Source organism: Nicotiana tomentosiformis, chromosome 10 (genome assembly GCF_000390325.3).
Source record: "Nicotiana tomentosiformis chromosome 10, ASM39032v3, whole genome shotgun sequence".
NCBI lineage: Eukaryota > Viridiplantae > Streptophyta > Magnoliopsida > Solanales > Solanaceae > Nicotiana > Nicotiana tomentosiformis.
The window spans coordinates 70543077-70615165 of record NC_090821.1 but is presented as its reverse complement, the minus strand read 5'-3'; the positions used below and the strand labels follow the sequence as shown (position 1 = coordinate 70615165).

At 36.5% G+C, this 72089-nt stretch overlaps 2 protein-coding genes, 1 long non-coding RNA gene and 1 pseudogene across 3 annotated transcripts; 2 read left to right on the top strand and 2 right to left on the bottom strand.

The window, feature by feature from the left end:
- Positions 1 to 12720: 12720 nt before the first annotated feature.
- LOC104091654 (protein MIZU-KUSSEI 1) lies at positions 12721 to 14285 on the bottom strand. Its single transcript, XM_009597038.4, has one exon. The coding sequence runs from the start codon at positions 13955 to 13957 to the stop codon at positions 13187 to 13189; it is 771 nt and encodes a 256-aa protein (XP_009595333.1). The 5' UTR covers positions 13958 to 14285; the 3' UTR covers positions 12721 to 13186.
- Positions 14286 to 19106: 4821 nt separating this feature from the next.
- Positions 19107 to 23205, bottom strand: LOC104091653 (nudix hydrolase 1). The gene is made up of 2 exons (XM_009597037.4): positions 22950 to 23205; positions 19107 to 19567 (listed from the first exon to the last, which is right to left on the bottom strand). Exons 1-2 carry the CDS (start codon positions 23119 to 23121, stop codon positions 19272 to 19274), a joined length of 468 nt encoding a protein of 155 aa, XP_009595332.1. The 5' UTR covers positions 23122 to 23205; the 3' UTR covers positions 19107 to 19271.
- A 33692-nt stretch (positions 23206 to 56897) lies between these two features.
- LOC104114231 (putative late blight resistance protein homolog R1B-16) lies at positions 56898 to 60346 on the top strand (annotated as a pseudogene).
- Positions 60347 to 63318: 2972 nt separating this feature from the next.
- Positions 63319 to 66831, top strand: LOC138900606 (uncharacterized). The gene is made up of 3 exons (XR_011411726.1): positions 63319 to 65752; positions 65875 to 66378; positions 66745 to 66831. It is a non-coding gene; the product is annotated as an uncharacterized lncRNA (long non-coding RNA).
- Positions 66832 to 72089: the final 5258 nt, after the last annotated feature.

Genomic DNA, 72089 nt, shown 5'->3' with positions numbered 1-72089 from the left:
ATAATATGGATATCCATATTATCCGCCGGTTAACACTTATCCGTATCAAATATGGGTCGGATCGGATAACTTATTAGTTTTTACATTACCCGTTTCGACCAGCTCATATCCACTCGACCCGCCCGTTTACCACCCTTACTCTCATACATTAAAAAAAAAAAAAAACTTAAGGACATACACTAGACAATTTGATATTGGGCCTTGTAAGTGGTCGGGCTGCAACCCAAGCACCCATACATACAAGCCCTTTCATCACTTCTTTCCTTTTGTTAACCTTAGGGAAAATAGAAAATGAAAGTATTCTTATCTTTTTTGGGTGATTTGCACAAATAGGACATTTCGCGTGCCGCTCTTGATTTTCTGACATTGCTTGTTTTATGGGTAGAACTTCAAGTTTAACTAGTGTTACCCCTTACTTGTCCCATGAATAGTATTTTTAACTTTTGACCTTAAAGGTTTGCTCATAGAACAAACGGGAGTTAAATAATCAAGATCATCAATTTTTAAGGTTATTGAGTATAATTTCATAATCTTTTTTACCCATAGAGTTTTCGTTTTGTTAACCTTATATAAAGCACACATTTCAATTTTTCAGAAACATTTTCCTTAAGAGAGGAAAAAAAGAAAGAAGCCATATTCTTCGGAGACTTGAGAAACGTGTTGGTACTTGTACTTAGAAACGCGAATTAAGCATTTAAATATGAATTTAGAAGCGAATTCAAGATTTAAACATGAATTTTAAAATATTTAGTAGTACTGAATTTCATTCTTTCTTTTCAATATATAGAAATTTTATGGTCTCTTGTATACATATTAATATTCCATGCCAAAAAAATTATTTTCAATTAACCAGTGAATTATACACTCCATCCGCCTATACTTGTACTAATTGTATTACCATAAACTATGATAACAAAAAAGAGGTTGTGAGTTCGAGTCACCCAAGAGTAAGGTGGGGAGTTCTTGGAGGGAAGAATGCCGAGAGTCTATTGGAAACAGTCTCTCTATCTCATGGTAGGGGTAAGGTCTGCGTACACACTACCCTCCCCAGACCCCACTAGTGGGATTATACTGGGTTGTTGTTGTTGTTGTTGTTGTTGTTGTATGATAACAAAAAACATTATTCCGTACCAAAAATATTGAGTTTAGTAGATAGTAGATTATACTGCACAGGGGCGGAGCCTGAGTATGAAATGAGGGTTCGGCCGAACCCAGTAACTTTTGTTCAGACTCTATATTTGTCTTAAAAAATTCATTGAATATGTACAAATTACTAATTTAGAACCCAGTAACTTAAAATGATTACAATACCGAACCCACAAATTTCAAATTCTGGCTCCGCTTCTGAATTTATACACTCCATCCGCCTCCACTAGTACTCATAGGTGGAGCCACAGTATCGGCTACGGATTCGGCCAAACCCAGTAGTTTTGGTTCAAATCATGTATTTATCTTAAATGTTTTATTAAATATGCACAAATTATTAATTTAGAACTCAATAACTTAAAAGGATTAGGATCCCGAACTATAAACTTGAAATCATGGCTTCGCCTTTACAATAATTAATTGTATTAACATAAACTATGATAACAACACCAGTTTTATTGTGAATCTCGTGATGATAATAGTTCATTGTTTTCTCCAACTTGTACTCAGTACTTATCTTATCATTATGTCTAATCTTGTTTCCAGATAATTTTCCCTTAATTTATGAGATTATGGAGCTCAAGGGTCATTATATTAATTTCAGAGATAGTGTCAAGAAAAAAAAAAAACTAAGAAGAAAAAAAAACCCTGAAAATTGTAAACAAATTAAAAGCTCTGGAATTATAAAGGACCTACTGGTGAAAAAACATTGCAATTCCAAATTTTTAATACGTCGCATATTATGCGAGGTACTGTTAAACCTAACCACTAACCTCTGGTTAGGGTGTACAAATAAAACCGACAAATCACACAAACCTGATAATCCAAGTCAAATCGAAAAAAAAAATTCGACCATGGTTTGGTTTTAACTAAAAAAAGTCAAACTGAAACCAAACCAACCCGACATTATATGTATAAAAGTTTTAAATATATTTAATACATAAAAATATTTATTGTAGTGTAGTTTATAAACTTTTTCATAATTTTGTCTTTTAACGTATTATTTCAAGCTTGGACTTATAATTTTTGGAAGCCCCAATAAGTTTTATAGTCCATAAATGTTAGTAATTCAAATAAATTCTAAACCAATATCAAATCAATACTAATGCTAATAAAACATTCAATTCAATTGTACTATGAATGAAAATAGTGTTGGGTATCTATTTTTTAGTTTTTTCATGGTTTAGATAAAATATATAACTTATTTTTCTTTTAGTGGTTAGTCATGTAAATAATAGTACTTATTAGTCGTAAAATTAAATTATGTTTGTTTTCATTATGACTTATTGCTAATATTTATTTTATGCTATTTTTTAATTTTTATTGTTGAATATTTTAGTACAATGTCATGACTCATCTCATATTTATGTTATTTTATTGAAAAACACCTTATATAGTTCTGTCTTACTAGGATTAAAGAAATATTTGGAGCACAAATTTTACGTTTTGTGCTATGAAGACTTTATGAAAAAAAAATAAAAAAACCCAAAAACTCAAAAATTCGAGAAAAATCGAGATTAAAAAACCCGACTTTTATTGGTTTGGTTTGGTATTTAGACTTAATAACCCGATATAATTAGTTTGATTCGCTAATTAAAAAATTCGAACCAACCCGACTTATATACACCCCTACCTCTGGATTTACCTCTGGATTTAACAATTTCTGTTGACAATTTCTTTACAGTGTGAAAAAGTAAAAATGTATATTGTCAATAAACATATAGAGAAAAAAGAAACAATATAATTTTACTTTTGAGTTTTCTTTCCCTTTAATACAAATTATTTCCTCATTTCTTACGCTGATCATTTGGATCTAGTTCACAGTTTGGTTTTATTTCCTAGTATTTCTCATTTTCTCCACTCGAAAATGTTGCTAGTTGTGACAGTTTCCAATACAAGAATTTTGGTCTGTTTTTGAAAATTTGAAACTTATATTTCACATTAAAACTACATTATAAATGCAATTGAAGAATGTGCATCTCTATCCCAAGATTACATGTCTGGGAATGAGACACCAAAAACAAATCCCAAGTCCCAACAGCAGTCACTTAAACAACTTGTATTCAAATAGCCAGGACCCAAACCACAAAAATACACATACCAAAACTTCAAAAACTCTCACTCACCCCCTCAATAAAAAAGATAAACTCCAATAATTTTTTTTTTTCTTTTAAAAAATTCTATCATAGTCGGGATTATGAAAATGAGGAGTCATATAGTCGGACCTAATTTATTTAGGAATGAGATGTAATTGTTGTTATCATAACCAGAAAAAAGGAGAAAGGAGATAATGAAAATTGAATATACAATTGTTTTGCGTGATATTTTTTCTAATATACAACTAAACTGTATGTATTTATGGTAAAAGATATCCAATTACTCAATTTGGACATTAAAGGAGTAGTTAGATAAGATTCATTTTTGACAAATCAGCCATTGAAAATGTTGAGGTTTTATTTTAAGATGAATATTCTTAATTATTTTAAGATGAATATTCTTAAAATGAGGGTGAATGGGAAATGGAGGAAAAATGAAATTTTGAGTAAAATTTTAAGTTTTCCCCTCTTGACAATGAGACATTGTCCCATATTGGAAGAGGAAGACATTTTTGGTGGGTATATATATAATTGCTCTTCTTGTAGCTCTTAAAGAGTTAAGAAGAAAGCAAGTCTCGCGCCGTCGTCGTCGTCGCTCGCTCGGCTACGGCTACGGCTTCGGCTACGGCTTCGGCTTCGGCTTCGGCTTCGGATCCGTGTATTGATCATTTGGCAGCCGGATAATGGTCTTCCCACCATGAATGTGCTTGCTCCACAAACATGAAGTGCTTGCTCCACCATGGAGGGTGGACGTTTGGTCTTCTTCAATATTTTGCTGCTATATATATGTGCAGCAGATGTTGAAGAAAAACACTCAACACACAACACACAATTCGTTCTATCCTGGGAGAAAATAATCCATTACCTTGGGTACTAGGAGGGGATTAAATTCCTTAAGAAAATACTGTGAATTCAGTGGGCTCGAATTTATTATTGTTTCATTACATTAACTTATATTTTGCAGAATTATTATTTACAAATACAGCAATATTGGCGGGAATAACAATCTTAAGGAATTTAATATTTATTTCTGTATTTGTGTTATTCTTATTATTCTGCAAACTAAAACCTTTGTGGTTTGTGTACTCCCGTTTTGGAGAGTTAAGCCTTCGTGGCGTTTTGTTGGATATTAAAATCTACGTGATTTTTACTCCAGTTTGAAAACGTGTATTAAACGTTTGTTTGTGTCATTCTTTTACAGAAAAGATGATGACTGAAAACGAAAACCAAGCTGTTCCGATGGCGACTGCCAACGCAACGACAAGCCGAACACCGGCGTTGGCACCGGCAGAAAAACCCGGAAAATTTTCCGGGATTGATTTCAAACGCTGGCAGCAGAAGATGTTCTTCTACTTAACTACGTTATGTCTACAGAAGTTCATCAAGGAAGATGTTCCTGATCTGCCGGATAAAACTCCAGATAATGAACGCTTTCTCGTGATTGAAGCGTGGAAGCATTCTGATTTTTTATGCAAGAATTATATTCTTAGCGGACTGGATGATAATCTGTATAATGTATACAGTAGCATGGAGACATCCAAAGAATTGTGGAATGCGCTTGAAAAGAAATATAAGACTGAAGATGCCGGGATGAAGAAATTCGTTGCCGCAAAATTTCTGGACTACAAAATGATAGATAGCAAGTCTGTTATTACTCAAGTCCAGGAATTGCAAGTGATTATTCATGATCTACTTGCTGAAGGTCTTGTAATCAACGAAGCATTCCAAGTAGCAGCAATGATTGAGAAGTTGCCTCCATTGTGGAAGGACTTCAAAAATTATTTGAAACACAAACGAAAGGAAATGTCCCTTGAAGATCTCATTGTTCGGTTGAGAATCGAAGAGGACAATAAAGCTGCTGAAAGGAGAGGCCGTGGAAATTCAACAATAATGGGAGCAAATATTGTTGAAGCTAACAAAAAGAGGAAGAAGGCTTCTGGTCCGAAATACAACCCAACCAAGAAGCGGTTCAGTGAAAACTGCTACAACTGTGGGAAAACCGTACACAAGTCTACGGAGTGTCGTGCTCCGAAGAAAGACAAGAAAAGAGGTCAAGCAAATATGGTAGTAAACCATGATGATGTTGATAACTTGTGTGCCATGCTTTCTGAATGTAACTTGGTGGGAAATCCTAAACTGTGGTGGTTTGATTCAGGAGCCACTCGGCATGTTTGTGCAGTTAGAGAGGCTTTTGCTACCTATGCTCTTGCTGAACCCGGAGAGACAGTTTATATGGGAAATGCTTCAACAGCAAAAGTTGAAGGATATGGGAAGATATTTCTGAAAATGACTTCTGGCAAGGTCATGACTTTAAACAATGTCCTTCATGTTCCCGAAATGAGAAAGAATTTAGTCTCTATTGGACTTCTTGTTAAGCACGGTTTTATGTGCATTTTTGTGTCCAACAAGGTTGTAATTAGTAAGAATGAAATATTTGTAGGAAAAGGTTACCTCACCGAGGGCCTTTTTAACCTAAATGTAATGGTTGTGGAAAATAATAATAATATTTCAGCTTTTTCTTACTTACTTGAGTCAAATAATTTATGGCATGTACGTTTGGGTCATGTTAATTATAAAACCTTGCGGAAAATGATTAACTTGGAAGTACTGCCCAAGTTTGATTGCGAAAAATCAAAATGTCAAACATGTGTGGAATCTAAGTATGTTAAACATCCTTATAAGTCAGTTGAAAGGAATTCAAATCCTTTAGACTTAATTCACACAGATATTTGTGACATGAAGTCAATACCATCTCGCGGTGGAAAGAAGTATTTCATAACTTTTATTGACGATGGTACTCGATATTGCTATGTTTACTTACTGAATAGTAAAGATGAAGCAATAGACGTATTCAGGCAATACAAAAATGAAGTTGAAACGCAACTTAACAAGAAAGTAAAAATGATAAGAAGTGATAGGGTGGTGAATATGAATCTCTTTTTGAAGAAATATGTTTAGAATATGAAATTATTCATCAAACAACAGCCCCTTACACGCCCCAATCTAATGGGATTGCGGAAAGAAAGAATCGCACATTAAAGGAGATGATGAATGCGTTGTTGATAAGTTCTGGTTTGCCACAGAACTTGTGGGGGGAAGCCATTCTTACGGCTAATCGAATATTAAATCGAGTGCCCCATAGCAAAACACAATCCATTCCATATGAAAAATGGAAAGGAAGGAAGCCCAACTTGAATTATTTTAAAGTGTGGGGGTGTTTGGCAAAAGTGCAAGTTCCTAAACCCAAAAGGGTAAAGATAGGACCGAAAACCGTTGATTGTGTTTTCATAGGATATGCGACAAATAGTAAAGCATATCGATTTCTGGTTCATAAATCAGAAAATCCCGACATTCATAATAATACGGTTATAGAATCAGATAATGCTGAGTTTTTTGAAAATATATATCCGTATAAAAAGGAATGTGAGTCGTTTGGTGAAGGATCTAAACGACCTCGGGAAGAAACAAAAGAAAGTACATGTAATCAGGAGAATCCAAGACGTAGTAAACGTCAAAGAACGTCTACTTCATTTGGACCAGATTTTGTGACTTTCTTATTGGAGAATGAGCCTCAAACATTTAAAGAAGCTATGACTTCTTCGGAATCATTGTTTTGGAAAGAGGCAGTCAATAGTGAAATAGAATCCATATTGAACAACCATACATGGGAATTGGTTGATCTTCCTCCTGGAAATAAACCTTTGGGTTCTAAATAGATTTTTAAGAGAAAAATCAAAGATGATGGCACTATTGATAAATTCAAGGCAAGGCTCGTAGTCAAAGGGTATACACAACGAGAAGGTCTAGACTACTTTGATACATACTCTCCAGTTACAAGAATTACGTCCATACGGATGTTAGTAGCATTAGCTGCAGTGTATGGTCTTGAAATTCATCAAATGGATGTTAAGACTGCCTTCTTAAATGGAGAGTTGGAGGAAGAAATTTACATGGAACAACCTGAAGGGTTTGTGGTTCCAGGTAAAGAAAAGAAGGTATGTAGACTTGTTAAGTCTCTTTACGGACTAAAACAAGCACCCAAACAATGGCATGCGAAATTTGACCAAACAATATTGTCAAATGGTTTTAAGATAAATGAATGTGATAAATGTGTGTACATTAAAAATATTCCAAATCACATAGTCATTGTTTGCCTATATGTGGATGATATGCTGATAATGAGTAATGACATTGCCAACATAAATGCTACTAAGCGTATGCTCAATAGCAAGTTTGATATGAAAGACTTGGGAGTTGCTGATTTAATTCTGGGAATTAAGATCCATAAGACTCCTCAAGGTCTGGCATTGTCACAATCTCATTATATTAAGACAGTACTTGAAAAATTCAAGCACTTGGGCTTTAAAGTTGCAAAGACTCCAATTGACGTGAATCTTGCATTAGCAAAGAACAAAGGCCAAAGCATATCACAATTGGATTATGCTCGTGTATTGGGATGCTTAATGTATATCATGAATTGTACACGACCAGATATAGCTTGTGCTATAAGTAAACTGAGTCGATATACGAGCAATCCAGGCCAATCTCATTGGATGGCAATGAAACGAGTTTTGGGATATTTAGAACATACCCAGAACTTTGAATTGCACTACAGTAATTTCCCTGCGGTGATTGAGGGATACTGTGATGCAAATTGGATCACCGGTTCAACTGATTCTAAGTCCACGAGTGGATATGTATTCACTATTGGTGGAGGAGCGGTATCTTGAAAGTCGTCCAAACAAACATGTATTGCCCGCTCTATAATGGAGGCTGAATTCATAGCCTTAGATAAAGCCGGTGAAGAAGCTGAATGGCTCCGGAATTTCTTGGAAGACATTCCATTTTGGCCCAAACCGTTGGCACCAATATGCATACATTGTGATAGTCAAGCGGCAATTGGAAGGGCTGGGAGCGTTATGTATAACGGTAAATCTCGTCATATACGACGAAGACATAAAACCGTTAGGCAATTACTCTCTAGAGGAATTATCACGATTGACTATGTAAAGTCAAGTGATAATGTGTCGGATCCACTTACAAAAGGCCTAACTAGAGAGGTAGTTGAGAAATCATCAAGGGGAATGGGGCTATGGCCGAGAACAAGTCATTGTGGCGGTAACTCTACCTAGAAGACTGGAGATCCCAAGATCTAGGTTCAAGGAGATCAAACAAAGTCATTAATGAAGGTTCAACATTGTCAAATAAAATTTTAGTCCGTTCTCGTGATGAGACAATGTTCAGTACCAAGGATAAAGCATTAAGGCTTTTTAATAATTTCTAAATTTGATACGGGGTATATCAAATAGTGTATCTACAGGATGACACGTTTAGGAATCACCTATGTAAGTGTGAAGTGTGAGCCGCTTCAAGGAGAACTTTGTAAGGCCAGTTCTCTACGCACTTATGAAACCAGGCGGTGTTCATGGCTGAAACGAACACAACAATGAGAACCAAAGACGGTTAAGGGTTGATTGTGTGACTTATGGTTATCTAGGTATACACCAAAGATCGACGGTTCAAAGATATGAAATCTACCGATTGACCGAGTATATCCGACATAAGTTTACTACGGAAAGTTCAAAGGGAAACCTACTTATCCAGATGCGATTAATCCTTGCTTGAAAATCACACAGTTTTTCCATGCATACTTCCGTGATATAGCCATTCCCCATTCATGTAGGGGATTGTTGAGGTTTTATTTTAAGATGAATATTCTTAATTATTTTAAGATGAATATTCTTAAAATGAGAGTAAATGGGAAATGGAGGGAAAATAAAATTTTGAGTAAAATTTTAAGTTTTTCCCTCTTAACAATGAGACATTGTCCCATATTGGAAAAGGAAGACATTTTTGGTGGGTATATATATAATTGCTCTTCTTGTAGCTCTTAAAGAGTTAAGAAGAAAGCAAGCCTCGTGCCGTCGTCGTCGTCGCTCGCTCGGCTCGGCTACGGCTACGGCTTCGGCTTCGGCTTCGGCTTCGGATTCGGATTTGGATTTGGATTTGGATTTGGATTTGGTCAAATGATCGATTGATTGATTAATTTTTTGGACCAAATTTATTTGTTAATAGTAAATATTAACGTAAGATTATCCGTATTTGTAACGGATATCCAATCCGTGTATTGATCATTTGGCAGCCGGATAATGGTCTTCCCACCATGAATGTGCTTGCTCCACAAACATGAAGTGCTTGCTCCACAAACATGTAATGCTTGCTTCACCATGGAGGGTGGACGTTTGGTCTTCTTCAACATTTTGCTGCTATATATATGTGCATCAGATGTTGAAGAAAAACACTCAACACACAACACACAATTCGCTCAACAAATTGGCTATACATTTGTACTCCTTTCTCTCAGCATTTCCATACGATTTTCTGAGTTTATACTCCTTCGTTCTGCATTGTTTTTAACTTCAAACAAAGCAACTGTAAGTGTGATTTGCTACCGAACTTTGTGTTCGCTGAAACACTGGGGTTTGAAGTACCGATACACCAGTGTGTTATTCGTTCTATCCTGGGAGGAAATAATCCATTACCTTGGGTACTAGGAGGGGATTAAATTCCTTAAGGAAACACTGTGAATTCAGTGGGCTCGAATTTATTATTGTTTCATTACATTAACTTATATTTTGCAGAATTATTATTTACAAATACAGCAATATTGACGGGAATAACAGAAAATTCATTGACAAGGATAGAATGAAATATTACAAAAGTCTTTAGTGTTTTCACTAACAATTCCATAATTAATCCTTCTCTAAAGCATTCAAATTTGGGCAAGTTACATATTTGATCGGTCAGTCAAAAATAATTACATTCGCTAGTTAAATATACAATAAATATATATATATATATATATATATATATATATATATATATATATATATATATATATATATATGTGTGTGTGTGTGTGTGTGTGTGTATGTATGTGTATATTATATATTAATATACAAAAAAATATATATTTTACCGACTATTATTTTTGGGGCAATACTTTATAGTCTTCCCTTCTAATTCTCGTTGTGCATTAGAAGGACATTAATTAGTTGGATATATTTCCAAAATGAGAAAAGGAGATGTGAAAGAGAAGCAGCAAAAATAGGCAGACAATGATAAATAAGAAAGCTGAACAAGATCAAAGTGGTATCTTAAGTTGAACCCTATAAAGGAGACCATTTGAGTGTAAGCATTTAATCTACTTTTCCCACTCATAAAACTACGTTTGCATTTTAAATATAAGACAGACGTGATTGATGTTACTTGAGATAAAGTGTCATTTCATTGCTCTAAAGTTTTTTCAAAAGTATAGTGTGCTAATTAATGGATGAAAGGAATGTGTGATATTTAAATGTTTCATAAATTGTGTAAAGTTTCGATCGTTAGGCAGCGACGCTAATGTGAAAGAGTCAATACGACTGTCAAGTTTCAATAACTATAGGGGGCATTTTAGTTTTTTTTTTTTGAAGTTTAGGGACTACTCATATAGTATCATCTTTTAAATTTTGAGTATTGTTCCATTAAATTGCCCATAAAGTCAACAATCCTAAAGTTCCCATGGCAAAGTTATGGTATTTGAAGATTCACGCCCATGACGGAGGACCGACAATTAGGACGGATCAAACAGGACTGACAAACTTCTAAGAAGCTGACAAACTTTTAAAGAAATGGTCGAAATGTGAGAGGAAAGTGAAGAGATTTATAAGGCACAACACAATTCACATGCATGGTATGCGTGCTTCTGTCGATGTGACGTAGCCCGAAAGATAAATCTGTACGTGTCTAGGTCCAAAGCGAAATTGAGTTGTGAATGGTAAGCATGAGTGCACATGTTACCTTAGATGAATCCTACGTCGAAATAAAAGAGGAAAGTGAAGAGTTTTATAAGGTATACCACGAGTTCATATGGTACACTTTAGGACTAGATATAGCATAGCGCGAAAGACAAATTTGGATGGACCTAGGCCCAAAGCAGATAATATGTGTTATGGACTTGAATCGTGACAGTTGACAGACACATATTAATTGGCGAAGCAAGAAGAATTTTTTTTTAGAGTTTAACCTTTTTCCTCTCTTCTTCAGAGTCTAATAAGTGAAGCTCTGTGATCAGTTAGTTATATATCCATTTCATTCTGGCTAGCGAAGTTTGAATATTCAATATTTGTCAACAAACAGTAAATAAAAGTTATGAAAATTAGCAATAAAACAAGACTGAGATAAACATGCCTATATAATCCTCTAAATATTGTAAGATAAAAGTACATTTGGTTCAAACTAACGAATCTGAAAATTTTATGGAAATGAAATGACCCAATTATAAAGAGATCAAATAGAAAAATAGAAGAAAAAGAAAAGGAAGTGAGAAGGGAAACCAAAAAAATCATTATCAACTAGGCTTCTAATTCAAGAAAAGCACACATCAACACACGTGTTGGAGATAATTGTAAGTGAATTATTGAGTTCACGTAAACATGTTTCTTTAGTTGTTTTCATCAAAATCCAGGGCAGTATCATATCTTTTGTAATTAATATGGTTCACCCTTTTAAAATTCTAATAACGTAACTCCACCACAATTTAGAGGTTTCTAGTTTCGTAGTTCCCTTTCAGACAAGTTATTAATAGTGATTGATTAAATTTGGACGTGTTAGTTTGTAATGCTCTTGTTGGTGAGAGGAGGATTGCGATATCACTAGAAGGCCCTAGTTTATGTTTCTCATCTTGTATATCTGTTTTTCTTTCTTCTTTTTTTTCCCATTTTTTTTTCATTTGGTTGGAAAAAAATAAAAGCTGGTAAATTTTGACATTAATTTATCGGAAACAATTTCTCTATCTTCCCAAAGTAGGAGTAAGGTCTGCGTGTATGCTACTTTTCACTGACCCTACTTGTAAAAACTCACTAAATTTGTTCTTGTTTAAATTTTCTCACTAGGTTTGTTTTTGTTGTTTAAATTTTCTCATTAAAGTTACTCGAGAATAGAATAGACAACCACATCTTATGATCATTATTTGACCGAGGTTTCCAGTTATCCTATATAATCACGGCCAGGGGCGGAACTGATACCTAATCTGAGGAATTGAATTGAATTGAATTGAATTTTCTTTGTTAAAACATTATACGTTATATAAAAAATTAAAAAAATGGGAGGGATTGTTACATAAATAGCCGATCAGATTTATTATTTACTTTTTCTAGCTGGTATACATAGATTATGCATTAATTATATATAGTTAACATATATTATAGATGAATGATATATATATTATACGATCATCGGCTATTATTTAGTTTAAGAGATTAGGTGAGAGTCTATTTGAGTTAAATCTAAAAAAAATTATATGTTTTAAGTATTATGCAAAAAAGTTGATGTCTTCTCTCTTTTATTGTGTTGGAGGGGGGTAGGGGAGTTATCTTTTGGTCATGGTAATTATCCTAGTGATAAGTTACATTGAAAAACGATAAGGCAAAGGAAGTAAATAAAATCTAAAGGAAAATGAGATTCATTAAACTCTTCAAAGGAAAGAGATACAAAAGTTTCTGCATTTCCTTCACTTCAACAAAACTAGAAACATAATCTATACATAGTTCACACCCCCACCTCCAAATCTCTATTTCCCCATTGTTTAATAGTACATAAACAATTCAAAATACACAATTATACCCATTTCTCCTCTCCCAAAATCATCATAGAAAAAGCAAAAACTACGTACTAACCTCTTATGCCTTCATAAGAACTTATCATCATACACTAATACATAGTAATACTTAAAGTTCAAGACACCAAAAGAGGAAAATTTGGATAAAAGAATCCAAATTTAACCCCCTGCCTATAGCAAATATCCGATAAAATAGTCTAAATGCATAAAACTTGTAACCCTCATATACCCAGTGAAATAGTCGAGGTGCGCAAGTTGGTCTGGATATCACCGTTATACAGAGCTAAACTCTAAGCAAATAAAGGCTAAGTTCAGGACCTCCATGACCATCAGGATTCATCATGTAAAAAGCTTCAGAATCTTTAGACCCTACAACTCTTTCAAATTTAGCCCTCATATACATTAATTCACCTTCTGATCCAATTCCATCTCCATCACTTGGCAAAACTCCAGCTCCCATTGAAACTGGCCCAATTGAGTTCAAAATCTTCCATTCCTCAGGCCCACATTCCCTTTTCATTCCATAGCCACATTTTCTCCCATTACAATATGTTCTCCAAATTGGCTCTTCTAACAATTTCACTGCTTTTTTTCCTGTTCTCTTGTCTGCTTCTAGTGCAATTCTAACCAATCCACTAGCCATTTCTCTAACCAAATGGCTAGTTGGAGTGGCCAATTCGACAAAAAATGCAGGACTCAATTTAGGATCTTCTTGAAATGCAAAATGAACATGTCCTCTTCTGTAACCAAATAAAGTACCAACAACTTTGGTACCAAGCCCTGAGGAAAAATGCGTTCGGCTCTTACCGAATGTAAGAGCCGAACGAAGTATAGAAACTGTAGAGCGCGACAGTTTCTTACTTTTAGGTGCATTCGTTGTCGACAGAGACAACGAATGCATATTCAACTCTTCTTCTCTTTGCGAAGAAGAGTGAAAATTAGTTAAGTAAACTTCATCATCATAATCTTCATCTTCAACTTTTTTCTTAAAGTTGAAGTATCTTCTTGAAAAGGAGAATGACTCATGAGGATTCTTAGCCATAATAGTTCTCATGTTAGAATTAACAAAAGACAAGGGAAGCTAAGGCAGTTGAGAAAATATGGGAAGTTGTTTTTGACTCTAAGTTTTGGCTACTAATATTGTGGTTTTATGGGGGTTGAAAATAAAGATTTTTAAAGATTTTTGTTTCAATAAAATCTTGGATTTTGAAACTGAAGAAGTAGGAGGAGAATCCTGACAAAAAGAAGGTGAGCAGACCTACCTAACTGTAAAAAGAAAATGGAGCACAGAGAACAAGAAACAGAAAAAACAGAGGAAACAAAAGGAGATGTGAAATTTGGAAGGGAATTGGGAAAGCTAAATAGTACTCCAGTAGTAGTGGAATGTAAGGACTGAAGAGACAAAGGATTTATCAGACAAAAAAGATTAACATTATCTTTTTGTTTTTGTTTTATTATAGGATAAGTACTAATAGTACTCTCTTCGTTTAAATTTAGATGAGGTAGTTTGACTCGTCACATAGTTTAAGAAAAAAGAAGAAGACTTTTGAAACTTATGGTCTTAAAAGCTTAAGGGGTAAAAGCTTTGTGGGGCATGACATTTGTATGATTATAAAAATTTTTCATTAAGGGTAAAATGGGTAAGATAAAAAATTTAAAATTAAATTATTTTCAAAATTAAAAATATGTCATTTATTTTGAAACATAATAAAATGAAAAGTAACTCATCGTGTTTTTATTATCTTCTGCCAGTTTAGATATCAGCTAATTCTATCAACCAATGTCTAGGCAAATAGAAAAAAGTTTACCCAATGGTTAAAACACTGTTTCACACACTAAGTTCTTATGAGCAATCTGTCTTTACTCAATTTCGTCTAATAAATAATGAGTGACAAAACTCATGAATTAACAAACATGCGAGACGTCTGAATTTCTAACTTATTTTTATTGATTAGGAAACCACAATCCCAAACGTGTGAAGATAATACAAAAATGTTAAATAAATTCATTCACAAAAAAGAAGTGTCCTGCTATCTCTTAGATAGGTTGAATAGCTCTTCATTAAATATAACTAAGAATTTAAATTCTACAATCGACAATATAAAAAAAATATTACTCCATAACTTATTTACAAAATAACAAAAAGTTATATAATTTTATGATAAGCATTAATTGATAATCTGAAAAAAATAAAAGATGACTTGCTATCACCAATTAAACTACATTAATAGTATAAATAATTTAATATAACTTGCTATCACAAATTAAACTACATTAATAGTATAAATAATTTAATATTGTCAGTATATATAACTTAACAACAACAACAACAACAACAACAAAAACAACAAACTCACTAAGTTACCACAAGCTAGTATACAACAACAACCCAGTATAATCCAACTAGTGGGGTCTGAGAAAGGTAGTGGGTACACAGACTTTACACCTACCCTGGGGTAGAGAAGCTGTTTCCAATAGACTTTCGGCATCCTTCCCTCCAAGAACTCCCCACCTTGCTCTTGGGGTGACTCGAACTCACAACATTTTGGTTGGAAGTGGAGGGAGCTTACCACAAGCTAGTATATATAACTTAAATGAATTTCATTAAAGTTAATCTCAATTAGTAAATCTTGTACATACTCGGTTACGAGTTCAATTTATGAAAACAATAATTTATAAAAATATAAGGCAAGATTGCTATAATAAATCTAAAATGATCCAAAGTCGTATGCATAGTGGGAGCGTAGTGCACCATATATGTCTTTTCTTTTCTTTATTAAATGTGTTTTTAATGGTTTATCTGAAATAACCTCTTTACCGTACATAAAATAGGAATAAGATCTGCATATACTTTACTTTTTCAGAACTCACTTGTGAGATCATATTCACGAGCGTTAAGAGTATACAGTATGTGACATTTGCATAGGGAACAGCTAATGGACAGGTGAAAGGCCAACACCAAACCACACCAAACAGGGAATTTTACATAGCAACAATTCAACATTCAGTAAATCAGTGGCTGTCTAATTAGGACCTGAAGTGAGAAAAGGAAAACTCAATATGCACACAAATCTATGAATAATAGGACACCATTAGCCACCATTGTGCTCTGTATTTTTCTTTGCTTTATTAGTTGGCTTAAATTATTGAATCTGATTCTATGTACTATATTTGCAGCCTCTGCCTTTGCAGATGCAGAAGCAGAAGCAGTAGGCGTGGTTTGGGCACTTTTCCACTAGACTTTTGGAGCTATAATATATACCGATAAGTATCCCAATGTTTTAAAAAGTATTTTATTTAATACGAGGCAAGAGATAAGCCGTATGGATCTCTATTTAAATTCATATATAAATAAAATAGCGTAAAGTTAAAATGATATAGTATAACAAAAATATCGAAAGTATATTAAAAGGTTACAAAAAATTAAGTGAACTAAAGAAACTCAGAGAAATTTTCTATCATGTTTTTAGAAGTATGAACCATGCCTAAGATAGTTTGGAGACGCACATGCACAAGAACAAGCTAGCTTTGGGCTTTGATGGTCATAAATGCTCGGTTATGCCCGTGGTACACAGTGAATATAAAAAATTGATAGGTGAATCGTGGTAATAAACCGAATTGAAATTAGTTTGAGGGACTTGTTGATGACCATGTGAAACATAGTTCAAGTGAGAGATTATTGGATATACAAACAAAGTTCTTTATTGATAGTTGAAAAGATAATGAAACGATATATAAGGTTAGGGATACCCCTAATGGTATGAGATGTTGAGAAAAATCATGTGAGATTGATCCAAAGCAGATAATATCACATCATATTCAAGAGTATTTTAATCTGACTTAGACAACAATTTCATTCTCAAGAAATGATCAACTAAACCATACCCTATGAAACCTAAATAATAATATGACCCCCTCAAAAAATATTAAGTCATGTCAATTAGAATTAAAATGGAAGGAAAAGAGTATGAAACTGTCACATAAAACAAGTTACCAATTCATAAGAGGAAACAACAGTGTCAGCAATGTTCTCAAAAAGAAGAAAAAAGAAGTTTAAAATGTCAAAAAGTGTACTAATCATGACTGCTAACATTGAGCCAATAAATCTTGGAAATGGCTTATCATTAGAGATTATGGTAGACAGTTCATAATGGTTAATCCAAAGTCCTCCCTTTTGTTGAAATCTTGAAAATTTTATAAAATAAATACACCAACATATGCTTAAAAGTCAAAAAAATCATGAATTTATTTTCCTCCACCGACTGCTAAATATGCACCACATGTGGAGATAGCAAGAAGTAGACATGTTTAGGGTCAAAAGCTTTGTTGAAATTCTGGGTACACCACTAATCTATCAACATTTGATTAGTTATAAAGTTTTTAAATAAATATTTTATTTAGGGGTACCAACTAAATGTCACGGACCAACTAATTTTCATCTACAACCAACAACTATGAGATTTAAACAGAAGTATATTATGTTGAATGAGCTAGACATGTCAAAATCTAGACCTAAAACCAAAGAGCTTAAATCCAATTAACAATCTTGAAACAACCCTTTAATTGATATAGTTAGGTGATGAGTAAGCAAAATTTGCTTTGAATGGATGATTAAGAATTAATCTGGAAATAATTTTAAAAGATAGCGTGTTTAAAATGTAACTACTTTTTTAATATTATTAACCTACCAGTGTCCCCTTGCTGATGTACAAAGTTAAATTTTTTGACGAGTCTTTTAAAAGTTTTGAGTTTCAATAAGTTTCTTTGTTGGGAAAATATCATTTTTACCCCGCACCAGAAACTATTTACATTTGTTAGTCGAAAAAATATATAAAATTTATATATAACATACAGAATTTATATATATACAAAAAATATACATTTTTTGACTATTATTTTGAAAACGGCTATACAATATCATTTTCTATTCTTTTGTTTGTTCAAAAGCCCAAACAAATAGAATCAGTCTTTGTCCACTGAGACATGGACTATAACACACTTGCAGTTTTCCTAAATCAAGCTTTAATACTCATTGATTTCCCTTTTTAGTGTGACTTGGAAAACAATATTAGCTCTTACTAGTAAATAACTGGACTAGCCCCAATAGAAAATTAGGAACAAGCAGAAAGAATACATTGGGACAGCTTCGAAATTTTGCTCATTTCTCCTGGTATAAGAAAAGTTTCAGATGGGGATATGGGGAGTAATTACTGTTGTACCGTAAGATAAAATAGATAAAATTATTCATTTTCTACCGTCTAAATACATATACGGCCCCTTAAGCTTGCTCTGATTTCCCGTTTAGACACTTAAACTCAGCCTATCAGATATGAACATAGTATTATGTTCAATTGGAACAATGCTGAGTTCAAGTGTCTAAATAGGAAATCAGGGCTAAGGAGTCGTATATGTATTCAGCCTTTTCTAAAACTAAAAATAGTTAGACAGATGCATCCCCATCTTTAAGGCAAATGGATTCAACTTTCCTTAGATCACTGACATTATAACTTGTAGTTCCACACCACACCTCATCCTTGTATGTTCAGATTACACACTGATATTTTACAATGGATATGGGATATTTTTTAGCAAGCTTTTCCAAGGATTGAACAGTTAAGTGAATTCATGGTAATGTACAAATATTCAGGTGCATTGTGAGTGCTGGACCATAGTCAGTATCACCAGATGACAATGGCGAGTTACTTGGAATATTAGGCAAGTTGTTGGACACAATGCTGTAATGCAGAAGCGGCAAATACAGTCCCTTCACTGCTTTCGTGAGGTAAATCAAGTTGCAGATTGGTTGACAAGATTTGGTGCAATTGTTTGACAAAATTTTACTTGATAGGTTCGCAGTTCCTAGCGTGGAGGGTTCTATTTTCATTGTTTACTGGAAGGGTACCATCTGTTCTTCTCGATGCACAAAGCATCTTGCATTCACGTAGGGTCTGGAAAAGGGTCGCACTCCCGAGGGGTGTGATGTAGACAACCTAACATAATGTAAGCATTAGTAACTGGTTCCACAGTTCGAACAAATGACCTATAGATCACACAGAGACAACATTACTATTGCTCCAAGGCTCCCCTTCTACCATCTGTTCTTCTCGTTTTTATATTTCAGGTGCATCGATAAAATATAACAAAACCTTATTGGGGTAAGGTGTCCAAAAAAATGAAGAAAAATCAACATAGCACAGCAGATAAAGATCAATTCAAATACATATATTCTCAGAGTTAACATAGCAGCATTCTAGCATCACTTGCCATTACAAAAACATTGCATCAGTGTTTCCCCAGTGAGGAAATATACATTACACAATTAGGCAATTATAAGCAGCAGCGCCCAATCCTAAATACTAGCAAAACAGTTAACTAGCAGTAGTTGGGAAAGGATTATAGCCACTTTGAACCATATCTTGTAAAGGACCAAAGAGTGGTTTAGGGAGAGTGTTCCATTCATACCAATCCCAACCATCACATTTCTCAGGTTCAAGTGTTTGAGGATTCTGACTGGGATCAGCAGGGACTGCTCTCATGAATATGCAAACTACGTGCACTTTTTCTGAGATGACATTGTTGGTCACCGTTAGATACTCTGTTTTATCAATATCCAATCCTGTTTCTTCCTTCACCTCCCTCGTTGCACACTCTTCAAAACTTTCCCCTGACAAATAAATGATCAAATAATAAAATTGGGTAAGCATTTAACTGAGGATTCGTAGGGATGGTAATGGGGCAGGGCAAAAGCAGGGCAGGGCAAGGCAGGGCCTTAATGGGGCAGAGCCCGGCAATACTTAAATGGGGCAGGGCGGGTCAAAACACTTTTTTAGAAAAATTTAAATAGGGCAGGGCAGGAATAGCTAAGGAGCTTTAGCTTCATTAAAGAGGTCAAAAAGTCATAAAAACATGAATAGAATCTTGCAAAATTGAAAAAAAAAAAAAAAAGTTGGTTTAAAAAAATTAAGGAGAGTCTAAATAGGGCAGGGCTTAATAGGGTGGGGCGAGGCATGGCATGGCAAAAACTTGAAAAATGCTAAATAGGGCAGGGCAAGGCGGGTCAAAAGCTTAGCAGGTCACAACTTGCCTTGCCCTACCCTGCCCAATTGCCATTCCTAAGGATTCGCTACAAGACATCTCTTTTTGGTTTGACATTGTCAACAGCGTTAAAAATTCATGGAAATGAATCATGAAAGCAAGAACTGATTAACAAAGGTCTAATCAAGATTAGGCACAAGCAAAGATTCAAAACCAAGTTGTCTGCTTCTCTTAATAAAACTTATGAAGTTTATACTACTGTTTGGAAAAATATTAGAATTGTATGATTGAATGTCAAAATATCCAACTATACTTGTCAAAAAAGAAAGAGCAAGTGTGTTTACTTTTAGCAATACTTCATTTTTTTGACAAAGATCTAGCACTACTCGGTTGTATTACAGATTTCTGGATTATATTTCTATCACGGAAAGATAAGAATCTTCTCATCTCAAATCATATATTTGGAATTTGGGTTGTGATTCTGAAACAGTGTCCAATTTCTGGGGCAAAAAGAAGAACAAAACCTACCTATTGGCTTTATGTTGTCTATGGTTTTAGACTAGTTAAGCACATTCACTTCAGTTCTTTCTAAATTATAATTCAAGAAATTAATTACAAAATCAAAGTATCAAACAGGATACTACTACCTTTCGAAGAAACAAAGAAAACGAAGAGTAATAACAAGAAGCGGCTTGATGGAAAAACTTAAAAGGATTTTTCCGCTTCTTTTGGCCCATCCCTGGAGATTTAGCAAATGGACTATTATGGCTGAGCGCCGGCCATTGGCTGGAGCTCCTACACTGCTTTCAGTGTTGCCATAACCCCCCTATCTGTTGTCACCATCTAAACCATCCTAATGTGCGGCTACCTTAGATCCTTCAACAACCACCAATCACCCGTTGCATGCAACTTAAACCAGTGATAACACACAGTCATGATCCATTGGTGGAGTTTCATGAAAGACATTTTCAAAAGGTACAGGACATCAAGAGCTGCAGTATTTTGATCTCATTCTGTTTTGATCATTCAGATCAATATCACCTTTTTATTAAGTTTTGACTTGAGGATAATTTCTTGAAGGTATGTAAAAAAAACCTGTGGTTTTATTTTCAATCAGAATCCTCTCTTGTTCCACTTTGTATTGGATTGCCTCTACTAGCTGCAACTCTCTTTGCAAAAGATGCAATCTTTTCAATAGTCTCTGATGTAGAAAGACCTTTGTTTGTATATACTAGATAAAGCTACATTTTCTCATACTAGGCCAAGTGCAGTAAAGGGCAGGTAGAATATGGCCTTTGGATTAGGCAGAGGCGGATGGAGTATAGAAGTAACATGTTCAACTGAACCCAGTACTTGTGACAAATAGTATAAAAATATATGTAAAAATCACAAAAAATATTCAAATATTAAACTATGAACCCATGATTTCAGAAGTGCAATGGTTTCCGCAGTAAGAATCTCAATGTTGAACCCATTAAATATAAATCCTAGATCCACCTCTAGTATTAGTTGTGCACATAAAGATAATGATGAGTTTTCAGTGCCATTGACAGCAAATACAGGTATATACCAAAAATTTCCAACACTAGTGATCACAGTTCTAGTAATGCCTGCAAATCTCAAAGGTGACCTTTTGGAACCTTATCAACAAGAAATACAAGGAAAAGGTTAAGGAAGCGAACAGGACAAGGTGTGCCAAAACAGTTTTGGTTCAAAAAAAACAATCTACAGGGTGGTCTAGCAATGTTAATTGGACATAAAACAAGGTGCACCCTGTTGATTTAGATCCTCTAAATCCTAAAAGTCAATGCATATAATGAACCACACCAAGAATAAATATTGCCTCAACCTCGTATTCAGAATTACAAGGCTGATGTAGAATCTAAGTTGAGTCTGCAGCATCAGCTCGGCTATGAACATGATTACATATTTGATCCTATTACCAAGTAGAAGAAGTATCTTTTAACAAATTTCAGTAACATGCTCCAAGTGAGTGGGGAATCCGAGAGTGGTGCTGCTTGTGATATGTAGCAGCTAGAGGAGGCCTAAGCCCAACTGATGCATACTTCTCGGGTGGACGCAGCTATTGGTATTACACTAGCAGAGGCAGAGCCACAAGCCCACGTACGGGTTCGGTAGAACTCAGTAACTTTGGTTCAAATCTTGTTTTCATACTACAAAAGTCAATTAATATGTATAAATATCCAGAACCCAGTAACTTGCCTTTTCTAGAATTCTAGAACCCATAAACTCAAAATCTTAGCTCCGCCTCTATAGGCATGCGTTAATCCTATTTCAAAGCTTTTTGAAGCAAGATTTAACCCGAAAGTATGTTTCTTTTCTACTATGAAGAGCTGCAGGGTAAGAATTTTCGAGCTGCAAGCTCTATCCCTTCCCATAGAAGTGAAGAAACTTCAAGTGTATCACATATATAGGCTGAAGCAGTTTGTACATAAGAGGTGATTTATCATTCATTACACACAAAAAGACCAAGTTCTAACAGGAAAAAGAAGAACAGAACAAAACTAATAAGCATAGATCACAGTGACTTATACAGTCATTTCGACAACTTTCCGAAAAAATTCAAATTTTTGATAATTGTAGTTCTCATGAAGATTTGTAAGTTTTTTGTGAATAAAAGAACTTTTCTTTCTAAAATACCCTAAAACTACTTCAAAAGGTCAATATTTCCACACACAAAAAATCGTGATTTAAATGTATGGTGATCCGGAAGAAAACAAAATAAATTTAAGTTGCTGTTTGCTCGTGGAACATTTTTCACAATCTTGGAAATTTTCTTATTTTTTCGCTTCAAAATAAAGGTGATTATTTAAGAAGCTTTTGCAAAAAGCTTTTAATCTTCTTTTTAAACAAAATCCCACAAAAAAGTTATATAAATGCTAAATCGGCTTTCGACTTCAATTTAAAAATAAAGTAAAGATATAATAAATTTAACTGCTCAACGCCTAAAAATGAAGTAAAGATAATAATTATAATAATGTAATACTAACCGAACTCGAGGTGGCCGCCGGGAAGTGCAAAGGTACTATGGCCGATGGCGGAGAGACGTTTCCCTAACAGAACTTTACTTCCGTTTAAAAGAAACACCGCTACTCCGACTTTCGGCAACGGCGTTGACGGCGGCGTTGCGGTTACTGGCGTTTGCTGAGCACCACTTTCCATTTTTCCGGCAGCGGAATAAATATTACGGGAAGCTTTAGGTTGTGTGGGGAGTATTTATATTTTTGAAAAGTTCAGAAGTGGGTCCCGCTACTTTTGGATCCCCGCCAACTTTTTGAAGATATACGGTCATACATGGAGGCCAAGAATTGTAATGTAGGCACAGTATATAATAGTATAGTAATAATAAGAAACTCTTGGGCTTTTTGACCGACCAACCCACTCAAATTTGTGTGGAAAAGTTTGTAAAAATAGCCGCTAGCCAATTTTTGGATTGATAATTGAAAAATAATCTATGTTTGCGAATCATTGAAAAATAGCTATTGTTTTGCTAAAATACGGAAAGTTCAAGCATAATATGTTGTATTATGAAGTTTTTGTATATAAACTTCCAGCATATTATGTTGGAACTCTAGCACACGGAAAGTTCCAGCATAATATACGAGATTATGGAGTTTTTGCATATAAACTTCCAACATATTATGATGAAATTTTAGCACTTTATAAAATTCCAGGATATTATCCTATAAGCTCATATGTAAAAAAAATTCGAACTTCGGCATATTAGGCTGGAATTTTTAGAGTATTTTTGTTCAGATTTTATCTTTACATGAAAAGTGGCTAAATTTCGATTACTTTTGAAACTGTGATTATTTTTCAATTACTAGTTGTAAATATGACTATTTCTAATTTTTTCCCGAAAAGCTTCGGGCAAAATACAAAATTAACCAGTCGACCGAAACTAATTGTATTTGCTAGTCAAAAGTGTATATTATGTACATATAATATACATATATAAAAAATATATATTTTATCGGCATTGGTTGATCATCATAAACTAATTGTATTCACTAGCCGTGGTTAAAATTATTAAAAATCACATCACTTTACTCGTTATCAATAAAGTCATCAAATTATTTTTTGTATCATTAAGAGCCCGTTTGGACATAAGAAATTTTTTACTTTTTTCTGAAAGTTTCACTTTTTTTCGAAATCAGCGTTTGGTCATAAATTTTCCAATTTTCACTTGAAGATGCATTTTGAAATTTTTCGAAAATTTGAAAAACTCCAAAAAGCTGTTTTTCAAAATTTTCACTCAGATCACTCACAAAACTTCAAAAACAACCTAAAATTATATCCATGTCCAAACACAACTCTAATTTTCAAATACCGTTTTCACTTGAATTTTTTTTTTGGAATTTTATAATTCTTATGTCCAAAGGCCCACTAAATCATTAAACTACATGTTAGGTTCAAAGAATAAATTAGCTATCTTGGCAACTGGCCAGTTTCTTTCGCATACTAATAGTAACAAGAAGTAGTTGTGAGCACCTAATTTTTTACTATGCGTGAATTGTTTTCCATTCATCTCACCAATACCTAACTTCTCACTTCCCCCACTCTTATCTTTAACAATTCACACTCCTACTCTCTCTTACTAACATAAACACATACAAAAAAAAGTCAAAAAGGGGAGGAGAAAAATAAAAAAAGGAGGAGGAAAGTCAAAAAGGGAGGAGAAAAATCAAAAAGGGGAGGAGGAAAGTCAAAAAAAAGAGGGGAGCAAAAACAGAGGGGATCGGGGAAAAGTGAGCCTTTCTCCTCCTTCTTTGAGAAAGAGCAGTGGCATTTTTTTCCTCGATTTTCCATCCGAAAATGCTGCCCTCAACCACCTCAAACCAGTCCTTCTTTTAGTCCAGAAAATACACCCTTTTACCCCTAAAAATGAAGCTAAAAACACAGTTGAAAGGTCCCCAAAATTCAGTTGAAAAATGCCACAAAAATCAGCAAGAAAGCAGCCCATTTTTTTAGCAAAAAATTAGCTGCAGAAATAGCTAAGAAAAAGCTCAAAAAACGGACAGCAATTTTCAGCCATTAAAAGAGCCAAAAAACGCAGCAGCTGCTGCTGATCTTTTCTAGGAAAAAATGACCTCCCTCAGCCCGAAAACCAGTTGAGAGCTCAGCTAAAAATCAGCTCTTTTCCACCCTAAAACTGACCTCGAAACAGCCAACAAAACATACTGAAACCGGCCTTTAAAACACCATTTTTAATCGAGTCGAGGTTCCGGTGCGGTCTCCTATTGCGGGTCTTGTTCGGGTTCTTTATCCGAATGTAGCTTCGGGGTTTCATGTATTTTTTATGATGATGGAGCTTCATGTTTGGATCTATTGAAGAGCCTTATTTGCTGAACGTAAAGATTCATCCTTACCATTTTTTATTGAAGTTCTTTAGTCGTTCTATTAATTTATTTATTGTTCATGAATCCTTGTCTATGTGTTTTGCTTGTCTTCTGTTGATGCCATGAGTATAGGATCTGTTTGAATGTCTCATTGTGAATTAATTCTGTTTAGAATATTGGGAAAGGCAGTAGCTGCGTGGATATTAATAATCCTTTATCATGATTGCGGATTCGCTTGCGTAACGTTGTTATGACAAAATTAATAAATTTCGTCTCGATCACGTATTCGCTTGCGTAGTGTGATTACGACATCTTATTTTATTCAAAACTTCTTTTAATAATTCTAATAATCAAGCATGAAGAGCGGATATGTAAACATGAAAATCCATTAAAATACAGTTTGTTCAAAAATAATATAAGCCAAATATAGTCAATAAAGAGATTGTGCTAGAACCACAGGACTAGGGGAATGCCTTACACCTTCTCCTCGGTCAACAGAATTCCTTACCCAGATTTTATTTTTGCAGACCAATAATGATAGAGTCAAACCTTCCTTTGACTAGGGATTCAAATAAAAGGTGACTTGGAACACCAAAAATCAATTCCAAGTGGCGACTCTAAATGAAAAAATAATTCCTATTTCAAAATTGTCACTTTAATTGGAAAAACTCTTTAACCCACAATCCATATCATATATCTCTTTTGGGGATAAAAAGGGGCGTGACAGCTTTGGCGACTCTGCTGGGGAACAACCAGAATTCGAGCTTGTACATGTTGACTTTTATTTAGCTTTATTAATTTTGTATATACTGTGATTGTTTTGGGGGGCCTAATATGCTATTTGTCTGCTTTTTACTGATTTGATATTGTTGAATTGTACATTATAAATTGTCTTCTCACGCACCCCCTCTAAGTCTTCTTGAAATTAAAATTGAGCATTTGCTTGACATAGCCCGTTTTCTTTGAGATAGCCAAGGTACTTGCCACCCGGTGAAGGATTTTTTGTCATACATATTTTAGGTGAGGAGCACCACCAGCTAAGCCGGAAATCAATGCTACCGGTACGCTGACCCTCCTCGGCTCGAGTTGTCCGCTCGAGTAAGCCAGTCTAGATACTTTTCTCCACCAGGATTTAAACCTAGAAGAACAAACCTCATGCTAGATATTCCTAGTATGTTCACTTTATTTGCATCATGTGCATTTGACTTAACGAAGCTCTGCACAAGGGCCGAGTCTGTATAAGACAGGTATCCTCTTTGAGACCATCATGTCCACTTATGTTCTACTTGCTACATCATTTGGAAGGCTTGCTTACATTATTGACCGGTTCTAGGAAATTAGTTGAGCGAAATTAAAAAAAATTATTCTCCTAGTTTGGTACAAATAATCTTTTTTTACTAAAATTTTGTAGTGGTCTGGCGTAAATATTAATTTTCATAAAAATCAAAAAGAAAAAAATAGTCAGTTTGACCGAACTACGCGGGTCTGATTCTCACCGAATGTGAGATACATAGGCAAACCTCATCGGTTCCGGCCCCCAATTTTCAAAAATCTAAAAAGATATTTTCCTTTAATTCCTTCTTTAGAAGTTTTTCTTTAAGACGTCAAATCCAAAAATCCAAAAATATTTTCTTTCTTTTTTTAAAAAAAAAGTCTTTCTCCCAAAATTCAAAAAAATAAAATTAAAATCAAAAAATATTTTCTTTCTTATTTAGAAGTCTTTCTTTCACCAATTCCCAAAAAAAAATAGAAAAAAAAATTAAAAATATTTTCGTTGCTAGGAGATTTTGTCGGATTATTTGTATATGAGTAAAAAAAAAAGAGGTAGTTTATCTATTTTATTTCTGATCTTTTCGAACTGCGCAAGATCTGATTCATGTTCCCACATAATATATAGGCAACCCACATCAAGTTCGATCGAATGATTTTGAAAAAAAAAAAAAGAGAAGAAAGAGAGGAAGAGTGTGCATTCTAACATGCTTGTTATTTTGAAATAAAAGCTAGTTAAATGTGGTTGGTTTGTTGGTTTGTAATGGTGAATCACGAAAACAATACAGGATCCCTCAGAAATAAAAGCACCTTCTCAACTGAAGGAACAAGAACCACTATTATTGATCCAACAAAGGTCACGAAAAGGCAAATAGACAAGTTGGTGATAAAAATAGAGGCAAATATTGGCTGACTTCTACCAGTTTTGAGCAACAGGACATGCTCTGCTTGGATGATATGTGATAATAGGGAGACATGAGAATTTGTCCAAGTACTTTGACAAATTAGTTACTGTGAAAGTTCCCATGTTGTAAGTCCTAAAATCCGATAGCCAATATGGGGAGCGGTTTGATCAAAAGTTAAAATTTGAGTGCTGAATCCATAGCAATAAAAATGGTTGAATGTCGTAGTAATGCTGATGTGCAAGTCCGTGGCTAAGATGCCGCTTGGTAACTGAAAAGTCACTCCTCTTTAGCCAGAGAGGAGCCTTGGTAGCTTATTTTGTCATCTTTTTCGTTATCTGGGTTATCCAGGGTTGTAACCCAGATTTCAATTTGTTTGTCTTGTCATCTAACCTTTCCATCCTTTACTCAATGAAATACAGTTTGTCTTTTTGTGTCATTATGTGTTTAATCCCTTTCCCGCTAGTTCTAGTGACATGACATGCATGCGGAGTTTTTGGCCAGATCTTAGAAAACTGATTTAGTCTTGAACTGGATAACTGAGAATAAGACACTTTTGAGGATGAATAAATAACCGAAACACTTTGGAATTAAGCTCAAGCAAAATTCACGTAGAACTAGAATAGTTATACCTGTGGAAGTTAATGATCTTTACCTTCAAATCATTGTGAAGATCGAGTTTGAGGAAGAATCAATTGAAGATTGGTGTAAAGTTTGACATAAATGGATGAAAAATGTCTTTCGATCACGACACACCAAGAAGACAGACATGTTCATCAATGTTATGATCACGAAAGGATACTATGTTTGGCGTTCTCGGGGTGGAAGGCCCTTTTTCTGCTATCCAAACACTTTATACCCTTCGTTACCCTTTTTGAGCTTGTGTTATTTTCTTTAACCACCCTCTTTTGGAATCAAGTTTCGAGATAAAAGTCCAAAAAAAAAATGAAAAAAAATGAAAGAAAAAGTCTATGCCCCAAGAGTACAAACCGGGGGCAACTCTTAGAAAGTTCAAGTAAAAAAAGAATAAGAAAAGAACATTCCAAGGTCCATGCCCCCGGGAAATAAAAGTTGGAGCAACTTGTTTTGAAAAAAAAAAAGAAGAAAAAGAAAAAAAAGAGAAAAAAGGAAAGAAAAAGAAATAAAGATAAAAAAAATAGTTAGGTCAGATGTTTGAACTACGTTTGACCTGATTTCTTAAAAAAGGGATACGTAGGCAGCCTTACATGGTTCGGTTCAACCAAATAAGAATTACAAAAAAACAAAATCCAGTATCTAAAACTGGGGCATGAGTTTGTTTTCGTTTTTTGAAAGAGTCGATTCCAAGAGTTGAAAGTGTAAAACCCATTATATTGAGTCTACTTTGAGCCTTCATGCCGTCATTTCTTTCTAACTAAATTCAAAAGCCTTCCAAACAAGACCTCCTAATTAGTCTTGAGAATGCCAAGGGAAATCGGCAATGAGCAATGGTTGTCATATGGAGGACATGGTCATGGTTCTCACTCAAGGAATCAAGAAAAGAAAAAAAAAGAAAGAGAAAAAACAAATGAGAGAGCCTTACTAGTGAAAACCCTCATAGGCACTGTAAAACGATGGAAAGTAGAGATAAATAAATGAGAGAGGCTTGTTGGTGAAAATCTTTCGGGGAACCACTAGTCGAAAGTAAGCCGTGAAACTGATGCAAAGAATTAACATAAACAAGCCCGACTTCAAGTCCCGAAGGAATAACGAAATGAATGATTAAAACAGTTTGATAGATCAGGCCGTTGAGTCCAAAATGCATGTCATGATCATTATGGCTAGTTACCTCATTAAAAAAAAGCCTCTTCCTTCTTTATATATATATATATATATAAAGGCATCTCTTGTAAATATTATTTTTTCACATGATGATATCCTTCGCTTTGAGTTAGTCCTTGTCAAAACAAGTAAGAAAGGATTTCAAAATCTGCTACCAGCTTTTCAGTTGCACAAAGAAAATTCTGGCTAGAACATTCAAGATAACATTATCGGAGAAGTAACATGCACACACAGTTGTTACAGTCGACATGTCTTGAGGATTCGTGCAGTACAAAGGTTCTCCCGAAAGATATTTCTGTCTCCCTACTTGTCAAAAACAAGCAAAGAAAAGACCACAAGATTGATTACGCGTTCCCTGTAGTACTGAACAAAGGCTATGAACTTTGCACATCATGCAAAAGGCGCATACCCAGTTGCGATTCTATCTGACAAACAAATTGCTCGAAAAGCAAGAAATCATTCAAGATATCAGAAAAGGTCATCTAAGGAATGATCTCTAGTTGAGATAAGGCTGATTGAGCCACAAACACAATCAGGGTTGGTACAAAGAGCAAAAGTCTCTTGAAAGCAACAACAACGTCTACCAGCAGTGTAGCCAACTACCAATACAGTCGGTATTCCTGAAGCGAATGGGCACAAAGCCAAGCTGCCAAAGACATCCAGGTCACAAACCGACCATCACTTTTAAAACTCACTATTTTTCTTTATTTTGAAGCAGGAACAAAGCAGTGCATAATGGCGATTCTTAAAGGACGAAGGTCACCAAAGGTAAGTTTCGCAAAATCTCTATTTTCTTTTATTTTCAGCATGCATCACTATTACAGATTGTTTTCTTAGATTAACCCAGGTAGAACCTTTTCGCCTAGGGGGATCCAACTCATATTCCGGGTAGAAGTACTCTTCGCTAAGGATGTTTTACGTAGCTTAACCTATGTAGAACCTTTTCGCCTAGGGGGATCCAACTCATAGTTCCGGCTAGAAGTACTCTTCCCTCAGGTTATTTTACGTAGCTTAACCCACGTAGAACCTTTTCGCCTAGGGGGATCCAACTCATAGTTCCGGGTAGAAGTACTTTTCGCTCAGTATGTTTTACGTAGCTTAATCCAGGTAGAACCTTTTCGCCTAGGGGGATCCAGCTCGTAGTTCCGGGTAGAAGTACTCTTCGCTCAGGTTGTTTTATGTAGCTTAACCCATGTAGAACCTTTTCGCCTGGGGGATTCAGCTTATAGTTCTGGGTAGAAGTACTCTTTGCTTAGGATGTTTTACGTAGCTTAACCCAGGTAGAACCTTATCGCCTAGGGGGATCCAGCTCATAGTTCTGGGTAGAAGTACTCTTCGCTCCGGATGTTTTACGTAGCTTAACTCAGGTAGAACCTTTTCTCCTAGGGGGATCCAGCCCATATTTCCGGGTAGAAGTACTCTTCGCTCAGGCTGGTTTACGTTGTTTGACTCAGGTATAACATTTTTCACCTATAAAGACTCAACACTTCATCGATATTACTGGGCTCCAACCCCTGGTTGTATTCCTTCCTAGTAATACATGGCACCAACCCTTGGTTACATTTTCTTTTCAGTAATACACGGCACCAACCCATGGTTACATTTTTTTTCAGTTTACAGGGTGCCTACCCCTGGTTACATTTTATTTCAGTAATACAGGGTACCAATCCCTGATTACATTCTTTTTCCGTAATACAGGGTACCAACCCTTGGTTACTTTTCCTCACCAGTATTAGGATACACCAATCCCTAGCTGTGTTTTCCGATATAGGATCTCCACTCCTTAGTTGATTTTTATTTTTTACACATAGGGTCTCCACTCCTTAGTCTCCTTACCGGTATCAGGGTAGACTATTCCCCATCGCATTTCCCCAACAAAAGGTACACCAATACTTAGTTCATGCACCATTTAGACAATCAAGGTACACCATTCCTAAAGAATCATGTTTTCCTAGGGTACACCAATCCTGACCTTTTATTGCTTTCAATAATGAAGTAGTATAGAGTTTTGTTACAAATAACTCACAAAAATTTTCTAGTAAAAACTGAGGCAGAAAAATTTCGTTTGTTTGTTTGTTTTGGTGTCTGAGCAGGTTTTACCTCGAGGCACGGGTTCGAGATGACCAATAAAAGAAGTCTCAATCCAAAATAAAGGAAAGAAAACAAAAAGAAGTGAATCCAGAATGCAGAAGCGGATGAAAAGATATCAACTGCTCAATACATGAGTCACGAGCATTGCATTTACCGTCTTCATCTGAAGAGTCCGTAGAAGAGCTAGAACCTGCAGCGAGCAAGCATCAAGGTTCAGATTAGAGTCTGCGTGAAGAACCAGTCAAGACTCAAGATCAAGTTTTAGAAGACTTATAGATATGAATCTTGTAACTCATAGCTGATAGGCTTGTTTAGTCTCTTTTGATTTTAATGTAATAACACGACTACAGATCGGAGCCTCAACGGAACCTCACTCGACTCTCCAACTCAGCATTCCATCCTTTTGCTTGAACTACACGCGACTTGATTCTCTTATAACCCGAGATATGTAGGCTGTCCAAAATCAGGACTCGATTGCACTCTTTTCTCTTATCTTTTACTTTTTGAATAATGGTATAGCCAAAAATTAGTCATATCGCTCATCTTTTCTTTGCCTGAAAACTCTTCAAGTTTTCAAGCAAAGAGGGGCATGTTGTGAGCACCTAATTTTTGACTATGCGTGAATTGTTTTCCATTCATCTCATCAATACCTAACTTCCCACTTCCCCCACTCTTACTTTTTAATAATTCACACTCCTACCCTCTCTTACTAATATAAACACATACAACAAAAAGTCAAAAAGGGAGAAGGAAAGTCAAAAAGGGGAGAAGAAAAATCAAAAAGGGGAGGAGGAAAGTCAAAAAAGAGGGGAGAGAAAACAGAGGGGATAAGGGAAAAGTGAGCCTTTCTCCTCCTTCTTTGAGAAAGAGCAGTGGCATTTTTTCCCTCAATTTTCCATCCGAAAATGCTGCCCTCAACCACCCCAAACCAATCCATCTTTTAGTCCAGAAAATACACCCTTTTACCCCTAAAAACGAAACTAAAAAACACAGCTGAAAGGTCCCCAAAACACAGCTAAAAAATGCCATAAAAATCAGCAAGAAAATAGCCCATATTTTCAGCAAAAATCAGCTGCGGAAATAGCCAAGAAAAAGCTCAAAACACAGGCAGCAATTTTTAGCCATTAAAAGAGCCAAAAAACGCAGCAGCTGCTGCTGATCTTTTCCTGAAAAAAAAGACCTCCCTTAGCCCGAAAATCAGTTGAGAGCTCAGCTAAAAATCAGCTCTTTTTCACCCCAAAACTGACCCCGAAATAGCCAACAAAACACGCTCAAACCGACCTTTAAAAGACCATGTTTAATCAAGTCGAGGTTTCGGTGCAGTCTCCTATCGCGGGTCTTGTTCGGATTTTTTATCCGGATGTAGCTTCAGGGTTTCATGTATTTTTGATGATGATGGAGCTTCATGTTTGGATCTATTGAAAAGGCTTATTTGCTGAACGTAAAGGTTCATCCTTACCATTTTTTATTGAAGTTCTTTAGTCGTTCTATTAATTTGTTTATTGTTCATGAATCCTTGTCTATATGTTTTGCTTGTCTTTTATTGATGCCATGAGTATAGGATCTCTTTGAATGTCTCATTGTGAATTAATTCTGTTTAGAATATTGGGGAAGGCAGTAGCTGCGTGGATATTGGCCATATGATTTTGGGATGTATCAAATAACAAATAATGGACCATGTGTTTGTTTGGCAGCAATTAATAGATTGTGGGTTTAAGCTAGTAGTAACATTAATGGGCCATAGGAATTTTAATTAATTTTTATCCTTAGTTTGTTCTATTCCATGTTATTAACTAGTATTTAATATTATGCATATAGTAAATTATTTGCTTGTGCTTTTAGCCTATCCCTCATGTTAGTGTTTAAACGGGGCTACGAGAAACATGTTTGGCCAAATGAATTTATTTTGCTGGCCCATTTTCCATAATAAATCAATATAAAATATAGTAATTTTTCTGAGAGTAATAACGTATTAAAAATCCTTTATCATGATTGCGGATTCGCTTGCGTAATGATGTTATGACAAAATTAATAAATTTTGTATCGATTACGCATTCACTTGCGTAGTGTGATTATGACATCTTCTTTTATTCAAAACTTTTTTTAATAATTCTAACAATCAAACATTAAGAGAGGATATGTAAAACATGGAAATCCATTAAAACACAGTTTGTTCAAAAATTATATAAGCCAAATATAGTGAATAAAGCGGCTGTTCTAGAACAACTGGACTCGGGGAATGCCTTACATATTTTTCTCGGTGAACAGAATTTCTTACCCGGACTTTATTTTCGCAGACCAATAATGATAGAGTCAAACCTTCCTTTAACTAGGGATTCAAATAAAAAGTGACTTGGAACACTAAAAATCAATTCCAAGTGGCGACTCTGAATGACAAAATAATCCCTATCTCAAAGTTGTCACTTTAATTGGAAAAACTCTTTAACCCACAATCCATATCACATATCTCTTTTGGGGGTAAAAAGGGGTGTGACGATAGTTATGGAAGTATTATATTATTTCTAGCAGGATTATGACGTCTAGGTTTATGGCGCAAGCATGTAATATAAAGTTAAGCAGGGCTGATTTTCTATATTCTCTGGCCTAGTTTTCATGATCAATCACAGCAGCCATATATTTAGTTATACATGAACAAACTAAGGTCGTGCGATTGTTGTGGGTTGTGCCTGGTGCTGGCATTACTCGTGGCAGTTGCTAGTTTTTGGAAACAAAACGGCAGAGCGTGCGCGTGGGGCTAAGCTCAGTACATGTCGAATGTCGTGCGGTTGTTGTGGGTTGTGTACGTGCCTTTAACTTGTGGCGCCTTCTTCGTTTCTATACACCAACCCCCTGTTTGTGCCTAGCGGGGCTTGTCGTGGCTTTGCAATATTGGCATTGGCAATAATACATGGCTGCGCGTCGCGTGTTGGGGATGTTGTTGGCATGCATCGGCGAGGCAAGTGTACGTGCGGCACATGAGTGGTGTCGGTTTGTGTGGCTAGGTTGGATCCCTGCTTTAGCAGCGACGTCCTAGCCCGCATGCCATCTCAGTCATGGCACAAGCGTAAATTAGAGTTGTTCGGCATCGATTTTCTGTTTTGCATACCTAATGCCCATGCATTATCAAGCACAAGGGGTTGCCTTTCGCCCCTCGCGTTTGACGTACGGGGTGAACCAAAAGTTGCAGTTGTGTCCCACGTCGTTCTCGCTTCGTCGTGCGATGGCTTGGTCCATGACTAGTATGCTCGGACTCTCGGATTCGGTAAACGCAATGGGCATGGGGTCTTCACCGGCTCTTATCTGCCAAAGAATGCTCCTTACAAATGACGGTCGTGCTCGTCTTGGACTTGGCCGTGCCCTTTGGGTCGGACATGTTCATACGGCGTCGACGTCAATAAGGAATGCTATCTGGTTGATCCTGCCAGTAGTCATATGTTTGTCTCAAAGATTAAGCCATGCATGTGTAAGTATGAACAAATTTAGACTGTGAAACTGTGAATGGCTCATTAAATCAGTTATAGTTTGTTTGATGGTATCTACTACTCGGATAGTCGTAGTAATTCCAGAGCTAATACGTGCAACAAACCCCGACTTCTGGAAGGGATGCATTTATTAGATAAAAGATCGACGCGGGCTCTGCCCGTTGCTTCGATGATTCATGATAACTCGACGCATTGCACGGCCATCATGCCGACGACACATCATTCAAATTTCTTCCCTATAAACTTTCGATGGTAGAATAGTTGGCTACCATGGTGGTCACGGGTGACCGAGAATTAAGGTTCGATTCCGGAGAGGGAGCCTGAGAAATGACTACCACATCCAAGGAAGGCAGCATGCGCGCAAATTACCCAATCCTAACATAGGGAGGTAGTGACAATAAATAACAATACCGGGCTCTATGAGTTTGGTAATTGGAATGAGTACAATCTAAATCTCTTAATGAGGATCCATTAGAGGGCAAGTCTGGTGCCAACAACCGCGATAATTCCAGCTCCAATAGAGTATATTTAAGTTGTTGCAGTTAAAAAGGCATATATTTAACTTGTTTCACCATAGACGTCTCTTCCAGTGGAAATGACATCAGATAGTCACTTTTAAGCATGTTGTTTATAATATATCCACAGTTTCTAATGTATTTAAAGATTAGCCAGTTTCGCTCAAATTTCAGGACACGACGTCCTAGAATTCAAAGCTCAAAGTTCAAACTTCAGGACATCGTGTCCTAAAGTTCGAAAATTGTGTCTAGAAGTCAGAATCTTGTGTCCTGAATTTTAAATTAGTAGTTCAGGACACTCAGTCCTGAATTTCAAATTAGCAGCTTAAACATTCAGGACACTAAGTCCTGAATTTTCAAATTTAGGATAATTAGTCCTGAAGTTTGGGTGAATTGGCTAATCTTTAAATATATTGTAAATTGTGAATATATTTTAAATAGCGGATTTAAAAGTGACTATTGCTACACTTCGCCCTCTTTTCCGTTAATATTCCCAACTAAGCCCAACCCACTTAGTACCTTTCAAATTATGTCCTCTATATATATTTGGGTAAGTTGCATATTTGGCCGGTCGTCCAAAAATAATTACATTCATTAGTCAAATATATATAAAAAAAATATACTAATTATGTATAAGATATATAGTGTATTATACATTATATATAAAAAAATATAAATTTTGTCGTTTATTATTATTATTTTTGAAAGCGACCATTTCTTGTTGTTTTCCCTATATATATATATATATATATATATATATATATATATATATATATATTTATTTATTTATTTATTTATGTCCAAATGATAACTTTTAAATTGCTAGCTCTCGTTGTCATGCAAAATAATGCGTTCAGCACTTGATAACCTTCCAATTAGGCATTAAACATTTCGAAAATTTTCAGGCTTCACATCTTGGCAATAGCATGCAAGTGGCATGACGTACAGAAATTGCAACTCCCTGCTTTCGTCCCAAATTTATATGATAGTATTTGATTAAGAATGAAATTTAAGAAACATACTATTTAAAGATTTGTGATATAAATTATGCAATAAATATTTTTGTGATTATAAATTATCTCATTAAAATTAAACACAAGTAATCTAGAAGTTAATTCAGTCTTCTCCTTAAAATTTTTAGTAAATACTGAGGCGAAATACATAGATTGCGACACCATTTTTTATCTAGCCTCCCAATTATGCCTAGTACCTACTTTATCCATAGGAGGACTTATGCAATGCCAAGAGGGGTTACCGCCCCGTAAAGTTCGGTAAATATTTCTTTAGAAAATAATAATATATTAGTAATAAGCATCCAAGTCTATATACAAAACAGATCCAAAAGTGCACCCCGAAATTCAAATTTTGGATCCGCATGTGAGTTTATCATCTTTCACATGCATGAAATGGAAAAGGAATGCTATAAAAAAAGTGAATAAAACCATTCAATATATATATACAAGAAATGAGGCAGCGCAGATCTGGATTTGTGGACAGACGACCAATGCTCAAGTCTTCCTTACTTTTGTCATAAACTGAGCTCCTTTTTCTCAATGATTTTAATGTGCATTAAATAGTACAGTACTACCCCTGTCCCCACATTCCCAACCAAAAAAAAAACAGAAGAAAAATAGCAAACTGAATACCAAAGGTTAGCTTTTTATCCTCCATTTGCTTTAGTTGCAGACTCCAGGTTTCTGTTTACTGTGCATTTGACTTTCAGTTACTGTACAAAGGTGTTTGGCTTTGGAAAAAGTAAGTTCCCATAGTGCATTTGCTTACAAATATTGCAATGGCACATAATATACAAATGCCAGTTTTTTAACAAAGAACGATACTGGGCTTAAGTTTTCTATCGAATCGAAGCAAGTTACTGTACATTATTAATTGCAGTGTCTTCTTTCTTTTGCTGATAAAGGGAAAATTAGCTAGTTAATTCTTCAATGTAATACTCCCTCCTGTTCACTTTTACTTGGTACGTTTTGATTTTTCACGTCACTTAAGAAATAATAAATGAAATGCATAATTTACCATGATACCCATATTAATTAATGTATATTTTATTAAATTTGAGAAAATAATTTAAAATGAGTAATAAATACTGTGGGTATAACAAGAAATTTTTTTTGTCTTCTCTTGATATGCATAAAATGACAAGTAAAAATAAAAATCTATTTTTAGTATATAAAGTGAACGGAGGAAGTACAAATTACAGCTATAGATTTGGTTGTGCCAAAGTGATAAGTTGAAAAGGCTTGCTCCCTTTAGTTGAAAAACCATGCTTTCAACCATAAGAATGTCAATTGGATCATACCTTTGTCAAGAATTAATCAATTTAGGCGTGATTATAGCTCAATGTACAGATTCTAGTCCACCTTGGAGAAAGGGGGTTCAAATGAATTCCTAAAGGATAATTCAGTGCACGAAATATTCTGCGTTCACTCAGGGTCCCGAGAAGGGCTGCACCCTAAATGGATGTGATGTAGGCAGCTTACTCTAATACAAGCATCACTGACCGATTCCACGGCTCGACTCTGTGACCTATAAGTTACACGAAAATAATTTTACCGTTCCTCCAAGGCTCCCCTTCAAACGAGGGAAAATCTAGTAAAGCGGCAGATTAGATTCATAAATTGCTTTAGGTAATCGGTTCAAATCTCAAGTGTGACATTTTTTAATGGGAGAAGGGCAAAATATACCCCTCTACTTTAGGATATTGTCTGAATTTAACCTCCGTTATACTATCCGGCCAAATTTACCCCTAGCGTTATACTATCTGACCAAATTTACCCCTACCATCAACAAACTTTTAAGAATTACCCTTCAATCTGCCAGGTGACCCAGAATCTCCCAAGTCATTTTAATTAAGTCAGTTATTCTTTTTCTTGATCCACTATTTTCGAAATAATTGGCATTTACCTGGTTTCTTAATGGAAAAAAAGTAAGAGAAAGAAATATTAAAATAATACAACTGTTCGTAAATAAAGTATAGTAAATTGAACAATCTTAATTAGGTAGTTTGTCTAAATTCTAAAAGTATTTATAACACCCCAACTTTAATGAATTCGTTGCCCAAAGGTATGGAGACTTTGCAAGTATTAGTGAAAAATTGAAGTTCCTTGGAAACTTTACATTGTCGAATTCAACTTTGCTTTAATCAAATGCCTACGCATTGTGCACTCTTAAGTTAGTTGATCGAACTTTACACTAACCAGACAATAACAAAATATATTCAAATATACATGTACATACATGATGAGCAACTGCATATAATACACAATATTTAGACCCACTGAATTCTACGGTGTGTATATGGTTAAAAAATAAATAAATTTTAAACCAATTCCAAACACATTAACACAAGAAGAGAAGTAGGTGCATTGGTAATTAAAAATATCCATGAATAATTTGTATAGTCTAGTACATCAATAGTAATTTTTGAAAATAGTAGAGCAAGAAGAACAACAAGTGATTTAAATAAAAGGAAATTGGGAGATTTTGGATTACCTAACAGATAAAGGGGTAATCTTTAAAAGTTTGCTGATTGTAGGAGTAAATTTGGCCGAATAGTATAACAGAGGTTAAATATATACAATATTCTAAAGTATAGGGGTATATTTAGCCCATTTCCCTTTTTTAATCCCCTTATATAAAATCATGCCTCCGCGATCATAGCATATACATATTTTTGAGTATTTTAGCAGCCACACGTAATTGAGGCAAATAGATTATAATGGAGATTTTGATCCCTCATTTTCTCTTTGGAAAACAAATAATTGTGAAGGTATCACATGTTTGTTTAATGGTGTATACTTGCAACGTCTAGCTGGCCCTTAATGATGCACTCGTTAAAGAATAATATGAGTAAAAGTAGAAACTGTAAACAGTATAGTGTTATGTTTAGTGTGTTATGCAGTAAAATGCATGGACTATGTTTGTGTCAAAACTGCTCTGAAGATGTTGATTTTCATTACTTGCAGGATAAAATTAGGAATCAACAACTGAAATTAAGTAGATGGCTCAGAAGTGTTCCAAGGTGTCTCTTGACTTGTACAATCTGAAGATAAAGGAGGATTTAGATAGTGAGATGATTAGTCAATTGAACAATGCTTCAAAGCGCCTACTAGTGCAGCTTCATTTTGTTGCAGAAACCGAATATATATAGAGTGATTAAATCACAACTACTATATCTAAAGGTAGCTAATAACTAGTAAATGAGACAATAATAAAAAAAATATCAGAAATTAACGAGGTTCGGCAAAATTTGATTTTTGCCTAGTCCTCGGACACAATCAACTCAAACTTTATTTCACTCCAAAAAATACAAGTGAAATACTACAAGAGAGAAAGAAGATTCAAATGCTTTAGGAGATAAGAAGGCAAGTGAGAGATGTTTACAAATGAACAAAACCTTTGCTATTTATAGAAGGAAATGACCTTAATAATGTCATGCATGACATCATATTAAGTGTGATCAAGCAATGTAAATGCATAAAAAATGCATCTACCAATTTCTTCCAAAAAAGAGGCTTCAAATGTTCACACTAGTTCACATTAATCTTATCAAATTCAACAAATCTCCACCTTGGCAAGATTTCACTTTTTCAATTTTCTCTCATTGATAAATTTTGATTGTGTCTTCAACTTCAATCTTCAAAGTTCAACAATGTTGATCAAGTTCAAACAATGTTGAAACTTGATCACAGTCATTACTTCTATTAGCATATCAACAGAGTTATCTGTAGTCCTAATTTTCTGCACCATGACTCCACCTTCTTCTATAATATCTCGTACAAAGTGATATCGAACATCAATGTGCTTCGTCCTTGCATGATAAACTTGGTTCTTTGCTAATTGGATAACACTCTGACTATCACAAAATAGTGTGATGCTTTCTTGACCAATACCAAGCTCTCTAAGCAACCCTTGAAGCCAAATTGTCTCCTTTACAGCCTCCGTAATTGCCATGTACTCTGCCTCAGTAGTAGATAAAGCAATCGTTGACTGCAAAGTAGACTTCCAACTAACTAGTGTATTTGCAAAAGTGAAAACATAACCAGTAGTTGATCTATGCTTGTTCAAATCACCCGCATAATTCGAGTCACAATATCCAACCAGATACTGACTATCTTCCTACTCAAAAATCAATCCAACATCTACAGTATTACGAATATACCGTAGAATTCATTTCACAGCTTGCCAATGCTCCTTTCCTGGATCATGCATATACCTGCTTACAACTCCGATAGCATGTGAAATATCAGGTCTTGTGCAAACCATTGCATACATCAAGCTACCAATGGCATTCACATATGGCACTCTTGACATATGAGTACTCTCGTTCAACTTCATTCTTTGGTGATATAGCAGCACTAAGCTTAAAGTGAGGAGCAAAAGGAGTGCTAACCGACTTCGTGTTCTCATTCATGCCAAATCGATCTATTACTCTCTTCAAGTATTCTTTCTGAGATTGATAGAGTTTCTTTGAATGTCTATTACTTTTTATCTCCATGCCAAGAATTTTCTTCTCCTCACCCAAATCCTTCATCTCAAACTCCTTTCTTAGTTGAATCTTCAACTTCTCAATTTCCTCTTGACTTTTGGAAGTTATCAACATATCATCAGTGTATAGGAGAAGATATATGAAAGGTCCATCTTCAAGCTTGCGCAAATACACAAAATGATCGTATTTTCTTCTTCTATACTTCTGCCGCAACATAAACTTGTCAAATCATTTGTACCATTGTCTAGAAGATTGTTTTAATCCGTACAATGATTTTTCAAGTTTTCACATCATATTTTCCTTTTCAGCAACTTTGAATCCTTCTGGCTGAGTCATAATGGAGTAGTGTTTCACGACTGGAGAAAACACCTTATTGTAATTAATTCCCTCCTTTTGAGTGTACCCTTTGGCCACCAATCTTGCTTTGTAGCGAATATCTTCTTGGTTAGGAAATCCTTCTTTGTTTACAAATATCCATTTGCACCCAATTGCTTTCTTGCCTTTGGGAGATTGGCCAATTTCCATGTGCAATTCTGATGAAGGGACTACATTTCTTCATTCATAGCAATCCTCCACTTATCTTCTTCTGAACTTTGGACTGCGTATTTATAAGTGGTAGGAACACCATCAGCTCAATTGAGGCTGCACAAGCCATCGTCTCTATGAGACGAACATGTTTCTTTATTGTTCTTTTTGGCTTTCTGGTTGCTATTGATTCAAGTTATTGTTGGGGTTCCTGAGTTGGAATCTCCCCTTCCACTGACTCTTCTTCTAGGGAAAAATCTTCTATCGTTTCCTCATTTTCTCCCCGTGTTGGAAAAATTAATTTTCCCTCAAACTCCACCTGCTTTGAAGCACCATCAGTTTGTTTGACATCTTCAACTGTCACCTTATCTGTTATGGTAGATTCATCAAAGGTAACATCTCTGCTGGATATAATTTTTCTTGTCTCTGGACACCATAATCGGGTATCCTTTGACTCCAAAAGTAATCCCCATAAATATAGCTTTCTTTGCCCTCAGATCCAATTTTCACTCTTTCACATGATAGTATGCAATTGAGCCAAACACATGCAAAAAATTATAATCTTCAGCAGGTTTTCTATACTATTTTTCAAATAGTGTCTTGCCTCCAATAGCGGCAGATGGTAGACGATTAATGAGGCGGCATGCATATGTTATTGCCTTAGCCTAATCTTCTTTGCCCAAGCCACTATTGGACAACATACACCGAACCTTCTCCAGCAAAGTCTAGTTCATGCGTTCTGCCACTTCATTCTGTTGTGGTGTATTTCTAACGGTGAAATGTCTCAAAATGCCATCATCTTCACAAATCTTATTGTAAAGATCATTTTTGTATTCTCCATCGTTATCTATGCGAAGACACTTTATCTTTCTGCCTGTTTGAGTCTCTATCATCGCCTTCCATTTGAGAAAAATTCTCAGCACCTCATCTTTGGTTTTCATAGTATACACCCACACACTTCGGTAAAAGTCATCAATAAAGGTTACAAAATAATGTTTCCCACCCAATGAAGGTGTTTTGGAAGTACCCCAAACATCAGAGTGAACATAATCCAAAATACCTTTAGTATTATGGATTGTTGTTCCAAATTTAACCCTTGTCTGTTTTCTCTTGACACAATGCTTACAAAACACCAAATTGCAAGTCTTTACTCCTTTTAACAATCCTTGATCTTGATCTGATAAAATCTTCAAGGATTTTCCTCCAACATGTCCCAAGCGCATATGCCATAGCTTGGTTGCTTCTGCCTCCTTGTCATCACTGGATGTCACTGTTGTTGTCCCAATAACTGTACTACCATGATAGTGGTACATGTTATTATTTCGCCGAATTCCCTTCATTACCACTAGTGCACCAGAGCATATTCTCATTATCCCATTTTATGCAACGACTTTGAGCCCCTTTGACTCTAGGGCTCCTACAGAAATGGGATTTTTCTTCAATTCCTGTTGTATCGAACATCTATTAATGTTCTGATCAATCCATTATGGTTCCTTAATCGAATTGAATCAATACCATATACGGTAAGAGGATTGTTATTCCCGGTGTGAATAATCCATATTCCCCTTCTTGAAAATCAATGAAACAGTCCCTGTTGGGACACATATGATAGCTACAAGCTGAATCCATTAGCCATATGTCAGATGGTTTGAATGGCTCAGTTGTAACTAGTGAGAAATCAGAGTCGTCACAATCAGCTACATTTGAATCCATGATAGCCTTCCCATTGTTAGGTTTGGCCTTGTTTTTCAACTTTGGACAATCTTTCTTCTAATGCCCTTTTTCTTGGCAAAAGGTGCATTCATCTTTGCTAGGTCTGGATCTTGACTTGGATCTTCCTTTCTTCGTTTTCATATGAATTTGAGAACAACCTCTCATAACCAGTGCTTCTCCTTCTCCACTCTTTTGCTTTTCTCTCTTTCTTTTTTCATAGCTGTATAAGACAGAACAAACTTCTTTGAGAGATACATCATCATTCCCATGAAGTAGAGTTGTTTCGAGGTGCTCGTACTCATCGGGAAGTGAACTTAATAATATTAAGGCCATATCTCCATCACTAAAGGTCACATCCATATTCTGCAAATCTGTCGCCAACTTATTAAAGCTGGTGATGTGATCATTCATTGTAGTATCGGGAACATATATGAAGCACAATAGTCTTTTTTTCATGTAAAGTTTATTTTGACTATTTTTTTTCAAGAATTTATCCTCCAATGCATTCCACAATTTACTTGCAGAAGTTTCTTTTGTGTATAGATACTTCTATTCTCTTGCGAGGTAAGATCAAATAGTACCACAAGCAACGCGGTTGATAATCTTCTAATCTCCTTCTCCGATATTGTCTGGTTTATTTTCTTCTATGGCAATATCTAGCCCTTGTTGAAAAAGGACATCAAGAACCTTAGCTTGCCACATCCCGAAATATCCTGACCCGTCAAAAATTTCAACTGCAAATTTCGTATTTGACATAATTCTTGTCATAAACGAAGATGCCAACGACGTATTAATGACACCCGATGTGGACTCTTTATTTTTATTATCTCCCATTTTACTACAGATACTATTTATTTGCTGACAGTACAGAACACCAAGGTAATTCTTTTCTGATGTGGAAGTTTAGACTATGCTGCAACCACAGAGCATACTAAGATAGAACTTTGGCTCTGATACCAATTGTTGCGTAAGCTTAATATATAGAGAGTGATTAAATCACAACTACTATATCTAAAGGTAGCTAATAAATAGTAAATGAGATAATAATAAAAAGAACACCAGAAATTAACGAGGTTCAACAACATTTGATTTTTGCCTATCCTCGGACACAATCAACTCAAACTTTATTTCATTCCAAAAAATACAAGTGAAATACTACAAGAGAGAAAGAAGATTCAAATGCCTTGGGAGATAAGAAGGCAAGTGAGAGATGTTTTGTGATGACCCAAAAGGTCATCTTATGTTTTAGAACTCGAATCTGTGCTCTTAAGCCTTAAAAATCTCATTTTTACCCTCCTCGATTTACGTGCACAGTCCGGGCAGGTTTTCGAAAAGCTTTTATGTTGAAAACTAATGAAAATAAGAATTTTTTCCTAAAAAATTTATTTTAGTTGACTTCGGTCAATATTTTTGGTAAACAGGCCCGGATCCGTGCTTTGACAGTCCCGATAGGTCCGTATCGAATTATGGGACTTAGGCGTATGCTCAGAATTGAATTCGGAGGTCCCTAGCTTGAGTTATGAATTTTTGATAAAAATTAAAAGTTTAAAAATTTATTGTTTTTAAAAATTAATTGATGTTTGGCATTGTTAGTACCGGGTCCGTATTTTGGTTCCGGAGCCCGGTACAGGTTCATTATAATATTTAAGACCTGTCTAAGAAATTTGGTGAGAAACGGAGATTTGACGTGATTCGGACCTTCGATTGAGAAAATAGTAATTTTAAAGTGTTCTTGCGAATTTCATTCAATTTGGTACTAAATTCGGAGTTCTAGGTGTTATTTTGGCGATTTGATCGCGTGAGCAGGTCCATATGATATTTTTAGACTTGTGTGCATGTTTGTTTTGGAGCCCCGAGGATTCGGGTGAGTTTTGGATAGGCTACGAGGTGATTTGCACTTAGAAAATATGAAATTTTTGCTGCAGCAGCTGTTCTGGTGTGCCCTTCTTCGCGTTTGCTTAGGTAGTGTCGCGAACGCGAACGGTAAAATGGGGGCAGGGGAAATTTCTTCTTCACGAATGCGAAGGACTGGTCGCGAACGCGAAGCGTTGGGGGTGGTACCCTTCTCGAACACGATCTGTCTCACGCGAACGCGATAATTTAAGGGACATGGGGGAGAGGGGGTCATGTTCTTCTACGCGAACGCGTCCACTAGGTCGCGAAAGCGAAGGCTTGGGGGGAGTTTCCTTACGCGAACGCGTAGAAAGACTCGCGAACGTGAATGCCTTAGGCCGTTGTGCATCGCGATCGCGACAGGCCTCTCGCGAACGCGATGAAGGCCTGTCCAGTGACTTAAAACAGACTCCAAACACGGGTTTAAGCTATTTCTTCAATATTTTTCAAGAACCAAACGGGTAGAGGTGATTTTCAAGAGTCATTTTCTTCCCCAAAGTGTTGGTAAGTGATTCTAAACTATTTTCTTTCAATTACCTATTACATTTCTTGAATACTCAACCTAAAATCTAGAGTTTTATGGTAGAATTAGGGGTTAGGGTAGAAACTAGGGATTTCAAAAATTTGAGGATTTAGACCCCAATTTGAGGTTGAATTCCAAAACTAATTACATATTCGGGCTCGAGGGTGAATGGGTAAAAGAATTTTGGTCCGAACCTCGGGTTTTGACCAAGCGGGCCCGGGGTCGATTTTTCGACTTTTTGGAGGAAAATTTGGGAAATTTATTTTATGCAATATAATTGATTCCTTTAGCAATATTTGATATAATTGAGTCATTTTTGAATAGATACGAGTGGTTTGGAGGTGAATTCCAAAGGAAAAGCAGTGATTGAGAATTAAGTGGCCTTCAGAGCGAGGTAAGTATCGTGTCTAACCCTGACTTGAGGAAATTAGGAACCTTGGATTACTTGCTAAGTGAAATTCATGTGAGCGACGTATATGTGAGGTGACGAGTACTTATGCGCCGCCAATTTACCTGTTTTCTATGTTTCTCTGTTTTTCTTATATTGTCTCATTCCTATGCCAAATTGCTACGTGTTATACTAGTATTGTTCAATTTATCGTTCTTTTCATGTTTACGGATTTTCTGGTGATAGTTGAGTTTTTATTTCAAAGTTGAGATTGATATTATGGAACCAAATATTGAAGTAAGGTTTGTACTTGTTATTCTATCTCCCTGTTGTTATTTATGCATTGCATTATGGTAAGGGAGAGTGTTAATGCACGAAGGGTGATGCCGTACCATATTGTGAGTGTTAATGCACGAAGGGTGATGTCGTGCCATATTGTGAGTGTTAATGCACGAAGGGTGATGTCGTGCCATATTGTGAGTGTTAATGCATGAAGGGTAATGCCGTGCCATATTGTGAGTATTAATGCACGAAGGGTGATGCCGTGCCATATTATGAGTGTTAATGCACAAAGGTGATGTCATGCCATGATATGAGAGTTAATGCACGAAGGGTGATGCTGTGCCGTTTCTATTAATTTTATGGTGAGATTGAGAGTAAAAGCACGAAGGGTGATGCCGTGCATTTTTTCTTACTGTATTCACTATTACTGTTGATTCATGGTATATTGACTGCTCCGGTGATTATTCTGTTGTAGTTCTTTATCTTGTATTCCCCTCAGTATGTTCCCCTCTCGACATTTTCTATTTAGTTCTTCATTTCTATTATTTGCATATACATTGTTAAATTGTACAGGTTGATTTGTAGGTGCCTTGCCTTAGCCTCATCACTACTTCGTCGAGGTTAGGCTCGACACTTACCAGTACATGGGGTCGGTTGTACTGATACTGCACTCTGCACTTTCTGTACAGATTTTGATACCGGCTCGGGTTGATCGAGATTTTGCTATTAGTCCGCTGTCCGGAGACTCAAGGTAGATCTGTTGGCGTTCACAGACCTTGAAGTCCCCGTTTATCTTTTCTGTTCTACTGTTTCTTTCATTCAGACAGTTGTATTTCTTTCTGACTATTACTTGTAGCAAATTCTAGAATGCTCGTGAATTGTGACTCCAGATCCGGATGGTAGTAATTAATACTATTTTATGATATTCCGCACTTATTATATTTTATCTTAGTTAATTATTGTTATTTGCTGAATGGAAATAAGGAATTGGTTTAATGATTCTCTAACGTTGGCTTGCCTGGCAAGTGAAATGTTAGGTGCCATCACGGTCCCGTCGGTGGGAAATTTCGGGTCGTGACAGTTGGTATTAGAGCACTAGGTTACATAGGTCTCACGAGTCACAAGCAAGCTTAGTAGAGTCTGAAGGATCGGTACGGAGACGTCTGTACTTATCTTTCAGAGGCTATGAAGTTTAGGAACAATATCTCCTCTTTCATTCCTTATCGTGCGGCATTAATTTTGCTTGAAAACTATATCTCACATTCCTTTGTATCTACTCGTGTATGACATTGCGTACTCGGTATCAGTTGTGCGTCGACGGTTCGTGATGCTGCAGATGAAGTACGAGGGAGCCAGATATGCATAAATATTTCCTCAACGTGTGATCCGACTGAAGATGTGGACGTATAAAGAGACCACTCAGTGAATAATGTGGGGGGTGCAATGTACCTTGGCATTTGGTTGATTTATACGAGTTGTGAAGGTTAATATTGTGGACCATCAAACGTGGTGAACTATGACTTCGCGCCGAGTGGGGGAGTCCACTATCAATGAATGGATTGCGAGTCATGTGTTATATCAGTTTTGGCCTGAAATGTATATATGTGGTACTGAAAGGTTCTCCCAAAATGTACATGTGTTTAAGGCCTGAGATTTTGTAGAGGATAAGGTTGGGACTTGCGGTATGTCCGCCTATGTAATAATCCTATACTTCAGTACCAAAGGAGTTAGAGAAACAACTTTAAATTTACAAAAGATCTACCCAGCGTGAATGTCATGGTTGCGGATTTTGGGATGCTTCGGAGGAAGTACAGTGGTTGACGAGGTTCTGGACTATGTGGTTTGTGCCAAGATTTGTCTGTATGGAGCTCTACTTTTGTGATCGTTGTGTATAAATAGGGGTAAGGGATACCTCTGAGAAGAATCGAAGAGTATGTTAAGAAATGGGTCAACTCAACAGTGTCAAGACAGCATAACAAAAGAATAAATTGGCCTTGGGAGAGATAATTCTCCACAGGTGTCTGTGGCAAGCCTATAAAGAGGGCAGACCAGCCAATACAACACCGCCCACTTGGCTTGGTTCTCAGAAATACTTTTGAAAGATTTTGTTTCCCGGACTCTCCGTAATGCATGGCGCATAGGGTTTGAACGATTGCGTCAGGTCACCATGACGGTGTCATAATATGCCATCAGGTTCAATAAGTTAGCCCGTCATATTCCTACTTTGCTTCCTACAGCTAGAGAGCGAGTCCACAAACTCATTAAAGGACTTATTATGATCGTAAAATTTTGTATGACTCGGGAGCTACAGGCTGATACTTCATTTCCACTAGTGGTAGAAATTGCCAAGATATTAGAACGTGTTCGGGGTAAGGAAAAAGGAAACTAAGGAGACCAAGACGTCTCGAGGTTCTGGGGGATTCAGTGGATTCTACTCTGCGAGTATAAATCATTATGGCAGGGGCTCGGGTAGTCGGCTAGCCCAGTTTGCACATCGGATTAATCGAGGTGCTCCAGTAAGTTCTTTTAATGCACCACTGACATAAGTGTCCTACAATGGTTATTCTAGTTATCTGGCACAAACTCAGTATGAGCAGCCAAACCCGCAGATGGGTTGTTATGAATACAGCGATACTAGGTACATCATGAGAAAATTGTCCCAAACTTGGGAGAGGAATATTTCATCAAAGCACTCAGGCTACGTGCCCCATTGCAGTTACTACACCACCCACACGATCAGTTAAGGGTGGAGGACAGGCGGGTAGAAGGTGTCCTAGAGATGGAGACCCATCCGTTGTTATATTTGTTTTATGGTATGGTAGAGGTCGTTACATCAGATGGTGTCGTTATAGGTATGACCTCGATTTAAAATAAAGGAATAATTTCCTTAACTTGATTCGGTTCTGAGTATCAAGACGAGTCCTTCTATTGTGCTCCACTTGTGAGTGAGCTTCGTAATTCTATAATCTACTTATGTGTTTACTTTTGTTGGGAGGTTTTATGGAGATAACTACACCTATCATTCCATGATGGACTCTAATAAGATCTATGAGGCTAAAGGTGCCTTTCTGGTACTTATTTCGGTATGTTTTGATGTATTTCCGGATAATTTATTTACAAATTGTGAATTATATGCTCTACCGGTGTGGGGTTCATTATGTGTTGTGATTTTGTTTAACGAAAGTTATTTAAAAGGAGAAAATGGAAAGTTTTGATTGGCAAGATGTGTATATTACTTGTGATTCAGAACGGAGGCCGAGGTTCTCGTATTTTAAAATAAATTGATATGTTTAAACCGGGCTATGAGCTGCGGTGAAAGTTATATAAGGACGAGATCCTTGTGATAAAAAAAAAATTCTTGTATTTAAATTCTCCCTTGTGAAATTTAATTTGTACGATAGTACTAATAGGGAGTCATGCCTGCTAGGCTTATTTAAAAATATTTGTATGAAATTCTCTGTGCATACTTACCGAATTCGTGTTGTAATATTGAGTTGTAACCTACGAGGTAGGTGCTCGCTCAGGTGGCGTTAAATGTGACTCGTTAATTCAGGTAAATAATTATAAGGTCTTCATGCCTCGCATCTCGTTATTAGTATTGTGAAGGTTTGAAACGAGATTTTTGTTAACATGAAGTTAATTGACGATTCTATAATTGATTATAAACAACTATTAAGACCAAATTTGCCCAGAAGGGTGCCCCATTTAGATGGTCAGACGAGTGTGAGTTGAGCTTTCAGAAGCTCAAAACCACTTTGACTACACCACTAGTGTTGGTATTACCCACAGGTTCAGGATCGTATACGGTATATTGTGACTCCTCTCACATTGGGCTTGGTGTAGTATTAATGCAAGATGGCAAGGTAATTACATATGCATCGCAACAATTGAAAGTTCACGAGAAGAATTATCCTGTTCATGACTTAGAACTGGCAGCCATTGTTCATACGCTGAAGATTTGGAGGCATTACCTCTACGGTGTCTCGTGTGAGGTATTTACTGATCATCGTTGCCTTCAGTACCTGTTCAAACAAAAAGATCTTAATGTGAGGCAGAGAAGATGGTTGGAGTTGTTGAAAGACTATGATATCACCATTTTGTATCACCCTGAAAAGGCCAATGTGGTGGCCGATGCTTTGAGTAGAAAGGCTGTGAGTATGGGCAGTCTTGCGTATATTCCGGTTGGTAAGAGGCCATTAGCTGCATATGTTCAGACTTTAGCTAACCAATTCATGAGGTTAGATATTTCAGAACCCAGTCGAGATCTAGCTTACACAGTGGCTCGGTCTTCTTTATATGAGCGCATCAGAGAGAGACAGTATGATGATCCTTGTTTACTTGTCCTTAAGGACACGGTGCGGCACGATGATGCCAAACATGTTGCTCTGGGTAAGATGGAGTTCTACGAATGCATGGTCATATTTGTGTGCCTAATATGGATGGGCTTCGTGAATTAATTCTTGAAGAGGCACACAGTTCCAGGTATTCTATTCATCCAGGTATCGCCAAAATGTATCAAGATTTGCGACAACATTATTGGTGAAGGAGATTGAAAAAGGATATAGTTGCATATATAGCTCGGTGTCTGAATTGTCAGCAAGTTAAGTACGAGCATCAAAAACCTGGTAGGTTGCTTCAGAAGTTAGAAATTCCTGAATGGAAATGGGAGCGTATCACTATGGATTTTGTTGTTGGACTCCCACGGACTCAGAGAAAATTTGATGCAGTTTGGGGTCATTGTGGACAGGTTGACCAAGTCAGCACATTTTATTCTAGTGGCAGCTACCTATTCTTCAGAAAGGTTAGCTGAAATTTTCATTCGTGAGATTGTCCGCCTTCACGGGGTGCCCGTGTCTATTATTTCAAATCGAGGTACGCAATTTACCTCACACTTTTGGAGGGCAGTACAGCATGAGTTGGGTACGCGGGTTGAGTTGATCACAACATTCCATCCTCAGACGGACGGGCAGTTCGAGCGTACTATTCAGATCTTGGAGTATATGCTCCATGCCTGTTATTGACTTTGGAGGTTCATGGGATCAGTTCTTGCCATTAGCGGAGTTTGCCTATAATAATAGCTACCGGTCGAGCATTCAGATGGCTCCATATGAGGCATTATACGGAAGGCGATGCCATTCGCCAGTTGGCTGGTTTGAACCGGGAGAGGCTCGGTTATTGGGTACCGATTTGGTACAAGATGCCTTGGATAAGGTCAAGATTATTCAGGATCGACTTCGCATAGCTCAGTCTAGGCAAAAGAGTTATGCCAACTGTAAAGTTCGTGATATTGCATTCATGGTTGGAGAAAGAAGATTGCTTCGGGTATCACCCATGAAGGGTGTTATGAGATTTGGGAAGAAGGGCAAGTTAAGCCCTAGGTATATCGGGCCATTTGAGATCCTCGAGAGAGTGAGGGAGGTAGCTTATAGACTTGCGTTACCTCCAGGGTTATCCTCAGTTCATCCGGTATTCCATGTGTCTATGCTCCGGAAATATCATGGTGACCCGTCCCACGTATTTTATTTCAGCTCTATCCAGTTGGACAAGGATTTGACTTACGAGGAGGAGCCGGTGGCAATTCTAGCCCGACAAGTATCAAAGAGTTACCCTTCAGTTCGAGTGCAGTGGAGAGGTCAGCCTATTGAGGCAGCTACTTGGGAGTCTGAGTCCGATATGCGGAGTAGGTATCCCCACCTTTTCACCAGTCCATGTACTTTTCTATGTCCGTTCGAGGACGAACGGTTATTTTAGAGGTGGAGAATATGATGACCCAAAAGGTCATCTTATGTTTTAGAACTCGAATCTGCGCTCTTAAGCCTTAAAAATCTCATTTTTACCCTTCTCAATTTGCGTGCATAGTCCGGGCAGGTTTTCGGAAAGCTTTTATGTTGAAAACTAATAAAAATAAGAATTTTTGCCTTAAAAGTTAATTTTAAATGACTTTGGTCAATATGTTTGGTAAACGGGCCCGGATTCGGGCGTTGATGGTCCCGATAGGTCCGTATCGAATTATGGGACCTGGGCGTATGCCCGGAATTGAATTCGGAGGTCCCTAGCTTGAGTTATGAATTTTTGATGAAAATTAAAAGTCTGAAAATTAATTATTTTTAAAAATTGATTGATGTTTGGCATTGTTAGTACCGGGTACGTATTTTGGTTTCGGAACCCGGTACAGGTTCATTATGATATTTAAGACCTGTCTGAGAAATTTGGTGAGAAACAGTGTTGATTTGACGTGATTCGGACCTTCAGTTGAGAAAATAGTAATTTTAAAGTGTTCTTGAGAATTTCATTTGATTTGGTAATAAATTCGGAGTTTTAGGTGTTATTTTAGCGATTTGATCGCGCGAGCAGGTCCATATGATATTTTTAGACTTGTGTGCATGTTTGGTTTGGAGCTCTGAGGGTTCGAGTGAGTTTCAGATAGGCTACGAGGTGATTTACACTTAGAAAATCTAAGATTTTTGCTTTAGGAGCTGTTCTGGTGTGCCCTTCTTCGCGTTCGCGTAGGTAGTGTCGCGAACGCGAACGGTAAAATGGGGGCAGGGAAAATTTCTTCTTCGCGAACGCGAAGCGTTGGGGGTGGTACCCTTCGCGAACGCGATCTGTCTCACGCGAACGCGATAATTTAAGGGACCTGGGGGATGGGGGGTCATGTTCTTCTACGCGAACGCGTCCACTGGGTCGCGAACGCAAAGGCTTGGGGGGAGTTGCCTTACGCGAACGCGTAGAAAGACTCGCGAACGCGAAGGCCTTAGGCCGCTGTGCATCGCGTCGTGACAGGCCTCTCGCGAACGCGATGAAGGCCTGTCCAGTGACTTAAACAGACTCCAAACACGGGTTTAAGCCATTTCTTCAATATTTTTCAAGAACCAAACGGGTAGAGGCGATTTTCAAGAGTCATTTTCTTCCTCAAAGTGTTGGTAAGTGATTCTAAACCATTCTCTTTCAATTACTCATTGCATTTCTTGAATACTCAACCTAAAATCTAGAGTTTCATGGTAGAATTAGGGGTTACGGTAGAAACTAAGGATTTTGAAAATTTGAGGATTTAGACCCCAATTTGAAGTCGGATTCCAAAACTAATTACATATTCGGGCTCAGGGGTGAATGAGTAAAAGAATTTTGGTCCGAATCTCGGATTTTAACCAAGCGGGTCCGGAGTCGATTTTTCGACTTTTTGGAGGAAAATTTGGAAAATTTAATTTATGCAATATAATTGATTCCTTTAGCAATATTTGAAATTATTGAGTCATTTTTGAATAGATACGAGTGGTTTAGAGGTGAATTCCAAAGGAAAAGCTGTGATTGAGAATTAAGTGGTCTTTAGAGCGAGGTAAGTGTTGTGTCTAACCCTGACTTGAGGGAATTAGGAACCTTAGATTACTTGCTAAGTGAAATTCATGTGAGCGGAGTATATGTGAGGTGACGAGTACTTATGCGCCGCCAATTTACCTGTTTTCCATGTTTATCTGTTTTTCTTATATTGTCTCATTCCTATGCCAAATTGCTACATGTTATACTACTGTTGTTCAATATTTCGTTCTTATCATGTTTACGGATTTTCTGGTGATAGTTGAGTTTTTATTTCAAAGTTGAGATTGATATTATGGAACTAAATGTTGAAGTAAGGTTTGTACTTATTATTCTATTTCCATGTTGTTATTTATGCATTGCATTATGGTAAGAGAAAGTGTTAATGTACGAAGGGTGATGCCGTGCCATATTGTGAGTGTTAATGTACGAAGGGTGATGCCGTGCCCTATTGTGAGTGTTAATGCATGAAGGGTGATGTCGTGCCATATTATGAGTGTTAATGCACGAAGGGTGATGCCATGCCATGATATGAGAGTTAATGCACGAAGGGTGGTGCCGTGTCGTTTCTATTAATTTTATGGTAAGATTGAGAGTAAAAGCACGAAGGGTGATGCCGTGCATTTTTCCTTACTGTATTCACTATTCCTGTTGATTCATGGTATATTGACTACTCCGCTAATCATTCTGTTGTAGTTCTTTATCTTGTATTCCCCTTAGTATGTTCCCCTCTCGACATTTTCTGTTTAGTTCTTCATTTCTGTTATTTGCATATACATTGTTAAATTGTACGGGTTGATTTGTAGGTGCCTTGCCTTAGCCTCGTCACTACTTTGTCGAGGTTAGGCTCGACACTTACCAGTACATAGGGTCGGTTGTACTGATACTGTACTCTGTACTTTCTGTGCAGATTTTGATACCGGCTCGGATTGATCGAGATTTTGCTATTGGTCCGTTGTCCGGAGACTCAAGGTAGATCTGTTGGTGTTCACAGACCTTGCCGTCTATCTTTTCTGTTCTACTGTTTCTTTCATTCAGACAATTGTATTTCTTTCTGACTATTACTTATAGCAAATTCTAGAATGCTCGTGAATTGTGACTCCAGATCCGGATGGTAGTAATTAATAATTAATATAGTTTTATGATATTTCGCACTTATTATATTTCATCTTAGTTAATTATTGTTATTTACTGAATGGAAATAAGGAATTGGTTTAATGATTCTCTAACGTTGGCTTGCCTGGCAAGTGAAATGTTAGGCGCCATCACGGTCCCGTCGGTAGGAAATTTCGGGTCGTGACATGTTTACAAATGAACAAAACTCTTGCTATTTATAGAAGGGAAATGACCTTAATAATGTCATGCATGACATCATATTAAGTGTGATCATTCAATGTAAATGCATGAAAAATGCATCTACCAATTTCTTCCAAAAAAGAGGCTTCAAATGTTCACACTAGTTCACGTTAATGTTGTCAAATTCAACACATTTCTCAGGCAACTGGAGATGGTTCATCCTGAGAACTCAATATCTGCACAACTAGAGGCACTATTTGTAAAAGCTCTTGAAGGATTTCCTGACAAGGATCAACACGGGAGGTGTTACACCATGATCTCAAAGCTGCTGAAAATAACTAAAGCTTCAGAGGTGTCAAGATCCACTAGCCAAATGATTGCGGAGGTGCTGGAAATAATCAAGCTGGAGAATATTGCTGAGCAAATCAAAGCTTCAAAGCCATCAAGAGCTTCTATCCCCCATGATCACTAGGAAGCTGTTGGATTTTGCCGATACTTTGCTTGATTATCTACAGTATCGTGACCTTTTCCCGTCTGTGCTTGACAAGAAGCTGAGATATTTACGTGTCTTCTTATCTTCAATTTCAAAGCTGTGCATTGAGCATGAGAGTACGACGAATCTCTTCATCCATGCATGTTGAGGATGTAGCTTACACTGCAGCACACCTATATTCCGTGCCTCCAACAAGGACATTCTTCCCTTTCTGGATTTCTCCACAGCATAGTATCAAAATGTATTCCACTCGAAGAATTCAATTCTCTTCAATCACATATTGAAGCTGGTCATTGAGGCAGCAACAGTGATCTACTCCTCCTGCTATGATGAGGAAATGGACATGAAGACTACTGAAATGGACCATGCATCTTTTCTTTTCTAACTGAAGTTTAATCATGTCAAGCTAGAAATCCATCTGATTCAGAAGCTAAACGGTGAAGCCATAATAGCTCCTCTATATGAACTGATTGACTATGTTCGGGAAGAGCTAATATTATCGAGAATTTTTCTCATGGATTCATTGGAGCAGTGCAAAGAGCATACTAAGATAACTGATCTTTTGACTCTTATTCAATCTGTGACCAGCCAAGCATGGTCAGCCATTAATTCTTTTTCTCGTGACTCATACTGTTGGCCCAAGTAATGGATAGTTTTGAAGATTGACAAAGGAACACAGGGATGAACCAGGTCCATCACTGGTAGCCATAGACACGGGTAGATTCAAAGCACGTGATATGCACATGCAGGAGATAAACGAAATCTGGCAGAATAATAGATATCTCCTGATCGAAAAGATTGCATAAATGATAAGGAGAAGGACTCCTTACTCAACGAGAAGATTATACAAGATGAAGAAGGAGTTGTGAGTTGAGATTAACTAGAACTCTTTCACCAAGGAAGAGTAGCATTAGAACTCTAGTTATTTCTTCATCTACTAACTCTATATATTGCAAGATGTTCTCACTCTACAGGTAACGTGAATTGAAAGCGAAATAGCAAGGCATTTTGCAAGCAGTTCGTGTGAGATTCAATTGTGCGAATCTGAAGCTACTTGAACCAGATAGAAGAACCAGTTCCAAGTGTCTGTCTTTTATTCTAGTTCAATTGTAGTAGGTGTTTTCATATTGTACCTTTCAGCTTTATCTAGAGGCAATTGTAATAGGTACTCAGAGTATTCAAGTTAGAGTTAACTTGAAGTTGTCGCAACAGTTAGAGGCTGTGTGCCACAACGGGATTAGAGTTAATCCTAGGTTTACAAAAGTGTTTTGTAAATGCAGTTTTTGGTTCAGTGATTTAGCGAAGAGTTTTGGGAAAATCCTACTGGAAAGTAGGTCGTGGTTTTTTCACCTTTTGAGCCAGGTGTTTTCCACGTAAAATTCTTGTGTTCTTTAATTTCTGCATTTATTATTCCGCAACAGTAGGATAAGGAACACATAGAAGAACCAGTTCCTTATATAATCTGTGCACCCGAAAAATTAGACATCACACAAATCACCCATCTCTTGTATTGTATTGAAGTTAAAACATCACAAACCATGAAGACTTGGCATGAAAATTAGTCCCTTGCATTTCCAATTGCTTCTTAAGCTGAAGTTTATTAAGGCACACAGGACCATCCTACGATAAATCTGCTTAACTTTCTTCCTATTAACTTTGAGGTCATTGATTCCTATTTCAGCATGCTAAAATCCTCAAAGACATCATCCTCATATATCCCCACGATTGATAAGTTTTTGATGGGGTTTCATGAATATATTCTTGGCAATCTACTCCTGAAGGATGAAACTTATTTGATATTTACTGTTGCGAATGAGGTTAAAAAAAATTTCCATGGGTTGCTGCTCCTAGTAACGTATCTTTTTGATCCTCTAGTTCAGAACATTGGATGCATGGAGCAGAACGATCTCTTGACAGGATTCGAAACTATAGTAATTGTGGCTGAATCTGTTATCTGTTTAATTTATGAGGATGCTGTGTATGCAACAAAAGTAGGAAGGTCAATCTTGTTCTTCAATTTTTGACCATTGCTTTCAAGCTTATTGAGTCTGAGGAAAGTTTAATGGATCTGCGAAAGCACAAAGCTACTTTGAAAGCTGAAATTTTGGATCTGATTGGAAGTGCTCATGAAGACCTTGTTTTCCTTAGAGCTTTTCTCATGGATGTTCTCGCGCAACATATAGAGCTTAATGAATTGCATGGTCTCTTACTTCATGCTGAAGCGACTGCCCACAAGTTAGCACAAATCAGTGGTTTTTGTTGTGAAAGTTTCATGGATGGAAGCAGCACTGAAAAGATGAGGCTTTCGTTATCCGATTTGCTTCAAGAGATCGAGTCTGTCAAGGTAGAGTTCAGAAAAGTATGCTTTCAACATCTGGATTCATCACCTTGGAACATGAAAGATGGAGAAAGCCTTATCAATTTCTTATTAAACCACCAGGACGGGCTGCTCAACTGTGATGCTTGTTCAATCCCTTTTCTGAAGAATCAGATCCCAATAGTCAAAGACAGACTAGTGTACTTGGGCTCTTTTCTTGCAGATGTTGTACAGTATCAAGATATGCATCAAGAGCTCCTGAAACATGTTCAAGATAGAAAGTTTGTCTGTCTCTTCCCCATCAGTGATTATAGACCTGCTTGGTATTACATGTTATATCTCTCTGATGTCGAGCAATTGCTCAAGTTTGTTGAGGCAGAGGTCAAAATGATTTGTCTCAAAGTTCCAGATTCATCAAATTATATCTTCCCAGGACAAATGGATTAGGATTTCTCAATTGTTTCTTAGGCAAATTGGAGGAGCTGTTAGGTTCTAAGAACGATTTAATTATCGACCTAAAGCTTCAGATTGGATTAGTCAAGGAGGGCTTATTGTGTCTAAGATCGTTGACTGATCATTTTGCAGAAAGCGACTATGAGCATGATGAAGTTTATACTAGTGTTACTGAAATGGCATACAAGGCAAAGTATGTCACTGACTTGTGCTTGACCTGTTCTCATCCACTCTGGTACAAAGTTCTTTGGATTTCTGAAGTTGTTCAGAATATTAAGCTTGTAAATGATGTTGTTAGTGAGACTTGTGAAAGAAAGAAGATTGACGAGACAGTGCCGGAAGTTGCAAAGATCTCCACTAGTCTGTTGCCAGATTTAACCACTAATACTCCAAGAGCAAATGAAGAAATGGAAGGATTTCAGGATGCGAAGAACACACTGAAGGATCAGCTAGTGAAAGGATCACCTCATCTTGATGTTATCTCATTGGTCGGCACGCCTGGAATCGGTAAGACCACTCTTGCCGAGAAGATTTATAATGATCCAATAGTCACCTCCCACTTTGATGTACGTGCGCAGTGTCGTGTGACTCAAGTATATTCATGGAGAGATTTGTTGCTAACCATTTTGAATGGTGTGCTTGAACCTGCTGATCGTAAATTCGTAATGAAAAAGAAGATGGTGAATTAGCTGATGAGCTGCGTCGATTCTTGTTGACCAAGAGATTCTTAGTTCTCATTGATGACGTGTGGGACAATGAAGTGGGACAATTTACATATGTGCTTCAAAGGTGCTCGTAACATGAGTAGAGTTATTCTAACAACCCGGCTGAACAGCGTTGCAATTTGCTAAATGCGAAAGTGAACCCTATCATCTTCGTCTATTCAGTGATGATGAGAGTTGGACATTATTACAGAAAGAGGTGTTTCAAGAGGAGAGCTGTCCACCTGAACTTGTTGATGTGGGGTTTCGAATAGCAAAATGTTGTGGAGGGTTGCCTCTCTTCGTTGTATTAGTTGCCGGTGTTCTGAAAGAGAAAAAGAAGAAAGCAGAATTTTGGAAAGAAATAGAAGAAAGTCTAGGTTCGCAGAATATTAGTAGCTTGGAAAAGACCATGTCTGTGATTGGATTCAGTTACAAGAATTTACCGCACCATTTGAAACCTTGTTTTCTCTATTTTGGAGAATTTTTGAAGGGCAAGGATATTCATGTCTCAAAATTGATCCGGTTTTGGGTAGCTGAGGAGTTTGTACAGGCAAATATGGAAGAAGGGCCAGAAGATGCTGCGCAAGGTTTCTTGGAAGATCTTGTTAGTAGAAATTTAGTGATGGACGTGGAGAAGAGACCCAATGGCAAGCTGAAAATGTGTCACATTCATGATCTGTTGCATAAATTCTGCTTGGAAAAGGCCAAACAAGAGAATTTCTTTCTCCGTATTAATAGGTACTGCACTTAATAAGAACTGCACTAATCCTATTCTATTATTTTTATCTTAACTCACAATTTCATTGTTTTTCTTTAATCAGATTCAGTGGAGAGGATACATTTCCCGGAAAGCCTAAGGAATATCGGTTGTTTATTCACTCTTATGAGGATCAGGTTGATCTGTGGCAGCCATCTCACTCAAACGTTCGCTCTTTACTATTCAATGTGATTGATCCATGTAACTTTTTATGGCCGCGTGATATCTCTTTCATCTTTAACAGCTTCAAACTTGTTAAAGTGTTGAATTTGGAATCCTTCAACATTGGTGGTACTTTTCCCAGTGAAATACAATCTTTAATTCATTTGAGGTACTTTGCTGCTCAAACTGATGGAAACTCAATTCCTTCATCTATATCTAAGCTTTGGAAACTTGAAACTTTTGTGGTTAAAGGATTGGGAGTAGAGGTGATATTACCTAGTTCACTGCTGAAGATGGTTAAGTTGAGGCATATACATGTAAAAGATCGTGCTTCATTTAGTTTATATGAGAACATAGGTGAATCACTTGCTGACTCTCAATTAGATAATCTGGAAACCTTTTCCACTCCACATCTCTTTTATGGTGAAGATACAGAGATGATATTGAGAAAGATGCCAAAATTGAGAAAGCTGAGTTGCATATTTTCGGGAACATTTGGTTATTCCAAGATAGTAACAGGAGAGTGTTCTTTTTCCTAGATTGGAGTTCCTAAGTCACCTTCAATCCTTCAAGCTTGTTTCCAACAGTTGTCCAGCTAAACTTCCCCATGTCTTCAGTTTCCCCTCAAGACTAAGGGAATTGACTCTGTCAAAGTTTCGTCAACCTTGGAACTATTGAAATTGTCAAAAGTCCCACATCGGTGGATGACAATTTTGAATGGTAATTTCACCCTATAAAAGGAGGCCTAATGTTTAGGATTTAAACACACCTCTCATTTGCCTTTTTATCTTCTTAAGGCATTTGTATCTTCTCTCTTTAGTATTATTTCACTTGTAATTTTGGAGTGGAATAAAATATTGATTATGTCCGAGGAAGTAGGCAAAATTGGCCGAACCTCGTAAATTCTGGTGTTCTTTTATTGTTGTCTTATTGTCTTATTTATTATTTAGTGGTTGTCATAATTTTTGGTATAGTAGTTGTGACTCATTCACACTATATACATTTGACTTTCGCAATAATTGGTATCAGAGCCAGATTACTGTCTAAGTATGCTCTGTGGTTGCAGCATAGTCTGATCTTCCACATCAGAAAAGATCTATCTTAGCAACTGAGTCAAGGTTCTGTCTGAGTATGCTCTGTGGTTGCAGCTTAGTCTGATCTTCCACACCAGAAAGAAAATAATCTTGATTTGTGTCGTCAGCTACTAAATAATATTTGTGTCAAAATGGAAGACAATAAACAAGAAGAATCTACATCAAGTGTCAATAATACGTCATCGTTGACATCTTCGCTTATGACAAGAATTGTGTCAAATGCGAAATTTGCGGTAGAAATTTTTGACGGGTCAAGACATTTTGGAATGTGGCAAGGCGAGGTTCTAGATGTTCTTTTTCAACAAAGGCTAGATCTTGCCATTGAAGAAAAGAAGCCAGATGTTATTGGAGAAGAAGATTGAAAAATTATCAATCGTGTTGCTTGCGGTACCATTCGATCCTACTTTGCTAGAGAGCAGAAATATCCATACACAAAGAAAACTTCTGCAAGTAAATTATGAAAAGTACTGGAGGATAAATTTTGAAGAAAAACAGTCAAAATAAATTGTACATGAAGAATAGACTGTTTCGCTGCACCTATATTCCTGGTACCACAATGAATGAACATATCACCAGTTTCAATAAGTTGGTTACAGATTTGCAAAATATGGATGCAATTTTTGATGATGGTGACTTAGCCTTGATGTTGTTGGGGTCACTTCCTAATGAGTACGAGCACCTTGAAACTACTCTACTCCATGGAAATGACGAAATTTCTCTCAGAGAAGTTTGTTTGGCTCTGTACAGCTATGAACAAAGAAAGGGAGAAAAACAGAAGGGCGGAGAAGGAGAAGCACTAATTATGAGGGGTCATCCTCAAAATCAAACGAGGACTAAGAAGGGAAGATCCAAGTCGAGATCTAGACCCAGCAAAGATGAATGTGCCTTTTGTCGAGAAAAGGGGCACTGGAAGAAAGACTGTCCGAAGTTGAAGAATAAGGCCAGAAATAATAATGGAAAGGCCATTATGGATTCAAATGTAGCTGATTGTGATGATTCAGACTTCTCATTAGTTACAACAGAGTTATCAACATCATCAGACATATGGTTGATGGACTCAGCTTGTAGCTATCATATGTGTCCCAACAAGGACTGGTTCGTAAATTTTCAAGAAGGAGAATATGGAGTCATCCACACAGTGGATAACAGCCCTCTTACCTCATATGACATTGGTTCAATAAGATTAAGGAGCCATGATGGAATGATCAGAACATTAACAGATGTTCGATATGTACCGGGTTTGAAGAAGAATCTCATCTCTGTGGAAGCCCTAGAATCAAAAGGGTTCAAAATCATTGCAGAAAATGGAGTGATGAGAATATGCTTCGGTGCACTAGTGGTAATGAAGGCCAATCGGAAGAACAATAACATGTACCGCTATCGTGGTAGTACAGTTATTAGGACAGCAACAGTGACATCCAGTGATGACAAAGAGACAGAAGCAACCAGGCTATGGTACATGCGCTTGGGACATGCTGGAGGGAAATCCTTGAAAGCTCTATCTAATCAAGGATTGTTAAAAGGCGTAAAGACTTGCAACTTGGAGTTTTGCAAGCATTGTGTCAAAGGAAAAAGGACAAAGGTTAAATTTGGTACAACGATCCATAATACTAAAGGCATTTTGGATTATGTACACTCTGATGTTTGGGGTCCTTCCAAAACACCTTCATTGGGTGGGAAGCACTATTTTGTAACCTTTGTTGATGATTTTTCCTGAAGAGTGTGGGTGTATACAATGAAGAGGAAAGATGAAGTGTTGGGAATTTTTCTCAAATGGAAGACGATGGTGGAGAATCAAACAGGCAGGAGGATCAAGTGTATTCGCACAGACAATGGAGGTGAATACAAAAATAATCATTTCAATAAGGTCTGTGAAAATGATGGCATCATCCGACACTTCACTGTCAGACATACACCACAACAGAATGGAGTGGCAGAACGTATGAACCGGACTTTACTGGAGAAGGTACGGTGTATATTATCCAATGCTGGCTTGGGCAAAGAATTTTGGGCTGAGGCAATTATATATGCATGCCACCTCATTAATCGTCTACCATCTGCTGCTATTAATGGCAAGACACCATTTGAAAAATGGTATGGAAAACCTGCTGCAGATTATGACTCTTTGCACGTGTTTGGCTCAATTGCATACTATCATGTGAAAGAGTCAAAATTGGATCCGAGAGCAAAGAAGGCTATATTTATGGGGATTACTTCTGGAGTCAAAGGATACCGCTTATGGTGTCCAGAGACAAGGAATATTATATTCAACAGAGATGTTACCTTTGATGAATCTGCCATAACAGATAAGGTGACAGTTGAAGATGTCAAACAAATTGGTGGTGCATCAAAGCAGGTGGAGTTTGAGGAAAAATTTATTTTTCCTACACAAGAAGCAGGGGAGGAAACTCATGAAGATTACCCTCTGGAAGAAGAGCCAGTAGAGAGGGAGATTCCAACTCAGGAACCTCGACAACAACGTGAATCAATAGCAACCAGCAGGCCAAAAAGGACAATAACGAAGCCTATTCGTCTCATAGAGACGGTTGCTTGTGCAACCTCAATTGTAGCTGATGGTGTTCTTACCACTTATAAAGACGCAATCCAAAGTTCAGAAGAAGATAAGTGGAGGATTGCCATGAATGAAGAAATGCAGTCCCTTCATCAGAATCATACATGAAAATTGGCCAATCTCCCGAAGGGAAAGAAAACAATTGGGTGCAAATGGGTATTTGCAAAGAAATAAGGATTTCCTAACCAAGAAGATGTTCGCTACAAAGCAAGATTGGTGGCTAAAGGATATGCTCAGAAGGAGGGAATTGATTACAATGAAGTATTTTCTCCAGTTGTAAAACATTCCTCCATTAGAATTATGTTGGCTTTGGTAGCACAGTTGGATTTGGAACTAGTTCAGATGGATGTAAAAACTGCGTTTTTACATGGAAACTTGGAGGAGGAAATCTACATGAATCAGCCAGAAGGATTCAAAGTTGCTGGAAAAGAAAATATGGTATGCAAACTTGAAAAATCGTTGTACGGATTGAAACAATCTTCTAGATAATGGTACAAGCGATTTGACAAGTTTATGTTGCGGCAAGGGTACAAGAGAAGCAAATACGATCATTGTGTGTATTTGCGCAAACTTAATGATGGTTCATTTGTATATCTTCTCCTATATGTTGATGATATGTTGACAACTTCCAAAAATTCGGAAGAAATTGATAAGTTGAAGATTCAACTGAAGGAGGAGTTCGAGATGAAGGATCTAGGTGAGGCAAAGAAAATTCTTGGCATGGAGATAATAAGAGATAGGCGTTCAAAGAAACTCTGTTTATCTCAGAAAGAATATTTGAAGAGAGTACTACAGCGTTTTGGCATAGATAAGAAGACTAAGCCAATTAGTACGCCACTTGCTCCCCATTTTAAGCTAAGTACTACTATGTCGCCAAAGGATAAAACTGAACAGGAGTATATGTCAAGGGTACCATACGCAAATGTTGTTGGTAGCTTGATGTATGCAATAGTTTTACGAGACCTGACATTTCACAAGCCATTGGAGTTATTAGCAGATATATGCATAATTCAGGAAAGGAGCATTGGCAAGCTGTGAAATAGATTCTACGGTATATTCATAGTACTGTAGATGTTGGGTTGGTTTTTGAGCAGGAAGGCAATCGGTATGTAGTTAGATATTGTGACTCAGATTTTGCGGGTGATCTGGACAAACGAAGGTCAACTACTGGTTATGTGTTTACTTTTGCAAAGGTACCAGTTAGTTGGAAGTTTACTTTGCAGTCAACAGTTGCTTTGTCTACAACAGAGGCAGAGTACATGGCTATTACAGAGGCTGTGAAGGAGGCAATTTAGCTTTAGGGGTTGCTAAAGAAGCTTGGTATTGAACAAAAAAAAATTACAATTTTTTGTGATAGTCAAAGTGCTATTCAATTAGCGAAGAACCAAGTTTATCATGCAAGGACGAAGCACATTGATGTTCGGTATCATTTCGTACGAGAAATCATAGAAGAAGGTGGAGTCACGGCGAAGAAAATTCATACTACGGAGAACCCTGCTGATATGCTGACAAAAGTGGTGACTGCGGTCAAATTTCAACATTGTTTGGATTTGATCAACATTGTTGAACACTAAAGATTGAAGATGAAGACACAACCAAAATTTGTTATTGAGAGAAAATTGAAGATGTGGAATTTTACCAAGGTGAAGATTTGTTGAAATTGTCAAAAGTCCCACATCGGTGGATGACAATTTTGAATGAGAATTTCACCCTATAAAAGGAGGCCTAATGTTTAGAATTTAAACACACCTCTCATTTGCCTTTTTATCTTCTTAAGGCATTTGTATCTTCTCTCTTTAGTATTATTTCACTTGTAATTTTGGAGTGGAATAAAATATTGATTGTGTCCGAGAAAGTAGACAAAATTGGCCGAACCTCGTAAATTCTGGTGTTCTTTTATTGTTGTCTTATTGTCTTGTTTATTATTTAATGGTTGTCATAATTTTTGGTATAGTAGTTGTGACTCATTCACACTATATACATTTGGCTTCCGCAACAGGAACCAAATCTCGACCATTGCAGAACTGCCTAACTTGGAGATCCTAAAGTTACTTCTCATAGCATTTGAAGGGGATGAATGGGAAGTGAAAGATTCAGAGTTCCCTCAACTCAAATACTTAGAATTGGACGACCTCAATATTACACAGTGGTCTGTCTCCGAGGATGCTTTTCCTATGCTTGAACATTTTGTTTTGAAGAAATGTAAGCAGCTTAAAGAAATCCCCTCTCAATTTGATTACGCTATATCTCTAAGAAGAATTGAAGTAAATTGGTGCAGCTGGTATGTTGCCAATTCAGCCATGGAAATTCATAGAACACAACAGGAAGATATGTCAAATGATGCGTTCACAATTACAATACACCTTCCAGATTGGACTAGAGGGTCGTTTCCTTGACTCTTATCTGGTATGTTCTCTCCGTGTTCATCTGAGTACATTTTCACTCATTCATTTTCCTTTTACACCAGAAAATGTTTATTTGTTACGATTATACTTATTTCAGTTACCCGCTGTGGAAAATAAAAATAGGTTATCTGCTATATCATTGAATCTGAGTGCTAAGACTTGTTCAAGTATTGATGAGTGCTGCACTAAGTTTGCAGAGTATTCGATACACCCTTTATCTATCTTGTGAATTTTCTGGTGGCCTCGGTGGAGGACAAACTGCGGGAATCGAGGTTGAGATGGTTCAGACACCTAAAGAGGAGCCATAAATGCTCTGGTTAGGAGGTGTGAGATGTTTGACCATGGCGGGTCTAAGGAAGTGTAGGGTAGGTCAAAGAAGTATTGGGGTAAGGTAATTAGGCGGGATATGTCATTGCTCCACCTTACCGAGGACATGATCCGTGATAGAGAAGGATGGACGTAGAAAATTAGGGTGGAAGGTTGATGGGTAGTCATTAGTCTCTTAGTCTTATCAGTAGTACTAGTATTATTTTTGTATTTTTCTTATTTCTGGTTCTTTATATTACATGTTGTGCTATTTGTTCCTATTATATTGTTGTTGCTACTGTTTGTTAATTTATATTTACTGTTCCTTGAGTCGAGAGTCTATCGGAAACAACTTCTCTACCTTCACAAGGTAGGGGTAAGGTCTGCATATGCTCTACTCTCTCCAAACCCCACATGCGGAATTACTCTGGATTTTTAATTGCTGTTGTTGCGAATTTTCTGGTAAGGAAGGAAACTTGCGTACAGAAGAATTGAAACGGACAGTTCCTAGTCCATTTTTCTCAGTGGATGCTTATCTTGCAAGCAAAAGATGGAGGAGGACCTCAGCAAGGTGGATTTTCTATTGAGGATTTTCAGCAAGAAGTGAAGTGGTCGAATAAATGTCGACAGTGATTTGTGATGAACTTGACTTTATGAGCAAGAGCTCACTATTTTTTTTTTTTGGAGTCTTTTGAACTATTGGAAATTTGAAATGATTGTTATTGGTAGCTACCAAATAAACTGCAGTTTACATGTAGTATTTTTTTCTCCTGCCCAAGTATTTGCTTGTTAATATAATCATTGTTCTGCAAAATGAATTACACATAGTAGAAACCAAGTCAAAATGGTAAGGATGATGTTTTTACTGTTTCAGAAGTACGGTTATACTGTATAGAATGAGATATGAGATTCATAGGCCTTAATTTTTGTTGCAGACATTCATTGAAGAAGGCATAACCACAAAAAAAAAAAAAATGGAGTAAATTTCATGGGTGGTCATTCAACTATGTTCACAATCAAAAGTCAATTTTTTTTCTTTTTATTACGTAAAAGTTATTCAACTTTGTGTTCATTACCCAAAAGTCACTTTTTTTGTTACACAAAAATCACTTTACTATGCTCTAGTTATCACAATAATCACTTTGACCAGATTTTATAAACCTTTCACCGAAAAAGTTTATTATGCCCTTGACATTATAAATCCTCTCATTTATGTAATACCTTCTATATTATATGCTATATAATATACTTTTACCCAAGTATTTTACTTATAATTAAAATAAATTAATGTTATTTATTTATTATTTTATAATATATTCATACACTTAATGTTTTCTTAAAATTAATTTTCAAGATATATAAGTAGCATTATTAAATTTGTCAGTAATATTACAGTGAACAAATCTCAAGTCCACGTTCTTAATCATGCTTAATGAAAATTTAAAAATCAAAACTCATTGATTTATCAGCCAAGTCATACCCATTAATTTAATAAATAAAATACCCACATTTAACAAAATGACATATCAGATTAATACTTTCAAATAAATATATTAATAGATAAAGATTTAAAAAACTTAATATTAAACACAAACATTTTTGAAACATTTTTTATTGACTATAAAAAACTATCATTTGTTAAAAAAATCTATTTTCTGTTATGTTAAATAAATATTAAAAATAAATATATATTTTATCATTTTTATATTTAAAATATATTCATGTTTGGATATGATTAAACAAGTTCAGTGCCATGGAAAAATTAAATGTATGGATATATAAACATAATAAATAAAATAATTTAAAGTTATTTTAATCATAAGTAAAATACCTAGGTAAAAATATATTATATTGTATATAATATATAAGGTATTACATAAATGAGAGGATTAATGTCTAGGGCATAATAGACTTTTCAAGTAAAAGTATTATAAAATCTGGCCAAGATGACTTTTGTGATAAATAGAGCAAAGTAAAATAATTTTTGTGTAACAAAAAAAAAAAGAAAAATGACTTTTGGGTAATGAACACAAAGTTGAATGATTTTTACGTAACAAAAAAAAGAAAAGTGACTTTTGCGTAATGAACACAGAATTAAATGACTACCCATGAAATTTACTCCAAAAAATGTATCTATCAATATTTGTTACAAGTCACACTAATAGGGGCAGATCTATATAGAAGGGTAGGGTGCCACACAAAGCCTCGTCGAAATTCTGTATGTTTGTGTATATATGTATAAGAAATAGAATATATATTAATCTTGCCACCCAGAATAATAGTCTGTTCGGCCAAGCTGCAAAAATCAGCTTATTTTGAAAAATATTTTTTCTCAAAAGTGTTTTTCTCAAAAATACTTTTGGTGAGAATCAGTTTGTGTTTGGCTAATTAATTTCAAAAGCACTTCCGAGCAACAATTAGCGTTTGGCCAAGCTATAAAAAAAGTGCTTATAATTGTATTTTTCTCAAAAGTCTTTTTCAAAAAAGTGTTCATGGAGAGAAGAGCCTTTTCTCTGCTTCTACTCAAAAATATATTTTTTTCTAAAAGCTTGGCCAAACACTTCAACTTTAAAAAAAAAAAAGAAATACTTTTGGTCTTGAAAAAGTTTGGCCAAACAGGCTATAAATATTAAAACATCACATAAATATAAATAAAAATATATTTGAATAGTAAATTATAAATAAAAAAGGTTTACATTTTTTAAAATAATGAATATTGATTATGTTAGAGTTTAAAAAGATTTAATGGTTATTTTGATCTTTCACCAACATCCGCTCTAAGTGAAGATGACTGGGTTGAAGCAATAATTCTTGATTCTTGTTCAACTATTGTCACGCCCCGAACCTGGGGCGAGACCGGCATCCGGTGCCTCACCTAACCTAGCATACCAACTTGCGACTAAGGGACTCTGAATATATAATATCATAATCTAGCCATGGGGCCACATTGCAAGACAATTTGCGAAGCAAAATATAAAACTGAACGGAAACTAGCGCTGACTAAACATTAATATAAAGTTGGGCCGACAAGGCCGTCATAACTACTGTAGCTGACAAACCAATAAAATATACATACCAGGACTACAAGCCCAACATACTGCACTAACTGACAGGATATGTCTACAAGCCTCTACTGATGGATGTAGTGTGATTAGAACAGGGCCCCGACCTACCCATAACATATATACATACATACATACAGAAGATGTATACGAAACCCTAGACCCGACAACTCCGAAGGACGTGGAGCTTACCGATCAGGCCGAACTCGGGAAATACCTGCTGAGGAGGTCTACCCGGGTGTCTATCTGAACATGCACGCATGAAATGCAGCGTCCCCAGAAAAGGGACGTCAGTACGAAATAATGTACCACGTATGTAAGGCAATAACATAACTGAAAGCTGAAATTGAACTGATAATATAATAACTGAAAGTAACTGGGAGTCAAAGATGATCTGGAGATATACTTACCTGCTGATACTGAATCAACTCCTTCAATATAGTAAATAAAATAAATGTCTGGCCCTATAAGGCTCGGTATGTGTAACTGCTCGGCCGTAGTAGGCTCGCTCATAGGCGCTTGGACATACTAGGCTCTGTATCTCGGCCATCCTGGGCTCGCTCATAGGCGCTCGGCCACAGTACGCTCGGTATATAACTTACCATATGATCAGAGGTTGCCCAATAGGGACCTGTCCACCAATTATATCTTGATGGTGGTGAAAATATTGTAATACTGTATATTATAAACCCTCTGCTCTCTTGACTAGAAGAAGACAATACTCAATTGAATATAAAGTCCCGATAAGGGAGAATACTGTAACTTATGAGACTAGAATAATGTATATAAATTCGGGAGTATGAACTTCTCTTTATACCTCGTTATCAAATACATGTAGTTACGAGATCATGTCAAAATTAAGGAAGGGCTTAGCCTTAACATACCTTATCACAATCTTTCCAATCACCAAGTTGAACTCGCCTCTCCGCACCTTAATCTACAACAACGATAATAATACTATCATTAAGTTACGAAAGGTACAACTATCACACATCGAATGACAAGCTTATTTTGTATTAAAACGGGCATCATCTCCCCTATAATTCTTATTTCCTCCAAATTCAAGATAATACCAACAACACAAGAACGCAACAATAACAACATATATACATTATTTTCCAATATTATATCACCACAAAATACTACAAAACAACCCAACAAACCCCAATCTCTTCATACACAAAACGACTACCGTAGTAGTGTCAAACAACCCGAAAATATTACAACGAATGACCAACCCACCACCCTGCATTTATGTGGTATTTCTCCATACCTTTCCTCCTCCAAAACTCTACAAAACAGTAGTAAAACACGCAACCAACAACAACACAAAACAATCTGCTACAAGTGAATAACTCGAACTCACGGCTTTCGATCACCGTCCCGTGAGTTCTTACAAATATAAAATGACTTACCATGCATTTACAACAGAAAAAAATGGATGAAAGAGAGCAATAAACTTACCTTATTTGTTGGATAACTCAGCTCCTACTTGGTTATTCAAACTTTAGGTTTTACCTCCAATTAGAACTTGAAAGGGAGAGAAAATCAATTGGGGTTTGTGGGCAATTTTTGGGAGGATTTTTGCAGAGCTTATGTATGGTTATTATACCCTATTATAAGGTAAAAATAGCACGGGCTAGCCAGTTTTCAGACTGGTAATTCAAAAATAGCCAGCGTTTGCAAAGTCATTAAAAAATAGCCACTATTTTGCTATAACACGGATCGGTCCAGCATAATATACTGGAGATTGGAGCACCTATGTATGAACTTCCAGCATATTATGCTGGAACTCCAACACGCAGAAAGTTCCAGCATATTATACTGGAGATTAGAGTACCTGTGTATGAACTTCCAACATATTATGTTGGACCGGTATATTATACTAGAACTCCAGTATAATATGCTGGAATATTTTTCGTATTTTAAACAATGTTTTCGTTCAAATTTATCTTTACATGAAAAGTGGCTAAATTTTGATTACTTTTGAAACTGTGGCTATTTTTCAATTACCACTTGTAAATCTGGCTATTTTTAAATTTTTCCCTATTATAAGTCTAATATATGAAGGAAATAAGACTTTAAAAGGCCTTTTTGGACGACCCGAACTGTCCCATTTTTGGGCGACCCATTTAAGTAAGTAGGTGACACACCTACTTGTCACCTAGCAGTCTGCGCAGTCTCGCAAAAACGCCCATATCTCTCTACTCCGATATTGTATTGACAAACAGTTTAATGCGTTAGAAAATAGACTAATAGATATTCAATTTTATGGGTGGAACACCCCATAACTCTAAGTATATTGGGAAAAAATCGCAGTTACATTTGACCCAAAATTTCAGTAAAACTTATGAATGTAACTTGTGATGACTTTCATCGACTTTTGTTTCACAACTCGCTTGACTTCAAAACATAACACACGACTATCATACGACTAATATAACTCATAACATAACCTCCTTATCATGTTAAGCACCCTAATCTCACCCCAAAATTACATGTTAAAACATTCCCAACTTGTCGACTTTCGACGAAATATTATTTTCTTCAAATCCTTAAGCTTCTGAACCTTCCAACCATCTTTGTACTTGTTGTTCATGATCTTCAATATTTGTAACCTCCACGGTAACATGATTAACTTACTTTATATATTCTCAAAGATAATCTCATTTTTGGTCCTACATTAATTTGCTCACGACATAGTTTTACGTACGAAAATATAGGGTATAACATCATGCCCCCTTTGGGAACATTCATCCTCGAATGTTTACTCTTAGAGACTTTGTAAAAAATTTTCCATAGTCTCCTCCGTACACTCGACTAAAACCAACCTGCACGCAACCAGAAAACATACTATGCAAGCCACACATGGCTAATGTCTATAAATAGCAACACTTTGCCTCACACAGCCGTAAATCATAAATACTGAAAGTCAAGAAATAAGAGCTTACCTAATGACCTACTAGCATG

What these genes read in the sequence shown, in the direction of transcription:
- LOC104091654 (XM_009597038.4), bottom strand. Translation starts at nt 13,957, where the DNA reads ATGAGAACTATTATGGCTAAGAATCCTCATGAGTCATTCTCCTTTTCA.
- LOC104091653 (XM_009597037.4), bottom strand. Translation starts at nt 23,121, where the DNA reads ATGGAAAGTGGTGCTCAGCAAACGCCAGTAACCGCAACGCCGCCGTCA. An exon ending in CGGCGGCCACCTCGAGTTCG is followed by an intron (nt 19,568 to 22,949) that starts GTTAGTATTACA and finishes TTTATTTGTCAG; the next exon opens with GGGAAAGTTTTGAAGAGTGT.